Below are 72089 nucleotides of genomic sequence, written 5' to 3'. Positions count from 1 at the left end.
GAGAGCTATCCAAGTCATTCAGGCAAGGGAAAGGGACCGTGAAGGCTGTCAAATGTCATCACTCCTGTTCATCCATTTAATTAAACCCTTGGCATTAAAAATTACGATGAACTCTTCCATTGGAGAGCTATGGTTCATGGGGCGGAACGCAAAATCTCATTGTTTGCAGACACAGTGTACACGGTGACCTTGAGACGTTGCTGCCGCCAGTGATAGAGGAGTTGAAGGCATTTGGAAATGTGTTGGGATGCAAAGTGAACTCCAATACATTGGAATTCCTATCTATTAATCTGAGGAGACCTGAAGACTAAACTTTAACACAAGTTTGAGCAGTTCAGAAAGCAAGAAAAGCAATTAATATCTGGGAATATACTTATATGCAGGATGCATGGGGTCAAGAAGATAAAAAGCCTCAGAACTATCAGTGCCAAGACCCAGGAGTGTGCTTGAAACATCAAGACCTTAGTCTGAATGTCTCAGACTTGTTCGAGGGTGAAAAGACCATGAACGCAACAATGTCCAGGATTGTCCCTATGACAGCAATCTTAGTTTGGAGGTGGAATTTCTACTCCCTGATAGAAAACATCAAGGATGTCCGAGTAGTGACAGTTGTCTCTAATTGGTCCTTAACAAGCTTGCCTTCCACATCTAGTCATCACGGTGCAGGACTACACGTATCCTGACCTTCAAAAGGGGGCTCAACCACCACAATCACCTTTAGAAACATCCAGAGAGGCTGAGGTTAGGCCAAAGGGCAGGGGGATAACTGAAACTGTTCCAACCCCACCATGACCTGAAGAAAGTAACTGTGTACCTTCAGGATGGGCATATGAGTAAGTCCATGGACACTATCCTGTCCCCAGGGCGGAAACAACCTGGGCTGGAGTCAACATTTTGCCCTTGTTATCCCTAAGGGATGAACTTACAGATCAAAGGTCTAGTATTGGCCTGAACCCTATTTCATTTTGGGCACCCAAAAGTACAAGGAGTAACACCCCCTGTCCTTTCCTGTCTCGGGGTCTCTCTCTATGGACCATTTTGCCAGCAGTGACTGAGGTTACGACACATAAATAATGAATGACATGCAGGGCATTGCCTAACCACCAAAGATAGCGGTTGAGCGCTAACTTGGCACAACGCATGAACCCTTTAAAATTCTTCAGTATCCTCCTTCCCACGAGCTCCCTGATCTCACGTGACATGGAAATAAAGGAGGAGGGTGCCAGCGACTGGAGGTGCCAGTGCACTGAGAGCAGCGGAAAGGATCAGAGGGGGCAGAGAGAGGCCTACCTGCTCTGTGGTGGCTGGAATCCCAAAGGCGGGGTGAGCGCCGGCAGGCCATGCACATTGTGCCTGTCCCAGCAGCGTTACTGCCCACACTGGTGGCGGTTGCAGCTACCCGAGAGAGTGATAAAGATCCAGCTGGTGGACTAAGCAACCATCGCCATGATGAAAAGGGATGGAGTGTGGTGAGAAACTTGCTTTTCAACATCCGCCAACAGGGTAAGAGGAAGATTGAGCAGAGAAGACCAGCCCTCTGGATGATATCAGTGAGTGCAGAAGCCTGCACGAGGTACATAACATGGGCGGCATGTGGAGTTGACGAGATGGGGGATGAAGAGTAGAGCGGTGGGGCCTGCAACTTCCACCCATTCCACATCAAATAAGGAAAACAAATAAAGAAGGCTGGGGCTTTAGGGTACAATAGAACTGCAGTCACTTTATGAATTCCTGTGTCAAGGAATCTTACCTGGGTGGGGGAGACTAGGGATAAACCAGACCCAAGATGATTGCATGCCACTAGCGGTACTCTTCTAATGGAGAGAGTTTCACTGCATATAGTCTTGGTGAGTGGAGGGGTAGTATCGGCGAAGATGGGTCGGAAATCTAGATGTGTGATGCAGCCATAATGGGCTGAAATATACTTCTGGAGAAGGTTTCTACGGACACCTTGAGGAATTACATACCAGGATACCAGCACCCCTGGCCCGTGGCATTGAGACTGACTACTCATGCTGCCTCATTCAATCCGATGATATAGAGGGCTGGGTGGTCGGCACAACCCACATCTGAGCCAACTGTTCATTCTACACCCGGCTGCCCATTTTACATCAGAATATGGCCAAAGATCCCAGACAAATACACATATGCCCAGCTCAACCTCACAGTTTGTCAACGGCTGAAGGTTCACTGGCAGGCCTCGGGTCAGCCAGAGAAATCACTACTGGCTCTACCAAGTCATCTATAAACCAATTGCCAGAGACACTGGAAGCCAAAATTAGAGCTCTTAGAGCAGACGTTATGTAGCTGTAACATGACCTGAGGCAAGCAGTAGATGGTATCATGGATGATGAGGGCAAGGTGTCCAAGCTTGAAGACATGGTGACCACATTGCAGTTGACATTACCCAAACTGATGACAATTTCCATGTAGCTGGCGGAGAGAGAAGAAGATACAGAGTGGGGGGCCTCAGAGAAATAATCTTTGTTTTGTAGGTTTTCCTGAGGGTTGTGAGGAGTCCTCCCAAGAGACGTGTGTATATTGCTGGCTGAGATCACTCCTTCCTTCATAAACACTCTCCCCATGCTTCATTATTGATCAGACACATAAGGTGCTTGTAAAGTGTTTGCCCCCAGGTGCCCCTGCCTGCCCCTTGATCGCCCGATTGCTTAATTCCAATGACAGTGATGCAATTCTCGGCTTTGCCCGCAACCAGAAATCTCTTTTCGGAACTCACAGAATCCTGTTTTTTGCGGATTACATGATTCTTGTTCAGCAGGAACAGAAATAATTTGTGGAAGCCAAGCAGAATCTTTGCTATTTAAACATCAGCTACATGCTCCTTTACCCAGTTATGCTCCAAGTCATCATTCAGCACAATGCCTTCTTCTTTAAGACCCGAGAGGAGGTGTGGAAGTAGGTGGAGGAGAGAGGAGTTCTATGATTCAATACCAGGCTGCCTTTGAAGGTAATCTTTCCAGGGCAGCAGACTCCAGGAAAATGGCCCACTCTCACCCTTGAAACAGAAATCACTCCCGCTCTGTACAGCATGGTGCTCGCTTGTTCCTCTTGTACAAACTGAGGGTCAGTGTAGTGAATTAGAGGAGAAGAAGCTAGTGAGGCTGGAGAAGAAGGAGGCTCCTCATAAATAGGGATTCTTCTGCTCTGCTTTTCCTTCCGGCCCTCCCTTTTCAATAACTTAATCTCTATAAGATAGACGTCATAGCACAAAGACTGTGAACACGTTAAACAGCCGGAAGATGGTGGAGGTGTGGAGAACAGAATGATGGGACAGGCCACGTTGTCTTGTACGGAAAACCCACCCCAAACCTTTTTCTTTCCCTTTTGCATGTGATTCTTTTGAATAGTATTATTGTTTACATTGTGTAACATATATATTTTTTTGTCTTTTGGGGTATAGTTGGGGCATGAACCACCGCTGAAGAATGTTTCGGTCACCCCGTTGTCACCAAACTTTGTTTGTATCCTACAACAGATGCTTCTGGTTCACGAAGTATAGGGTAGGGGCATGGGAGTAATATTGTTTAATTGATGGCTTCCAGGATCCGTTTCTTACCTGGTCCATCACTATAGACACACCTGACCAAGCCCCTATTCAGGGGTACTCATAGTACGGCCCGCGGGCCGACAGCGGCCCGGCAAGCCTGCCCTGGTGGCCCGCGGACCTCGCAGACATCGTACCCATGTTTTAAGAACACATTTTTAGGTTTAGCCTGGCGTCCACTGCGCAGCAGTGTTTGGGCAGGCGAAATCTTTTGTTTAGCAGTACGGGGCTTTGTCCCGCCTCTCTCTTCTATTGGCTAGCTCCATAAATGGAGGCTAGCCATTGGAAGAGAGATGCGTCAGTCATTGTAGGAGCAGATTCGTGGGCGTTCCGGTGATTTTCTCGCTCTCCGCCTCTTTTCGTACGTCATGCGGCGGTGGGCGGTATGTTTTTTTGGGGGGGTTTTACGGCATGTTTTTGTTATTTCTCCGAAGATGGCGCCCGGGCGGTAGCTTACTTGCGAAGCTCCGCATTGTTCCGTCTTAGTAAGGTTGTGCGTTTCTCAGCAGTTCCCGGGGGTTGGCGCACTTTGTAGCGCTCTGGTACGCTCCGTGCAGCTTCGAAGACGGGGCCCTACTAAACCTCACTCATCTAGCGTGAGTCGGCGTTCGGTGCGGACACTGTGAGCTCCGTAGTACGATGCTCACCCGGCTCTCGGAAGCAGCAGAACGTTGCGAACCAGCTCACAGCATACAATGAGGCGTACCAGCCTCGGGGCCACAGCAGAACATTGATTACAAAGGCGCTGCAGTCACCATGTGCTTTGAAGTCACGAGGAGACCTGGGGCTCAGGGTTCCACTTTCTCCTTGGGTTTCGGTGAACGCCCCCTGAATGCTGTGAGCTGGTCACTTGGTTCCTGCAGCAGGGTTGGGCCAGCGCCGGTGTTTGCCTTCACCAAGTCTGTGTTGTCGTTCGCGTTCAGATAGTCTGTTGACATTCCGTGAGCCCTGGGCACTTGCCAGCCCTAGAATACAGCACGGGGTCAGGTTTTCACCCCTCCCCTCCTGCCCCGGCCGAAACCACCAGGGCCGTGGGAGAGCAATGCAACAATTCCTCTAAGCGGGGCAGTCCAATATATGATCTCAAACCTACAGAGTTTAATGTTCTTTGGCAAGGAAGAGAAATAACGTGTTTAGGAGAGGATGTGACTTTACGGGCAGAGCTGCCGATTGTGGAGCTGGCTGGGGAACTACGGTAGAGTCTCCGCTCAGCTCAACACCCTGTGATTCTAGGCGAATCACTTTATCTACCCGTACCTAAAAAAGAAAACAAAATATGACCCTGTATAATGGAACTGGTGCTCGTGTAAAGCAGTTTTCAAGAGCACCCCTCGCACTCGAGTTAGGTCATGAAAGCATCCGGTCTTCCAATGAATATTGCGAGCTCCTCTTAGCTGATGGTATGCAGTGCCATGTAGCTGCCCTGAGGCTTATTCCTAGGAGTGTCTGTGGGGGACCACGTGCAGTGTGCGCATACTGGAGTAACACTGCGAGGAAGTTGTAGTTTTGTGGAAGCCTGCTCACTTTACAAACCCAAGAGCTGCAGTAGGGTATGGCGGCCATCTTTCTCCTGCTGGGTGTCCTTTCATGTGCCTGACATACCTTCCAATAGCACTTTCCGCCTCAATATTGCACTTTTGATAGCGTCGCTCATTACAGATGCTGCGTTTTGTGTATCGAGACCTGCATAAATGTCATGATCTTAATCAACCATCCAATTCGATGGTTCTTTAGTTCATTGACCTTATTTAATGGAAAATTCGAGTTCCCCTGCAGCCTCGCCTATGTTAAAAATCGTGATCTGTAAGCTGTGTACATACCTCTGCTGCAGCGTCATTACACAGTTTTGCTGGGGAAAATATGACTGTGTTCTGCATTTGTAGTCCTTAACTCGGTTCTTCGAGTCATAATGGTGATATTCCAGTCATGTAGGCTTAAATGCTTTCACTACATCCGACTGGCGCTATATAAAACTGCCAAAAAATAAATGAAATGTAGAGTAGCCAGCACTACTCTTAAGTACGATAGCATAAGCCATAATGCAAGGAAAATGGCCTCCGAGCACCGTGAGTGGGCAGGCAAAACACCCACAATCGGATTGCAGTAGGTCCTCACACGCTCCCAGGCATTGGTGTTACAGCACCTGCTGCATCACCCGGAACCCCCAACCTCTCCTCCGACTGAGTGACCGCCGCAGAGCCTCGCCCCACCTGTGTGGGTGTGGCTGTGTGAGTGTGTGAGTGTGTGGCTCTGTGTGTGGCCCTGTGTGTGTGTGTGTGTGTGTGTGTGCGCAAATGCAATAGGTCTCACATTTGCGACAGATTCAACTATTGGCATTGTAAATGACAATGCCATTTATTTACCTGTTTTCAAAACCAACACATAAATAAAAATGTTGTCATTTACAATGCCAATAGCTCTAACTTTTGCAAAGGCGAGACCGTTGCATTGCAAATGCTTGTTAAATAATGTCTGCAAACACTGCCGGGTGCAGCAGCGACACTCTGAGAGACTCTGCTGCTCTGTGGGGGCCGGGTGATTCATTCCAGTGATAGGCAGAGCAGCAGAGTCTCTCGCACACACACAGCCACAACTGAGCACTTCACACGTCTTTAGAAAGACCATTTGCAAATTAGTGGAGCTTTGTTGATTTCACCTCTTCTTAGGCCCCTGCAGCTCCGCTCTGCCTATCACTGGAATTAATCACCCGGCCCCCACAGAGCGGAGCTGCAGGGGCCTAAGAAGAGGTGAAATCAACAAAGCTCCACTAGCATGCAAATGGTCTTTCTAAAGACCTGTGAAGTGCTCGGCGGTGGCTGGAAGCGGGAAGCTGTCTCAGCCCTGGCAGACACAGTCATGTTAGCAGTCTACTCAAGGTGACATTTTACCACAGAGATGCACTGCTCTAAATGTAATGCAGCTAGTTCCTTCAGTATCGAGTCAAGGGCAGTTTCCGATATGGTGGTGGGGGTCATGCGCTTCTTCATCCTGCTTGGGAGTGCCCAAGAAGAGCATTTGTCTATGCTGCTTTTGGAGAGACATGCAATGATTTTAGCATTAGAATATAATGCATCATAGTGTGGCAAGGGTCTCGGAACACCTCAGGGTTCACAAGGTTGGTGGCACTCTGTCTGGAGTGAGGGCACGTAAGAGATGCTACTTCCAGAAAGTGAAGTGAATCAAGATTAGCCACTGCTGCGAATTAGTCCTATTGAATAGGAGTTCATAGGGCAAGAGCATTCTGAAGGTAGTGAAACTCTTTACGTCGAGGGAGGTAGAGGGAGGGAGGGAGGGAGACAGAGGGAGAGGGAGGGAGGTAGACAGAGGGAGAGGGAGAGGGAGGGAGGGAGACAGAGGGAGAGGGAGAGGGAGGGAGGGAGACGGAGGGAGAGGGAGAGGGAGGGAGGGAGAGGGAGGGAGGGAGGGAGGGAGGGAGGGAGGGAGACCGAGAAATGGAGACAGAGAAAGGGAGACAGACAGAGGGAGGAGGGCGACAGAGGGAGGGAGGCGGAGTGAGGGAGGCGGGGTAGGGAAGCAGAAGTGAGGGAGTGAGGGAAGGGAAGCAGAAGTGAGGGAGTGAGGGAAAGGGAGTGAGGGAGTGGGGGAAGGGGAGTGAGGGAGTGGGGGAAGGGGAGTGGGGGAAGGGGAGTGAGGGAAGGGGAGTGAGGGAGGGAGTGTGGTAGGCGGAGGGAGGGAGTGAGGGAGGCAGAGGGAGGGAGGCGGAAGTGAGGGAAGGGGAGTGAGGGAGGGAGGCGGAAGTGAGGGAGTGAGGGAGGGAGGCAGAAGTGAGGAAGTGAGGGAAGGGGAGTGAGGGAAGGGGAGTGAGGGAGGAGGAAGTGAGAGAGTGAGGGGAGGGGAGTGAGGGGAGGGAAGTAAGGGGATGGAGAGAGTGAAGGAGAGTGGGGAAGGGGAGAGAGAGAAGGGGAGTGGGGGCGAGAGGGAAAGGGAGTGGGGAGGGACAGAGGGAAGGGGAGCGGGGTAGGGGAGGGGGGGAATGGGAGTGAGGGAAGGGGAGTGAAGGAGGGAGTGAGGGGAGGGGAGTGAGGGGAGGGAAAGAGGGAAGGGGAGTGAGGGGAGGGAAAGAGGGAAGGGGAGTGGGGAAGAGGAGGGAGAGAGGGAAGGGGAGAGAGGGAAGGGGAGTGGGGAGGGACATAGGGAAGGGGAACGGGTAGGGGAGTGAGGGAAGGGGAGTGAGGGAAGGGGAGTGAGGGAGGGAGTAAGGGAAGGTGAGTGACGGAGGGAGTGCGGGAGGTAGAGAGGGAAGGGGAGAGAGGGAAGGGGAGAGAGGGAGAGAGGGAAGGCGAGTGAGGGAGGGAGAGGTGGAAGGGGAGTGAGGGAGAGTGGAGGGGAGGAGAGAGGGAAGGAGAGAGATGGAGACAGAGAGGGAGTGAGACAGTCAGAGTGAGGGAGAGAGAGTCAGAGTGGGTGAGACAGAGGGAGACAGGGAGAAAGGGAGGGAGAGGGAGGGAGGGAGGGAGACAGAAAGAGAGAGAGAGATAGAGGGAGTGTGACAGAGATAGAGAGAGGGATGGAGGGAGGAAGACACAGAGAGAGAGAGAGAGAGAGAGAGAGAGAGAGAAAGAGAGATGTGTGTGTATGCCGGGTCTAGGGCTCAGTGGACGAAGACGTCCGCTGCAGGGACCTGTGTTCAACCTCATGGTCACAGTTTTTTGTTGTTGCTCTAGCGTATGTATTAGTTGGTGCCATTAGGATTATAATCTCAGTTTAGACTGCATTATAATTTCAATAGACATATACTAAGAGAGTAGAAGTCAACCATAATATAAAAAATGTTCACACAGTTACCGAGTCATCTGTGGCCATAATGGGAATCATCTATTTCCTGGCCTAGTTTTGACAGTCATTAGCATACTGAATTTGTCAGATAACGTGTTACAATAGATTAGATCCTTAATTCCGTCAGTTACCATAGGGAAGGGGAGACTTCTCCCCCAGGCCATTGCCCCACATTTCTTTACCAAGAGTAACACTAAGGCTGTGTATTTGCACACCACTGCTGGTACATCTTTTACATATCCGAAAAAATGCTACTTTGGGAAGGTTCTATGTGCACAACTATAATGTTGTCTTGTAGTAGGAATACATCCAACCAGTAGCTAAGCACCTCAGGGCGTGACCAGGAAAGGTGGAGGAGCTTTGTATTTTTCACCTTGGCATCGTCAGCAGCGAGCATCCTCTCTTAAGCCAAATCTGTGCCTCTGCTCTGTGACATGATAATATCACTGCAAACATTTAAAGTTAATTAGTCTGTGTTTGTCACGCAAGGAGACACATTTAGTAGCTGAACAGCAGGGCCGGACTGGAAACCAAAACCGGCCCTGGCAAAGTGCTTGGCCGGATCCCCCCGCCCCCCGGGCGGGAGGGGGGCGAGCGCTTTGCCAGGGCCGCTTTTTAGCCGATTTTGTTACAGGGCATAGCTGCAAAACCGGCTCTGCAACAAAAACGGCCCCCAGGGCCCAAAACCGGCCCCCACCCTTGCGGTCGACCGGGGGATTGCCCGGTGCCGACAACGGCCAGTCCGGGCCTGCTGAACAGCAGTGTTCCCATTAGTTGTCTGTTATTTCCTCATTAAAGTCAATCTTCCATTGTATGCATGCCTTCAATGCAATCTTAGACGCAGAGCTCCAGGACAAAGCATAGAAACAGGACATTACATGTTGCAGACAGGCACTATTGTAGGACAGTGACTTTTTGTTTAAAGTCACTCCTCACTTTTTGCTCCAATGCTGATGGTTATGACCCTGAAAGTGCACTGGAGCCTGCTGCCCAGGCCCGAGTGCCAGTGCTCTCTCCCTAAAACTGATATGTAGAAACTGGTAACCCCAATCTGCAAAGGACTTATAAGACCCAAATATATGGTACCAGTGGTTCCCAGAGCATGGGCGTTAAGGGGTCCCAAGGGCCTGAAGCACTGTTTGTGCCACCCTGAGTGACCCAAGTAAACTACTGACAGCAGGCCTGCCATTACCCTCACCATGTGTGGCAAAGTCAATGCAGAAGTTTTCATATATGTCAGTCAACCCTAATGAAAGCCTTCTGAGCCCAGGAGGTGGGGTGCAATATATTACATGTGTGGACATGTAAGTGCAAGCTCATATGTCCCTATAGTTGCCTTTACCATCAATGGTTGGTTGTTCTGACAACTAGAGCGGTTGAACTTGAAGCTGGGGAACTGGGTTCGAGTGGCGACACGGACGCTCAACATCCTGTGATTCTGGGCAAATCACTAAATCTCTCCGCGCCTAACAAAATGAATATGTCCATCTGTAACGCAACTAGTGCTCATGTACAGCACTCTAATACCTTCAAGTCGAGTTCGCACTATATAAAAACTCAAACAAAATATATATATGTGATTGATGGTCACGAGGTTGGCAGCTCCGTAATGGTACCGCCTGAATATGTCATGTTTGGTATCAAACAATGTGCCTCATCACCCCTTACTCAAAGACAATGTGACATGCACAGAGGAGACTACCTTAGAGGTTGCCCACCTGGTTGCTCCAGCTAATCTTGTGTTTTGGCTGTCAGCCTGTCAGGAATCTGATCCTCTGCCAGGAGGAGGGAATTCTCCAAGGAGTCATAAACAATGACCTAGATGGGAAGGAGGCCACACCTCCTTCTCTAAGAGAATGGCTAGTGAAGTGGCACATCAAGGTGGTGAGCTTCAAAGGCTGCACCACCTGTGATATGCAACCAAGCTACCTTCCAAAGGAGGAAACGGCTCGCCCCAGGCACATTTGCATCCGGGCAGGTGAGAACATTAGGTATTCAGGAGGTGTACACCCCTAGAATGCTAGTCACACCTCTAGGGTGGGTAACCTCGTCTGTTATTTTAAGGAACACTTCTGTCATTTTTAAAAGTGGTACAATAGAGGGTTCTGGGTAGAAAAACTGACCTACACCCCTGGATGTGGTCTTCTCAGCGGAGGATTAGCTGCAGGGGCTAGTAACCTATTGGTCTCTTGCACCCACACTCCTAAGGCCCCTACATCTAGTATTTAAGGGCTACCACTGACACCAGAATCTCAGTTCTGATCTGACTTGCAACAAGGGACACAAGATGATACCCAGGAGCTGCTCAAACCAAGGCATGATACTCTGCACCAAGCTTCCTGGAATTGCATGTCTGCAACTCGTTCTGGACCAAAGCTTTGTATACCCTAGACAGAGGGACGGGAAACATCCTTTACGACGCAACTTTTACCACGCAGTACCTTTACAACTCAGGATTTACAACGCAAGTCATTACAACGACTTGCGCTGGAGGGCGCTGTAGGATAGGTAATAGTTTAATTTACTATCCAAAACCTTCCCTACTATCCACGGGGACTGGAGTTGGAATAGTAAATTAAACTATTCACTATCCAGCGCCCCCCAACGCAAGTCGTTGTAACGACTTGCGTTGTAAAACCTGCATTGTAAAGGCATGCGTGGTAAAAGCATGCGTTGTAACGACATACATCCCAGAGGGACCCCCTTTAAGAGCCAAAGGCATCACCAGACTCCCCTAGACTAGTGGCACTAGTCCACTAGTAAAAACAATGTACCGGAACCAAAGAATCGTTGACCATCCAAGAGATGACTCTGCTGCCACAGCCAGTGCAAGGGGGTATGAACCCCAAGCCCCAATAATAGACAAAAAGTATTAGGAATCCAGCTTAATCAAATCAAAGTGAGTCAGTTTTCACTCGTCGACAAATTGTAGGAACTCACCCAGATTTCAGCTGAAGAATATAGTTTATTGTGAAAGCAAACATCAGTACGTCTATACAATCCAATAACTCCTCCCAAATGATGTTTCCTAGTTTAACCACCCACTAACATTCCAGAACCCAACCCATCCACATGGCAACTGGCTAACCAAGATACCACAGTAGAGGTGTGGGTTCAGCTGGAAATTCCAGTAGCACTTTCCTGAACATGCTATGGGTTCTATAATATAAAAATATGTCAGGCACTGTCAGGTCAGGGGCATGTGCTTTTATCTGATCAAAGTCACAGAACTTGTTATTATGGAATATGTGTTCTGTCGTATTTATACGCATATTAATGAGATGTGTGGGCACACATTTTTTATGACTAATCGAGACCCATGCACACCACTTTGCTTTCACATTTGGGATGTCCAGCACATTACCACAATTTTTCTGAAGCAGCCAGTGCCATGCATATACAGGGTTCCCAACCAGGGCTATGCAATTGTATTTTGTATGGGGATTCTCCAATAGCTTCATTGCCAGGATGGTAAGGGCAGCATCATCTCTCAAATGTTACATGTGGTGCTCTCAGAGATGTACATCTCCAATTGTGTGCCAACTTATTTTGTGCAACATAATAATAGTGTTCAAAATCAGGAGGTGCAAGTCCATCTTGAGATTACACAAGTACTAGTTAGGACCAATCAATACAAGGCTCCTTGCCTGCCTAGGCCAGTCGTATCATCAATAGACCAAGATTAATGAAAAAGGTCGTAATAAGGGGAATAGGTATATTCAGAAAAAGGTATAACAGCATCACCATTTTCATAATGGCGATTCATCCCAACAGTGACAAAAGAAGCCTTATCTATCTGTCTACATTCTCTGTGAGTCTCGTTAGCGCTATGCTTTAGTTATTGTCGATAACCTGGCCAGGGTCCCTGTGGTCCTTAATTCCAAAAGAATGGAAAAGCTTAACTTTCCACTGTAGTGGAAACTCGAGTGGGCACCCCTTGGTGTACGCTGTCAAGGCAAATTAAGGATTTACTCCAGTTGATGGTTAACCACATAAAGTACTGAACCATGTATTTTTGTAGAGAAATAAGGGAGAGATTTTTATTGGGGTCCCAGGCACAAAGCCTCAAGCATCAGCAGAGGCTGACACCCCCAGCAGGCGACAAGGAACTGCAGACCCCTACGCTCATGCCTCTCTTTAATTACACACAATAAAGGTTCATTTGTCAGGGCATATAATAGAGGGGGCTGGGGGCATCCATGACCATGTCCCCTGTAAGTCTACACAGGAGTAGTCTGACTAGCGGATCAGTTAGATATGTAGTGGTTACAGGCCTTATCATTGGAGAGCCTCTGACATTGGTTAGCATATATGCACCACCCCATCTGAGTGCTACATTCCTAGACGTCCTCACACGGCTAGTTGCCAGCCCGCGGTGGGACTCCTAACCAGGAGCAGACTAGGATGGGTTGGTTGAGGGATCCCGGAATAGATGTGGGACATCTGGCGTGTCCTCAACACGTCTCTCACTAATGTTATGTTATGTTAAACGAAATTTATTGAGCGCACTATCACCGATTGGTTTCATGGCGCTATAGAAAAGACAGGGAGTGGGATCCAGAAATTTTAATTATGTGCTTAAGTTAATGATATGCTTGTTTATAGAGCCAGGTCTTCAGTGCTCTTCTGAATTTCATGAGGTCCGGACAGATCCGGATCTCGAGAGGAAAAGAATTCCACAAACGAGTGGCCAGTGTCGCAAACCGGCAGCCACCAGTGCGCTTCCGTTTGAAAGAGGGTGTATGCAGGAGGCCAAGATGGGCTGACTGCAAGTTGCGGGAGGGGGTGTGCCTCATTATCAGTTTATCAATGAATTTAGGACTTTTGCAGTGTAAGGATTTGAAAATCGTGCAACCTGTTTTAAAGGTGCAACGCTGGGCCATGGGGAGCCAATCAAGTTTCATAAGCAACGGGGTGGCAGGTTGCCATCTAGGTTGGCTCAAAATCAGTCTGGCTGCATAGTTTTGCACCATCTGGAGTCCCTTCATCAAGAAGAGAGGTATGCCAAGATAGATAGAATTAGCATAGTCCAGGTGGGACAGCACAGTAGCTATCACCACCCGGGTAATGGCCTCCGATGTAAGGAGGCGCCGAACCTTCCTAATTTTTCTGAGTTGGAAAAAACACTTGGAGACCACCTGGCCCACTTGTGTTTTCAGTGAGAGATCCCTATTTAAGGTGACTCCAAGTGTCTTTGCCGATGAGGAGGGAGTCGGAGCTGGGCCCATATCAAGCGGCCAGTAATGCGGGCCCCAGTATTTAACACTGTCCCCTGTGAGTACCAGCTTAGTCTTACCCGGGTTCAGTTTCAGATGATTTTGGTCCATCCAGGCTTGGATGAACCTCATGGTCGACTGAAAACTGGAGATGGAAATTTCGGAGTTATCTATCGTAAAAAGCAGTTGCAAGTCATCTGCATAATTGAAAACCGTCACTTGTCTATCTCTAAGAGACCGAATTAAGGGGGAAATGTAGAGAATAAACATGTGGGGGGACAGGGAGGAGCCCTGTAGAACACCGCAAGTGATGGTCTGTTTGTGGGCAACCAGATCTCCAAGACGGACTGCCTGAGATCTGTTCTCCAGAAAAGATTTTAACCAGCTGACCGCTGTGCCCTGGATATCGGCCTGGATGACACGGTCGATCAGAATGGTATGATCGACCGTGTCAAACGCGGCCAAAAGATCCAGAAGCACCAGGGCCTGGGGGGAGCGGTTGTCTGCACAGTCACTGAGAGTATCCAGAACCATAAGTACCACCGCCTCCGTCGAATGGGCGGGCCGGAACCCTGCCTGATGGGGCTCAAGGTAATTTGATTCCTCCAGGAAGTTGGACAGACATCTGGCTACGTGGGCCTCCATCACCTTTGCTAGAAAATGAATGTCGAGATTTATGGAGGCCCTAGGAGTGTCTAATGTGTGGTAGTTGCTTCTTTCTTCCACTGGAGCGTGGCTTCACTTCCTACTCCGGAGCCCACAGGAAAATCTCCCATCTGGACTATTTTCCGTTATCTAAGGCGAAAACGCATACCGGGGTGCGGATACTGACTCAGGGTCTTTCAGACCAATCCCCGGTGAGCTCTGCCTCAGATTAGGCCTGCAATGTCTGACGATAAGATGGAGGCTAAGTACTTAGGTCCAGAAACGCTATTTTAAAACGCGATTTTACATTATTTTCGTTTTTTTTTACTAAAGTGTGTAATATAGTTTAATTGAATCTGTACCTTACCTGGACCATTGCCCACACACCAGCATTGCAATTGTGCCCTCACCGCTCTTTTAGCGGGTCAAGTTGATCGGTGGATCCTCGGGTAGCCGCCATCTTGGGTGTAGTTGGGGAGGTCTGCCTGTAACATCACGCTGAGCGCTCTAGTGCTCAGACGGCCAGCTCAGGTGAGACCTATTTAAACCTACCATGCAAACGTGCAGCGGTGACGCGCAGCAGGCGCGCCCGACTCGCGCTGGAGTCGAGCCAGAGTCCAGCCCGTCTGCGCCCATCCGCGCTGAGGACGGGCTGGACGCTGGACCCCCTCGTCATTTTTCACAGGTAACTTGTAGTTATACCTTCCGGGAGTTATTTGCTCTCAAACCATCTTCTTTGCCCTGTCATCATAGATTCTCTCCGGAGGGTATATTACACTCCTCAATGTGTCACACCTGCAAATCGGCTCTTTTGCGAGCAGCTACCAGGGAGAGTAGATCTCAGAACCCGTCGATGTTATCTTCCAGAAAGGGTTTTTTGGTTAATGCTAGGTCTCTCGTGAAAAATAACATCGCCTTTCACGAGTTTGTGTCGGATAGACAACCCGACTGGATGTTTGTTACTGAAACGTGGGCCTCTGAATCGTCTGGCCATGATTTACTACTGGCCATCCCTGAGGGTTTTAAATTGTTGAGGCAGGATAGACCTAAACGTAGGGGGGGGGCTAGCTGTGCTATGCAAAGCCTCTCTGCCTTGTACCATAAAAGCTCTGTCCAAGGCCTCGGATCCTTTTGAGGCACTGTATTTTTCCATTCTATGTGCTCCTTCGGTCTCCTTTACTGGCATTCTTATCTACAGACCACCTGGCCCGAGAGCCAGTTTCAGTGGTGATCTTCTGAGGATTATTGAACCTTACTTTGGCAAACCCCATTTCACCATATTGGGGGACCTGAATTTCCATTTGGATAATTTGGGGGACACTGACACCGCGATGCTGATGGACTCACTTGGAGCCTGTGAGTGTACCCAACTGGTGAATAGTCCCACCCATCGGGCAGGGCCCATCTTAGATGGTGTGTTCACCAACGATCCCAGACTCTCAGCTGGACTTCCGGTGCCTTTAGTTTGGTCAGATCACTTGGCGGTACCTCTTGAGCTGGTTTCTGGCTCGGTGGAGCTGCATGCTCGGAATGCCTCTACTAGAGGCCCAAAAAGGAGCTACAAGAATATTACTAACGAAGCCCTTGCTCCATATATAAAGAACAGCAAGCTCTCTCTTATGAGTGAAGCTGACGAGGCAGCCCAAGAGCCTGCTCACTCCATCGCCAATGCTGTTGACGAATTAGCCCCTGCATCTTTTCGTTACTCAGCCCGGCGTAAACCTTCTGCCCCCTGGTTCACAGAGCCGTTAAGACTTTTGAGACAGAGCTGTAGAAGACAGGAGAGAAGATGGAGGAAGGCGTGGGACCCCATAGAAAGAGACGCACATAAGCGCCTGTTGAGAGAATATAAGGCCAGGGTAATCAAGGAAAAACAGGAATTCTTCTCAACCCTCACTACCTCCCTTACTTCGTCTAGAGAACTTTTTAAAATCGTTGATTCTCTTTGTTCCCTCCAATTGCCTGATCCGGTCGTGGGCTCACAGGAGCTATGCAACAATATCTCCGAGTTTTTTCATAAAAAAATTGAGGATATATACGTTGCCTTGGAGACTCAGAGGGATTCCTTGGGGGACTCTTCCTCTCAAACCCTAGCTAAGCTAGAGTCCTGGTCGAGAGACCCCGCCAAGATCCTCTCTTATTTTCCGCCGCTTTCCCTGGAGGGACTCGATCTCCTGTTGGATCGAATAAAGTCGGCCTCACCTTTGGACCCCTATCCTCTGAAGACTCTGAAAGAGTGTAGGCACACTCTTCTGCCGCCTCTTCTTGAAGTAATGAATGGTGCCTTGGATCAAGGTATCTTCCCATCGTTATGGAAAAAGGCCATAGTGAAGCCCCTTCTGAAGAAACCCACCATGGACCCAGAACAGCTTAAGAATTTTAGGCCTATTTCCCTGTTGCCTGCCCCCGCAAAGATGCTCGAATCACACCTGAATTCACATCTATCGACATTTCTGGATTCCTCTGGGTTCCTAGATAGTTCCCAGCATGGATTCAGAAGGGCCCATAGTACGGAATCTGCACTCACTATGGTCGTGAATAACATCCGTCTGAAGGTGGATTCGGGCCAAACCACTGTGTTGGTATTACTTGACCTCACAGCAGCGTTTGATACCCTGTCTCCCTCTACGTTAACATCGCGTCTGAGGGAGGCAGGAATTGCGGGCTCGGCTCTGAGCCTTCTGCACTCTTTTTTACATCAGAGAGAGCAGAGAGTCATGCTCGGAGAGTTCCTCTCCCCTGCCAAATCCTTGCAGTATGGGGTGCCACAGGGGTCGGCCTTGAGTCCGGCCCTATTCAACATCTATGTGGCTCCCCTTGCGAGGTTAGTAAAATCGCAGGGGATGGAGGTCGTGTCATACGCCGATGACACCCAAATCATGGTGTCCCTGGCTCATTCTGTCACCACTTCCGCCGTCAACTTTAGGACTTGTATGCAGACAGTCTCGGACTGGATGATCCAAAACTCCCTAAAGTTGAATGGCGATAAAACAGAGATCCTGGTCTTTGGCAAGGACCAGGACATCTGGTCTAGTGAGTGGTGGCCTTCATCTTTGGGAACTTGTCCATCTCCCTCCCAATCGGCCAGAAATCTCGGCGTTATATTTGACACATCATTGTCCATGACTCTACAGGTCAATCGAACAGTGGCCACCTGCTGGGGAGTCATCAAGATCCTTAAAAGAATCTTGCACTATCTTTCTCCCCAAGCACGTAAGCAGACTGTGGTGGCACTAGTGGGTTCCAGGTTGGATTACTGCAACGCACTTTATGCAGACTCCAACAAGGGACTCATTCAGCGTCTTCAGGTTGTTCAGAACGCGGCCGCTCGATTTGTCCTAGCCCTACCTAAAGCATCCTCTGCTACAATGGCCAGAAAGAGCTTGCATTGGCTTCCTATACAACAGAGGATTTCTTTTAAGATCTTGTGTCTGGCCTTTAGAGCTCTCGCGGCTGATTCTCTAAACCCCCTGGGTTCCCTGCTAACTCGCCATGTGCCCAGTAGAACCCTCAGATCATCGGAGAAGAATCTGTTGGTGGTTCCCCGTGTTAGGAAGGTTCGTTGGGGCAGCAGAGCATTTTCCAGTGTTGCCCCCAGGTTGTGGAACTCACTGCCATTGGAGATTAAAGCCCTACCGTCCCTGTCCCTTTTTAAAAAAGCGCTCAAAACTTGATTCTTTATCAAGGCCTACCAGTAATAGAGCTTATTTGCACCAGCTAGCTTCTTTTTGGTTAGGCGCCTTGACGCCCATTGGGCTTAGTTGCGCTTTATAAATCTGTTTTCATTTCATTTCATTTCAGGATGAGTGCTGTCGATGACACATAGGAGAGGCGAGAGACACATACTCGAGTCGGAATAGGGATTCAGTTAGGGGACTTATGGAAGGCCTTCAAGGCCAACTTATGAGTAGAAATCATCAGATTTCAAAAGGGTCATAAGCACAAACAGCAACAAATTGTAAGCGATCTGGAATCCTATATTCTGAGATATGACCCACACTCAGATGAAGCTCCAACAACTTGTGACAGAGGAGGCTTGGAAAGCATGGATGGCCTCACATAGCCGCATGTATCAGTGAGGGGACAAGGGGAGCGTAATTCTTCAGCGCTTATGTCAGAATATAATATATAGCACCTCAGCCCGATCACACCTATTTCCAAGACGAAGGGCTTAGTAGTCAATAGAGACAAAAAGATCGCCCACAGTTTGCAAACTACTATGCTGAGTTGTACTCCAATAAAAGTAAGGTATCCCACACAGTATTGGAGAAGTTCATATCTGATCTTTCCCCTAGGGGCCTGACGGAGATAGAAAGGATGTCCTTGGAGGGTGACCTTACTGCTGTTGTTTATCTGAAGCTTTAGGCCAATTACTGTCTTGAAAACCATCAGGTCTCAATAGGTTTCTGACAGAATGTAATAAGCTCTATGCTAACAAGCTCATTGACTTGCTTAAGGATGTTTTTCAAGAATCGAAAGAACGTGATCACCTGCCTCCTGATCCTACAGCAGCTGAAATAGTAGTAATAACGGAGACTGCGTATCCTCCAGACCTCTGCTCCTCATATCGCCCCATATCTCTTCTGAACACTGAGGTTAAAATCATAGCATACCGACTTCTCAAGGTAACCTCCTCCTTGGTCCACCGAGATCGGTCTGAGTTTATGCCCCAGCAAACAACTAGACTCGATATCAGATCCCTCTGTAAAGTTTTAGCCTTGGCAAATAGACTAGGGCGACAGGCGGACATCCTATCTGGCTGATTTAGAAAAAAAACTTTTGATTCAATGGGTGGGATTACTTGTTTGCACGTCTCCAGAGGGTTAACTACAGACACAACTTTATTAAGTATGTAAGTCTTATCTACACAGATTTGACTGCTAGAGCCTGAGTGATACAAGAGACGTCGGATTCAATCCCAATGTAAAGGGGAACTAGGCAAGGTAGCCCACTGTCACCCTTGATCTTCACCATTGCAATTGAACCACAGGCTCTGAATCTATGCTCAGATACGGGGGTTTGAATGGGTTATGGGAGTCTGAGATAGAGTGGCCCTCTATGAGGGCCACTCTATCTGAGGACCTGGAATGGTCGGCTCCCGTGCCCATCAGATATTCAGCATTTTCTGAGACATTACTGGCCTACAAATGAATAGTGCCAAGTAGTCTACTTTTTCAGTTAAATACACATCCCCGGATGGGCTCAAGAAATAAAAGTGGTTACACATGGAGTCAAATACTTAGAAGTCTATGTCACACTCAACATTACATTGTCATGGGTGAAGAATATTGAACCACTGATCGGTAAATTTGTAGCTCATACTACGTACTGGTCAATGCTTCCTCTGTTACTTCTGGGCAGGTCTGTCATTTTTAGAATGGTAGCCTTACCATATTTCTTGTACCAAATGTCAAATGTTCTGTATGATCTGCTGCATTCAGTATTTAACAAGACAAATTCCAGTCTACGAGCTTCCTCTGGAGCCAATGATTTTTTCGGACAGCCCTATCAGAAAATGTCAAATCCACTTATGAGGGTGGGATTGCAGCTGACATCCAGTACTATTATAGAGCCTCCCACTTATTGATCATAAATGAATGGAGGTATGATAAACAAGGAGACCCAGCATACGCTTCTGAAAAGTGGGCACTACATGGAGAACCTATATCACCCTTGTTATTTGGGAGTAAAGTTGACCCATCACTCTCTCCAGCACCTAGAGTGGTGTTTAAGTTTTGAACAGATATTCTAAAAACTCAGGGTCTGGACCGACACTTGACCAAGGAAACGCCATTATGAATAAGACGGAACTAATGGAGGTGGTGGCATTACAAGGATTCTGAAAATGGCATGTTATTGGGATCACTAATCTGGGGAATGTGCTGATGGGGGTGGTACTTAAGTCTTATCAATATCTACAGGTGGAATATAATTGCATCACGGTCTTAGGAGTTTTAGTTCCACAATCTGGGGGGGGGATTTATGGGAGCAGATTCTCCTACATTAGTTGTGGATTAAAATTACCATGTTTTTCCATGTGGCCTGGAGGGGATGGGGAGGTGGGGGGTTACATAAGAAAAGGCCTTTTTTGTGGTGGCACACAGCCCGATTTTGCGAATTGGGCCCTAGGTGACCACAAAGAGGCTTCGTACAACTTGCCCTAAGTTCAAAAGGTGATTGCCCAAAAGCATACAATTTTGCCAAATAGGGAGGCTGGGACTAAAAACTATGGGCCTGATTCAGATCTTGGCGGATCTGGTCTCGCTGACCCTTTTCCACTGGTTTTTCTGTCCGCCTACTTGAAGGTCCACCCGCTCTATTTAGATTTTTACAGGTCTATAGGCAATAGTCCGTCTGAGTGCAGCTGTCTCCACTGGAATTTTTCTCCAACATCAACGGCGTCATAGGCAAAAGCGGCTGTCGAAGGGAGTCCAGGCAAGATTACCTTTCGGTTGAGGAAACTGTGGCGGGGACACCTCCAAACTTGGTTTAGCGGAATCGAGGGAAATGAGGTAGAAGCTTACTTTTTTCTGTTTTCTACTTCTGTTTCTGTTTTAAACCCCATTGTCCAGGCCCTTCCTTTGCTGCTACAACTTGACCACAACGCTAATGAACTCCTTTGTTGAAGGAATCTAAGGTAAACCTCTTTTTAACATGTTTTACTATGTATCATATGTTAATATTTGCTTTGGCCGTGTATATTTTTACATTGCTCTCCCATGCAATTTTTTTCTTATGTATAATCCATTAGTGTTAATTTTACAACTTCTCAAGGTAAAATGAGCACACCTGTATTGATACTTAAAAAAATATTTTGTTGTAGTGGCCGTGGGTGTTGTACTTGTGGTGCCTGTGGGTGTAAATACAATAGTGTGTGTATGTTGTTGGTATGCTATGCTAGATGTAAAAAAAAGGGGCATAACACATTACCTACATATATTTTTTAAGCAAATACAAACTGTATGTGTAGTGACACATTGAAAAATATTACTTATCAGTCTCCACTCCACAAGGGACTCATTCCTTCAGGAATTTGCTGATAAGACAATGCCAGCACAACTAGGAAATCTAAATAGGCTTGGCGCAAACCCGCCGGCCTGACGGCGACAGAGTACTGTGAGCTTGCAGAGGAGTCAGACGTGTTGAAGGAGGCACGCCACTTAAACGTTTGCAAACAGTTTGTTTATGCAGGTGGCGGTTCAGCCAGCCCACATCTAAATAGGGCATGCGGGACTCCGTCAGCTTGACGGAGTACTTGTAACCGCCGCCAAGGAGGGATGATGGGAATCACGCCAAGATCTAAATCAGGCCCTATGTCTCCTAGCTCCAGAGATTCCACATTACCCATTAGACCACAACTGGGGTGGCAGTGATTCTGTTGGAAAGGCCAAAGGACTACCGTCCTAGGAAAATATCCCTGTTTTGTGGGCCCTGCCGAAGCTTATAACTCAGTGTTTATTTCCAACATATCTGAGTAAAGTGTTAAAGCTAGGATTAGAAGTTCAGTCTAATTGTGGTGTCTGCACACGCCTAGGGTTACCCACCTAGGGGTCTTGTCCAGTGTTTTATATAGTACTTGTTGCCAGCATTGTGCATATTTCTTAGCCTCGCCCTCGAATATTTTTATTTAATAGACAACAGCAGAAGTAGATTAAGATCATTTCTTCAAATCCAGTAAGTGGTAAATGGGAATTATCAAAATGTGGCTACTTTGTTGTTTATCATTGGTATTTTAGGCCTTAAGATTATCTCATTCCATTTGGGTGATGGAGTTATTCATTTTGTAAACTTCTTTCTCTAAAGGTGCCAATAGTGAGCAGCCAAGGCTTACTCCAGGAGGTGGGGAAGGAGTTGGAACTCAAATACAATACGACAGAAAATTCAGCCTGGATAAGCTCATTTTGCTGAGCGATATCTTTTAAAAGTGTCTCATTTAGGGGGGAGTGTGGTATTAATCCCCTAAAATGCACTTCAGAGCTCATAAACAACTCTGCTGCTGTGTCCATACAGGCAAAGTGCCTATCATTGTGGAAAATGTCACAGCGCAGAGAAAGTATATCTGTGCATGCAAGTGTCTACAGGAGCACAAAGTAATGTGAAGTGTGTAGCATATTGATGTCGTGCGCTCTAGGGCCCTAGTGGTTTTGGGCAGACTTTGGAGAGGAAGCAGATGATATGCTGGGAGGTGTTAGGGTGTGGTTGATGTTGAGTATGAGATATTGCGCAAAGTTTGAGTGTATGCTGAGGAATAAAGAAGTATTTGACTACAGCTCCTGTGTGGGGTATTTTCATGCACATGCTCCAGGGCTGAGGAAGATGCTTTAGCTGGGGATGAATAGAGGCTACGTGCCCGAAGAAAACAAGGCTGCTCTCCCTGAGAGTTTGCAACAGTAGAGCAAACTGCTTGTGTGTGCCACTTGTACTTCAAATCGATGCAAACCCATCTGTGATTGGTGTACGTGGAGTCAAAGCTCTGCTCTAGCATATAAACGGTCATAGAAGAAAGTGGAAGTCATACAGAGGCGCACATTGAAAACGCTCGCCAAAAACGCAGGTGAAGCTGTTGACTGAAATGCTGCGCTACGCCCTGCATACAAATCAATTATTCAAACAAAACAGAAAGATAATGGCAACAGCACCCACGTACGAGAAACAGAGAATTTACTCACAATCAAAGATAGGTGAAGCATTCTAAGACCTCATTTTGGGCGTGGTGATCCAAGTCCATGCGCAAGGGTTGTGCTAGAAGAAGTTGCAAAGGACTGCAGGTACAGTGAGAGCTGTCTGAACAGCATGTACTCTCAATGGCAGAAAAAGAGAGTGAGAAATACAATGCAGCAGTGTTCATGAAGCCACCACCACATTTCAACACTTCTAAGAAGCAGAACTTTGGTGCCAGGTGGGCTGCGGGGATCAAAATATTTGATGACTTCATAGATGCACTAGAAGAAGATGAAAAGAAGATAATCAAATACTTAAGCGCTAAAGAACCTTTCACAGACTGATGTAAAATCATACCAGTTGGTAAAAGAGACATTGGAGGCCAAGTTCCACCCAATGCCAAATGTTGACTATAAAAGGTATACGTGCAATATTTTGGTAAGTAGCACCCATGTGTGTCGAAATACTGGATATATAGGGCTATACTTTTTCGCCGGATTAATATACGTTCCTGAGCGATCAGTTATGCCTTTGCTTGTGATTAAATATTCCCTCTTCCTTCGTGATATATATGTATTTAGATATCCTCTCTTTACATCTTAGGTTTCCGACGGATAGAGCAAGTCATCTTTGTCCTCATTAATTGAATACATCTTGGCACATTATTTGAATTCAACATAGGGAACAGAACCCACTACTTGCTAAAAAGGTGGGTTATTCATGATATGTTACCAGGATATACATGAGAGTAAAACGTGTGCGATAAAGCTTTATAATCCTAAACATTAGCGTATTTTTGTTCCAGCTGAATATCTTTGGGTACACTGCCTTGTTGAAGATTAGGCACGCATTTTTACAAATAATCGACTCAACGTTAAGATTTGGCCCCTCGCCGCCTTAAAATATGGTAAGATCAGGCTCTAATAAGAAGGCCGTGCTTTGGATGCAATGCATTTATGTGATTAAACGATTACCTAGAGTGGGGCATTTCTTTTTGTCTCTTAGGTTTCTCAATTACGATCTTTTCGACTAATCACTTAACTTGGTCTTCTCTTATGAGAATATGACTCATGGAATAGGAACAACAATTTGTTTTTAATCGTAAGTAGACCTATGTTTTCCCAGAATGTGTCATGTTCCATGCCTTCTGTTGGAATTTCATGGAAATTGATACAGTCTTTTAGAGATGTGGATTGCAGTATTGTCCGTAGAAAGGTTGAATTATTATAAATGTTGTCTTTTTGACTAGCATAACACTAGGTGTCTCCTCAATCTTTTATTAAATCTCTCATGTCGATTTGATAACTTTGTTTCATGCACATTTTCTGCAGCTCATTTTGGTCATGAGTAGAGCTACTGTGTTACTCTGAGCAATGTTTTCATAACCTGTATACTTAGTCTTCTCTCTCATTTCAATGAGAGTGCATATGGTGACAGTATTTTTTATGTATATTTTAGGTCCCCTGACATCTCGGATTAGACTGATTGAAAGAGGTCCTGAGGAAGGTGGCCTTGAGCCGCCGAAACGTGCGTCGACCTGGTGCGGGGTCTCATACTGGTTTTTGAGACCTATCAATTGGCGTGACGATTCTGCCAATTAAGACTCAGTTCTTCCTTTTTCTTTTTGATGTTGTGGTTAGAATGAAGTATGGGTGTGAATGTGGTAGTATTTTTGATATTGAGTGAATGAGATCAGGGGTTGTTGCCTTGAAGTATATTGTGTTATTATTTGTATATATTTATCATTATATTATATTCTCTTTTTGTTATGAACTATGTAAATATCTATAAAACTGTATTTGTGATGAAATGTTTCTTATAAATTAAAAAAATAATGAAGAATATAAAATGATTGACAAACTGAAAATAAAAATTCTATCTTTGTGAAAAAATAAAATATGACTGTCATATATCTGTCACCCAGTTCAGATGAACAATAGGATGTATACTAGTATTTGAAGATCATGGCCTGTGTTGGAACAATTCTTTCGTAGTGATGTTTTTCTTTTCCCCTCTGTTCCTTGTCCACATTTAATTCTTTGAGGGCGCCCCATCATACTTGCTATTGACTATAAAAGGTATATCCAATCACGACAAAAGATTGGTGAACCAATGAACGAATTTGTTGAGAGGCTTGATACCCTCATTAACATTAAAATTCTGTTATTTCACCAACGAAGAAGCCACGTACCTCAGAGTCATTGATGGCTGCCTTTAGAAGGCGCAAGTTAAGAGAAACACACAACTTAGAGAAAGTGCTGATGACTGCAAGATCAGAAGAATGAGCAGGCTGACAAGCTGCTGATATGGAAACAGGAACAGCCCACAGTGAATCGGATTTGGCTGTGAAAAGCAAGCAAAAGCAAGATGCAGATAAGTCAATGTCTTCGAAGAAATGAAAGCTATACTTCTAGTGTGGATTTTTGTTTCCTCATGAAAGTGAATATCCAGCCATCGGACAGCTTTGCAATGGTTGTGGAAAAAAGAATAATTTTATAACTATCAAGTGTGTCACAATGGAAAGAAAAGATGGAAATGAGAACATTCCAGAAGCACTCTCGGCACACCCACAAAACCAAAAAGCAGCATCTGGTACGACAAGTCGAAACGAGATAAAATCAATTGTCGTCCAGCTTATCATACAAAGGCTCTGCGACGTCCCTGTTGAGGATCAGCAGAGAAGATGAGTGTGCGCTAACAATATTTACATAGGAATGGCGTGAACATGTGGGGTTAGATGCCTGTATGGCAAATCACAGTTCAAAGACAGCTCATAAAATAAAGTAAGAAACGTCACCTGGACACAGTCCCAAAATCACAGTGAAAGTGAACGAACAACCCATAGCTTTTATCAAAGACAGTGGTGCATCAATAAATATGGCAGTAAAAAAGTTTAAAAGCATATCCTCTGTGCCTCGCCTCACTCCATCAGGCACGAAGGTATATATGTGGGCCGCTACTGAGCCACTACAAAGCCAAGAATCGTTAACAGCGACAATGAAACACAAGAAGACATTGGTGCAAGCCACCATTCATGTTCTACAAGGGACTTCGTTGAGTGCCTGTTTGCTCAGTTTTGCCACCGCAGCTGACAAGGGGTTGATATACTTCAACTACAACTTCTGTGCTCAGACTGAGGTCAGAAGCCGGTCCCCATCATTGTTTCATGGCCTGGGAAAACTCAAGAAATGAAAGTACAGCTTCACAGCAATTTAGACATTTGCCCTGTGGCTCAGCGATGCTGTAGACTTAGCCTTTCATTTACAAGAAGCTGTAGAGAAAGAGTTGGAAGCGCTTTTAAAGCATGACATGGTTGAATGTTCCACGGGTCCCACACCATGGGTCTCATCCATACTAGTAGTAGTACCAAAAAAGGACAGCAGCAGAGCAGTGTGCATTTGCATTGACATGCACAAGGCAAACATAGCCATTGAAAGGGAGACAGCATTGTCCATACATCGCGTACATGATCATGCAATTGAACTGAGCCAAAGTGTTCTCCTGTCTTTAGCTAAACAAAGGATACCATGAACTCAAGCAGGAGGAGAACCACAGGTACACTTCTACCTTTTTAAGTCATGTTGGTTTGTTCAGATATAAAAGACAGAGTTCTTGAGTATCTTCGGCTGTGGAAATATTTCAGGGCGTTATTCAGAGAGTAATTCAACTTGTTACTCATGCTTTCAATTTCAGTGATGCCATACTGGTTGTCAGCAATACTGTGATCTGATACCTCAGAGTTGGTTTATTTCTCAATGTGGTCCACCTCTTGACAGCCTCAATTCTGGATGTTATTATAGCACAGAGGTTTGAGGTGATCAAGTGAGGGAAGGTAAGGAAGGGAACGGCGGGGTAGAACACCTGCAATGAAAGCACACTTGCCAAGTAAACTGGAAGACCATCTAATACAACACCATTTATATCATGTGCTCATTGGTAACCTATATTGGAAAATAACTGTAACATTTGAACTTAAAGAAGTAGCATAAGTACTTTTATCAGGTTCGGTATGCTCCTAAACATCTTGTCAGTTCAGGTCACAACAGTAGGAGAGTAATACAAATGTAATAGGTACAGTTTCTAGGCCTTGCTATCTATATGGGATACTGAGCAAACCTCTGAACACATAGGGCCCGATGTAGGTAATTAGGGCCAGATGTAGGTAATTTTATTTTACCACCTCTTAAATACCGAATCATACCGATTCGGTATTTAAGAAGTGGTAAAATATAAGTACCGAGATGTAGGTAAATACAGATGTGCATTTACCGAATCGGAAATATTCGGTATTTACCGAATCGGTAAATACCGACCGGTAAATGCCCATTCATTCCTATGGGCTTTGAAGCCCATAGGAATGATTGGGCATTTACCGGTCGGTATTTACCGAATCGGTAAATACCGAATGTCACAAGGGTGCAAGGGGTGTCACTTTGACACCCCCAAAAGAGGCTCGGGTGCCATGTGGCAGGCAGACCTGCCCTTAGGGCAGGTATGCCTGTCATATGGCATATGTGTGCATGCACACATGTGCATGCACACCAGAATCGGTATTTTACCATCAAATAGTATTTGATGGTAAAATACCGATTTTTTAATGCTTGTGGGACTCAGAAGAGTCCCACCTACATATCAATTTTCCCGAATCGGTAAAAATACCGACTCGGTATTTTACAGAATCGGTAAATTTACTGATCGGTAAATTTACCGATTCTGTAAAATACAGGGCCCTACATCTCAAATTGCATTTACCGGTCGGTAACGGCCGAATTCGGCCGTTACCGACCGGTAAATGCCTACCTACATCTGGCCCTTAGTATTTACCGATTCGTAAATACCGAATTTTACCGATTCGGTATTTAAAAATCGGTAAATGCTATGTAGGTATTTTTACCGATTTATTTACCGAATCTGTAACATTCGGTAATTACCGAATTGGTATTTACCGATTCGGTAATTGCCATTGATTCCTATGGGCCTTGAGGCCCATAGGAACCTATGGCAATTACCGAATCGGTAAATACCGAATCGGTAAAATTACAGAATTGACAAGGGGGACAGGGTGTCACTTTGACACCCTGTTGCACCCCTGATTCAGGCTTGTGTGCCATGTGGCACACATACATGCCCTAAGGGCATGTATGTGTGTCACATGGCACAGGTGTACATGCACAGATGTGCATGTACACAGGAATTCGTTATTTACCATCAAATAGTATTTGATGGTAAATGACGAATTCTGAAGGGCCGGTGGCACTGTTTTCAGTGCCACCTACATCACAAATTAGCGATTCGGTAAATTTACCGAATCTGTAAATTTACTGAATAGGTCAATTTAAGGCCCCCTACATCTGAAACTCCAAATACCGGTCGGTAACGGCCGAAATCGGCCGTTACCGACCGGTATTTGGCCTCCTACATCTGGCCCATAGACTCTAAATTTAACATATAACGTAAAGCTAAGTTTCTCCTGCTAAGCAACAGTCTTGTAATAATAACAAATCAGGAGTTTGAATTACCTTACACCTAGTAGGCACTACCATACTCTAACAGGCACACGAGAAGGGAAGGGTTAAATACTTTAACCCAGAACAAACGCCTCAATTGTTCAGAACAAGGAGATCCAATCGGCGAACATGCTGAAAAATCAATGTATATTTTACACTGTTCGCGGGTAATCAAAGTCAAGCACTGGCATTTATTGCAGGACTGAAAATCCAGCTTCCACACACGGCGATAGAGAATGCCACAAACACATAGATTTACTAGCATACAGGGTTAAGGGTCTTGAAACAACTTGGTACAAACAGCACCCTTACCACTCGGACTGACCCCTCCCAGTCCTGCCAAGCGTCACACAACAGGTGTGACGCTCACGCATTTCAGTGCGGTGATCCGCATCACCGCACTAAAATGCATTGTCACACATTTTGCCACCTGTGCCAGGCGCGCCACCAGAGGCGCCTGTGCCCCGGCTCTCTCTGCTGTTCCGAGAAAACCGGCACGGCTACTCTCAGACTCACCATCACACACTGCAGGGGGGGGCGGGCTGCCCTCTCAGTCGATACTGCCGCTGTCAATCACCGACCGTGGCACCAGGGGGCCGGGATTAAATCCAGATGTGCCGGTGGTAGAGTGCCGTCACGTCCGGAGGAACTAGGAAGTGCAGAAGTGGCGGGGGAATCTGAACGAGTGCAGGCTTATGGTTCCAGGCCGGACGGCATTCGCTGCGTCCACGAGACAGACATTACGAATTGCTGCGCGCATCCTCAAAGTCACAGCTGCCAAGGTTTCAGATCAGTGCGTGTGACATTTTCATAATTTTAGTGCAATTATGAGTGACATTTGAGCCATTATGAGTGACACTTTCTCAAAAGTAAAATAAAGCATTAACGATTAGGGATTAAGCATATAATTATCAGAATATACACTCATTTCGACAACGAGAAACTTTAAAAGGGTCTTCAAATAACTGCACAGCACTAAAAATGAAAGCACACCACTAACCTGGTACACTACTCGGGTGGGGGTGGCAAGTGGTAACTAGTTTACTTTCTAAATATTTTGGGTGATCAGATCTTCGGCCAGGCTGCCGCAGGGCTGCTCGTGACTCTGCGCTTAGGATGCCTTGAACCACCCTCCACAGCAATCATTCTTGGTTTAATGGCGCCAGTACTCAGTTAGTTCAGGCAGCGTGTCCCGAGTCCCCGAGTCCTCTCCTGTCAGCCGCTGCAACGAATCGGACTGTCCTTACCATTAGTGTGGAGGGTCATGACTCCGACAACGCCCTGGCCCCTGCACTGCCCTCTCGCCACCGGCTTCAGTTGCTGCTATATTGAACTGTCGGCCCCTAACTAGACGGATCCCTTTTGGCGATTTCTGTATTGTATGTCCACCGATGAGGCTTTCTTGACGTGAAATAACACAAGTAATTAGAACGGCAGCACTGGCGGCGCGCTAGCGCTATTAATAACATTTAAATCACATTTTTTAAGAAGAGAGCGATACCTCAGTAAGGCACAAGTTACTTAGCAAGGCGACTCGATGAGCGGCAATTGTACAGGCCGCCGCTCTGTGTGTGGCCCAGCAGCAGCTATACAGAAGGGGCTGGTGTGCTGGGCTGCTGAGGGACAACTCCAGCCGCAACGGGCCATCCAGGATTGAGCTGATACCGCCGGTCGGGTCCTTAGTGTCCATGGCAGACCACCCGGCTCTGATGCCGGGCAAAGTGCACCCTAGATTACTTCAGAGGCACTCACTTACTTTGAGGATGCGCGCAGCAATTCGTAATGTCTGTCTCGTGGACGCAGCGAATGCCGTCCGGCCTGGAACCATAAGCCTGCACTCTTTCAGATTCCCCCGCCACTTCTGCACTTCCTAGTTCCTCCGGACGTGACGGCACTCTACCACCGGCACATCTGGATTTAATCCCGGCCCCCTGGTGCCACGGTCGGTGATTGACAGCGGCAGTATCGACTGAGAGGGCAGCCCGCCCCCCCTGCAGTGTGTGATGGTGAGTCTGAGAGTAGCCGTGCCGGTTTTCTCGGAACAGCAGAGACAGCCGGGGCACAGACGCCGCTGGTGGCGCGCCTGGCACAGGTGGCAAAATGTGTGACAATGCATTTTAGTGCGGTGATGCGGATCACCGCACTGAAATGCGTGAGCGTCACACCTGTTGCGTGACGCTTGGCAGGACTGCAAAGTAAGTGAGTGCCTCTGAAGTAATCTAGGGTGCACTTTGCCCGGCATCAGAGCCGGGTGGTCTGCCATGGACACTAAGGACCCGACCGGCGGTATCAGCTCAATCCTGGATGGCCCGTTGCGGCTTGAGTTGTCCCTCAGCAGCCCAGCACACCAGCCCCTTCTGTACAGCTGCTGCTGGGCCACACACAGAGCGGCGGCCTGTACAATTGCCGCTCATCGAGTCGCCTTGCTAAGTAACTTGTGCCTTACTGAGGTATCGCTCTCTTCTTAAAAAATGTGATTTAAATGTTATTAATAGCGCTAGCGCGCCGCCAGTGCTGCCGTTCTAATTACTTGTGTTATTTCACGTCAAGAAAGCCTCATCGGTGGACATACAATACAGAAATCGCCAAAAGGGATCCGTCTAGTTAGGGGCCGACAGTTCAATATAACAGCAACTGAAGCCGGTGGGGAGAGGGCAGTGCAGGGGCCAGGGCGTTGTCGGAGTCATGACCCTCCACACTAAAGGTAAGGACCGTCCGATTCATTGCAGCGGCTGACAGGAGAGGACTCGGGGACTCGGGACACGCTGCCTGAACTAACTGAGTACTGGCGCCATTAAACCAAGAATGATTGCTGTGGAGGGTGGTTCAAGGCATCCTAAGCGCAGAGTCACGAGCAGCCCTGCGGCAGCCTGGCCGAAGATCTGATCACCCAAAATATTTAGAAAGTAAACTAGTTACCACTTGCCACCCCCACCCGAGTAGTGTACCAGGTTAGTGGTGTGCTTTCATTTTTAGTGCTGTGCAGTTATTTGAAGACCCTTTTAAAGTTTCTCGTTGTCGAAATGAGTGTATATTCTGATAATTATATGCTTAATCCCTAATCGTTAATGCTTTATTTTACTTTTGAGAAAGTGTCACTCATAATGGCTCAAATGTCACTCATAATTGCACTAAAATTATGAAAATGTCACACGCACTGATCTGAAACCTTGGCAGCTGTGCCCTCCGAACTCCGGCAGCACGGCATACACAGGAGAATAATCTGCCCCGTTATGAGGAAGTGCTTTTTATATTCTTCCGGTTCAAGAGAAGGTGATCGGATCCAAGTGATGGATTATACTTTTGCATAGGATCATGGGAAGTGTAGCTTTACATCCTGTTCTCAATTTCCCAGGGAAACTTGCAAGCCTTAACTCAATGAAAGGATGTCTCCATATGAGGCCCACCACCCTGCAAGCGAGTAATACAGTGAGACACCTTTGCCTACCCTTGGAGGCATGTTGCTGACCTCTTGAATGGGTAATGATTTCTGACTATTAACAGCGTTCACAGTGTTTTGGTTACAGTTACTTCTTCTGGCTGTAATATTCTTTTTTGGGATACATCATGAAGAACACAACAAAGCCCTTAATCAAGAGTGCCAGTTGCTTGCTGGTGTAGGTCTCACTCAAAACGATGCCAAGTGTGAGTTTCGCAAAACCACACTCACGTTTTTGGGCACATGTTCTCTGATGGGGGAATGACTCCAGACCCAGACACGGTGCAAGCACTCTCATCCACGTGTCCTCCCCCACCCCCCAAGATGTTACCATTCTGCAATACTTTCTCTGCATGGCCAGTTATTGCTCAAGATGCAGTTGCAACTTTGCTACAGTGCGTGCCCCATTGAGAGATTTGACAAAGCAAAATGTACAATTTTAGTGATCTCCAGAATGTGATCAGAGTTTCAAAGACATCAGATATGCAATTGAGAATGCAACTGAAATGGCCTACTTTGACCCTAAATTACACAATAAAATAACAGTTGATGCTAGTCCGGTAGGGCTTAGGGCAATCCTTGATCAGCACAATGGCCATCCAAATGCTCCAAGATACATTGTGGCCTATGCCAATCGAAGTCTGTCTGAAACAGAACGTGCTCACTCTCAGCTGGAGAAAGAGAGTCTGGCTGTGGTGTGGGCCTGCAAACATTTTCATGTAAACCATTCACTGTCATCACAGATCACCAGGCATTACTTGCGGCTTTTGGAAACCCGAATACTAAGATGCCCCATCGCATCGAGAGGTGGGGGTTGAGACTGTAAGAGTAGGTCTATGAGACACAAACTAGGGAAGAATCAAACCCAACAGATTACTTTTCATGAGTTCCACTACATTGTCACAGTTCAACATGCAAGACAGCTGAAGCCTATCTCAACTTTATTGTGAGATCCAGCACACCATCGGCTCTGTCTGTGGAACAAATCATTGCTGCCACCAAGGCAGATAAATATATGACCATCTTCAAAGAACTTATTACCACTCAATCACGGAGGAGAAGTTTTACCCAGCCCCTTGCTGATGATGTTGAATCCAAAAGTTCAAAAATGGACAGGATGAGTTAGCAATCACCCAAGAAGGTGTAATACTGCAAGGCTCAAGAATCATCATACCTGGAAGCCTAAGACAGCAGGCCATCGAGCAGGCTCATGAAGGACACTATGGTATTGTGGCCACCAAAAGAGACTTAGAGATTGAGTGTGGTTCCCTCAACTAGATGAGCAGGTTGAGAAGGAACTGAAGACATGACGCATTTGTAATTGTTTATCTCTCAAAGAGAGGCAGCACCCAGTGACAATGTCTGTCCTTCCTGCCCATGCTTGGGAGAGGGTTGCAGTTGCTTTTTTGGGGCCTTTAGGAAATGGACATTATATCATGGTAGTCATAGACGAGTATTCATGCTTTCCTTTAGTGGAAGACCTATCTTCAACAATCCATGACAAGTTCATAGAACGGCTTGACGACATCTTTGCAACTGGGGCGACCCCGAAATCCTCAAGTCTGATAACAGCCTGTACATTAAGAACAAACAGTTCAAATCATTTCTCGTACCCCTCAATGTCAAACACCAAAAGAGTACACCCCCCTGGCCCCAGGCCAGAGGTGTGGTTGAACGATTTATAGGCACATTCAAGAGGGTCATTCAATGAGTGTCCATGGAGGGAATCAACCCAAGCCAAGCCCTGTCCCAGGCCCTCTGGGCCTATTGATCAACCCCTCACTCCACAACTGGTGAGAGCCCAGAACCTTGCTGCTTGGGAAAGCCATCAGAACAAAACTATCCCAATGGATTTAAGGTCGATCAGTGAATGATGACAAGGTTCAAGACACTAACGAGACTCAGAAAAAAAAGGAAGATGTATGCAGATCTGCATCGCCATGCTCGAGAGATAGTCTTTGACAAAGGAGACTGGGCACAGGTTAAGCAGAGATGAAAACGGAAAACCGACACTCCTCTTGCCGTTGATTTTTTACAGGTTGTAGTGTGGAAAGGACATATGGTAATAACATATCGTCCTGGACACTTCACACTTTAAACACCTACTGTGACAATTGTCAAGTCCTAAAACCATGTGTGAGGCGATCTGTTGCCCGATCTGGGTGGACCTCTGTAATTTCAGATCACCTAAGCCAGCAGGTAAGTGTGAAAGCCGTGCCAACTAATCGAGGAAATGTGATTTTTGCCAACTTTTATTTGACAAATTGGGGAAATGAGGCATATTAATGTTGTATGCTCTAGGACTATTGTGGTTCAGGGCGGACTTTGGAGAGGAAGCACTTGATATGCGGAAGGTGTTGTGGTGTGGTTATTGTTGAGTATGAGATTATGCACAGTGTGTATGTGTATGCTGAGGAATTAAGAAGTATTTGCCTGCAGCACTCGTGTGGTGAAGTCAAGTCCCTCCTCAAGAAGCCCTCAGCAGATCGGAAGGACCTCAAGAATTACCGACTCATCTCTGTCCGCCCTTTACGGCCAAAGTCACCGAGAAGATCGTCGACGCCTAATTAACGAACTTCAAAGAGAAATCCATCCTCAACTCCTCCCAAACTGGATTCTGCAGCAACCACAGCGCCGAGACTGCCCTACTTGTCGCCACAGATGACATCCGCACCCTCCTCGACCAAGGCCACACCGCAGCCCTGATCCTGCTTGACCTTTCTGCAGCCTTCAACACCGTCTCCCACCGCACTCTCACCACCAGACTCCATGACGCCCGCATACATAGAGCCACCCCGACTGGCTCCACTCCTACCTCACCGGTAGAACCCAAAGAATCAGACACACGCCCTTCCTCCCCGAACTCACAGAGATCAACTACGGAATGCCCCAGGGATCGTCGCTCAGCCCCACGCTCTTTAACATCTACATGGCCCCCCTCGATGCCATCGCTAGATAGCATGGACTCAGCATAGTATCCTATGCCTATGACACCCAACTCATCCTCTCCCTCATCAAGGACCCCCACACCACCAGACTCAGCTTCCAGGAAGGAAAGAAGGACGTTGCATCCTGGATGAGCTGCAGCTGCCTGAAGGTCAACTCGGAAAAGACAGAAGTCCTCATCCTCGGAACCTCCCCCTCTGCATGATACAACACCTGGTGGCCCACCGCCCTAAACAACCCCCACAACCCCAACGGACCACACCCGGAACCTCAGCATCATAGTCGACTCCTCCCTCACTATGACCCTACAAATCAACGCCGTCGCCTCCACCTGTTTCAACACTCTCTGCAACCCTTGCAAGACCTTCAAATGGATCTCCCCTGAATCCAGAAAGGCCGTCACCCATGCACTCATAACCAGCAGATTGGACTATGGAAATGCCCTCTACGCCATAATCGGCAAATCTCTGTTCCTCAAGCTCCAGACCATACAGACCCCACAGCCAGACTCGTCCTTGGCATTGCTCAACATGAATACATCACCCAACACCTGCGACACCTCCACTGGCTCCCCGTCAAGAAGAGAGTAACCGTCAAGATACTCACCCATGCCTACAGATGTCTGTACAACACCGGACCCCAATATCTCAACGGAAGAATCCCCTTTCACGTACCCAAGAGAAACCTCCGGTCTGCCGACCTCGCAGAAACCCCACACATCCGAAGAGCAAGAACGGGTGGAAGAGTGTTTTAATCTGCTTTGTACCATCAAATACTTTGATGATATGATGTTCTTTATTGGAACACTCCTTCGGAGTTATGTTAAATGTTCCTTTTCCAGTCAGTTGATTGCTGACGGGAAGGGGCAGTTCGGAGAGAAATTATTCTGTGGTGGAGAGAGAGGCATTGGCTGCAGTGTGGGCAATAGAATATTTTAGAATGTACGTTTGGGGATTTCCAATTATATTGTGAACTGGTCACAAACCAGGTGGAGCAGAGAATGTTTCTGCAAGATTAGCTCGTTCAGCGGCACGGCTGCAAGACTTCCAATATAAAGTGGAATATTTACCAGGTTGGAAGAATATTCAAGCGGTCAGTCTATCTAGGTTACCTTTACGCTGGCATGTTGTTGACAGGGAGGGAGTTGAAGCATATAGTGATGAAGGTGCTGTAGGAAGTTGGATACTGACTATATGGTTACCCCCACTTTTTGCCTGGTGTTTTGATGGTTTTTGGCTTAGTTTGGCTGGGATCCTGCTATCCAGGGTCCCAGCCTATCTGTTTCCCTCTCTAAATTGATATCATGTTCTTTAGGTACATACCAGATTGGTTACTGACTTACCTTGTGAGCCCCTAGTATATGATACCTCAGGTACCAAGGGCATAGGTACCCCAGAGACCCACCAGGGGCTGAAGCATGTATTATGCCACCCCTGGGAAGCCTTCCCAAATGACACCACAGGTCTGCACTTGAAGCCTGGGTAAGGTGGTGTAAGCGCCCCTTACTTAGATATAGTATACCTATATCTACCTATATATATATAGACACATATTAACCTATAAGTCACTCCTATAGCAGGCCTTGACAATCCTGGAGGCAGAGTGCTTGGGTTTGTGTGAGTTGCATTCAGTGAATGCTTTTCAGACACTGCCTGGGGCACACAAGGTGCTCCATGCATTTCCCAGTTCAAACCGGTTGCTGCGACACAGGACACAGACTTCCAGACATCTCCGAGGCTGACATTAGTCCCCAGCAAAGCTGAGACCTGTAGCTATCACGAGAGAAGCGGGACCGGAACTCCTGGAAATCCTGCAATTTTGCAACTGCTCCTACTTCCCAAAGTTTCCTGAAGTTATGCATTGGGGTATTTGAAGCCCCTGCCCCGAGCACCTTTTACACCGAAGCCCAGAGGCCTACACTCCATGAGTGTTCCGTGGGCCCGTTCTTTGCATTTCCGCTTGAGGCTCCTTCGCAATCCCTAGTCCGTTGGCTAACGGGCCCCCACAAAGGTCAATCCTTTGTTTCTTGAGCTTCCCTGGTTGCTCCGGACGTGCTCTGACTCCCCTCCAAAGGGTGAGTCCCTCAGACCTTGTTGGTCTGCACAGAAGTTAATCTTTGCAGCTTGCGTGGGTTGCTGTTGCCAAGGCTTGTTGGGTCCAATCCGGATTCTGACGCTGCAGCACTCGACATCCTTCATTGGACAGCTCGAATCCAGCTCCTGGTCATCGTCGACGCCTCCTAGTCCTCGTGGCTGAAGAGTCAAGCTTCACCTACTTCACCTGAAATCACCCGACATCGGCTGATTTCGCCATCCTGGTCGATCGCTAGTGACCCAGACTCTGTCCCCTCTGCTTTCAGGTTCTTCACATCTCCAATCCACCCTTGGATCCACCCAGACACTTTTCCTCTAGTCGCCTGCAGCACTTCTTCGCAGCTCTCCATTGCAATCGACGATGAAACCCGACACCAAAAGACACCTATGCACCCGGCTTCCCTGGGTGAGGTAACATGAGTAGTCCGGTGCTCCCGTGGGTCTTGCCTCTCAAAGTGTCTAAGTCTAAAAGGTTTCCATCATAGTTCACCCCTAAGTGTCCTTAATCTTTAAAATTTTAACTTATTCGGTTCCCGTAGAAAGTCAATGGTGATTCGCGGCTATGCTTAGACACTGCACGCGTCCCCCGTGGATCTCCTGCGTCCCTACCTTGGGTGGTTCCTGGTTGCCCCAGCGGTTCTACAGGCCCTAGGCCTGACTTCTACCCCTCACGTGGTTCTTATACCACTATTTTAGTAAATGGTTTCTGAGGACCCTAGGGCAAAACGTATACTGTGCTATTTACTCTGTGCTATTTAAAGTCTTGTTTTGTACTTTTGCCTCTAGCCTCATAAAGAGACTAGAGGGGTTGTGTTTAGAATAAATACATATATATATGATATATACCTTGTGTGGTGTACTTTCATTTGATCATTCAAGAGATTATAGACTGGTAAAACAAGCTGCTTTACATTCCTTCAAGACTTAGCCTGAAGGCTGCTCTCCACAACTACCACTAGGATAGCTTTCTATAAAGGTTGTCTTAAACATATCATAAATAAGGGTCGTTTGGACTGGTGCAAGGTGCCCACATCATATGCCAGGCCAACTTCTCACAGGTGCTGTGGCATATATTGATGTTGTGGTTGGAACTACTGACGGAGCTTTAGAGAAAGAATGTTGGCTTCGATGTATGAAAGAAGATGTTGTTTTAATGCAAGTGTTGGAGATGGCGAATAAGGGTGTGAGAAAAGAGAGCTCTGTTCCTGTTGCAGTACGCCCTTTTGTGTAAATTATTGATGAACTGTATATGTATGTGATGAAGGGATAATAATTCTTAGAGGAGATAAATATATTCCTCCTCAAGGTGTGCATTTTGAACTGTTCAGGTTAGCCCATGAAGGCCATGTGGGTCAAACTCTTACTAAAAAGATATTACGTGAAAATTATTGGTGGCCAGGAATGGATCAAAACATTACGGATTGGGTGATGGCGTGTGTGGAGTGCAAAGAAGGTGAAAAAAGGCTGAAGATTGGAAGCCAGACAGTTATGGGAGAGATCACTAACCAAGGGAAACCTTGGCACACCGTTTGTATGGATTTTATTGGCCCAATGAGAATTTTGGCTGCTGTTTGTAGATTTGCATTAGTAATGGTTGATGTGTATTCTAAATGATTAGTTTTTACGTTTATGCGTGAGATCACTACAAAGACCATTGACGTTATGGAAGATGTGTTTAGAGAAGAAGGGTTTCCTGTCAAGTTAATAACTGATAATGGTACTCAGCAGACATCCAGGGAGATTAAATTGTTTTTAGCAGCTTGTGGTATGAGTCTTGCACGCACGACATTATACAACCCAAAAGGAAATGGAGTTGTTGAGAGGGCGAACCGTTTAATTAAAGGAGTTGAACAGATGGCGCTTGTGAGTAGAGGGAATGTTAAGAAAATGGTTGAGGAGTTAGTGTGGGCATATCGCACTACTGAGAATAGTGTCACCAAAGAAATTCTGTTTAAGATTATGAGAGGAACGGTTGCCAACACCAAAATGTCTCCTGCATAGATAAAAAAAACATTGACAGAAATGAAGTTCATGCCAATGAGTTATTAGGAAATGGTATGCATGACAATTTTAATTCAGGTAATCTAATTAAAGTCAAAAGTGGAAGAACTGGAGGAAGTTGCAGTGAGTTTTGAGGACTTTTTAGAGTTCAAGAAGCACATGGTTGGTATGTTGTTTTAGAAAATGGTGAAATATGGTATAAGCATAGAGTAGCTTTGTATGAGAGGTTGCGGATTGGGATTGAAAATAAGGGTGATTTGGAAGGGTGCAGTGGCTATATGTTGATGGATGATGCAGAAGTGTTGAGAGGTAGGGTTCAGTGTGATCCCTCCAGGAGTTTCACAAATAGGTAGCTTCCTAGGTATTTGAGGGATTACGTTTATAATTAGGGCTCCTGGTTTTATGGTATTTATTTTTCCAACATTTCCGTCTGTATTTATCCATATTTACTTTTTTGTCATTTTATCTGTATTTATCCACATTTACTTTTTGTTGCAAGAAAAAAAAGGCTGAAACTAGTATTTTACCACATTTATTTAAATTGACATGCAAATGTGCGCTAGGTTGTTATAGCAGTTTTTTTGAAAATTGGATCCTATGCTAAATGCATTATTCCCATTGGCAGCTTCCCTGCCTTCATTGGAGAGTGCAGGCAAGTTTCTTCCTGCCCTGATGAGGCCTTCCGCCCACCCACCCCAGATCGTTCCACCCCTATGGCCCTACTGAGGGAAAGCATGCTCACCTGTCTGCTGGCTGATGGGCGAGGGGATGCCCTCCCCATCACTACCTAGATAAGGGAAACCTCTCTAGCGCCTAGGGCCTACGGAGACAAGAGCAATATGCAATACTCATGGCCCGGAAATTCCGGAATGGAACCACCTTTCTATTATACCCGCTGGATTTCGTCGCCATCACATGCCCCACTCTTGCTCACCCTGTGTGGTATGGATATGAGGTATGAGTGTTGGGCTCACCTCGCTTGAAAATCGTTGGCGTTGCAAGGCATATCTGACTCACTCAATCCATCTTGGGAGGCGTAATCTTGGATTCATTTGGTCCCTGCCAGGGGTGCCTTACTTCCTCATAGGACCCATCCTCCATTAAATGGGACCGTCGCTCCACCTTCAACAATCTACTATATTTTAAAATAAATGGTGTTCTTAATGCACACCCTTTGACCCCCTCCGTTCCGTGCGAGCTAATCGTTGTTAGAGGCATGTCTGCCCCCTCTGTGCCCTGCCACATCACCCTCCTTCCCCCCTCCCCTACAACAACTAAAACAAAAGGTTGCTGGGGCTTCAGCCGATGTCCTGGGGTGTTTTCACACCTCTTAATGGACATCAGCTGCTTGCACTGCTCCAACAATTTACACCTTGCCTGGCCACCACTGTGAGGGGTCCTGGAGGGCCTCTGTTGACGCGGCTCTCCCAGCTGCACTTGTTCACCCCTCTTTGGAGACAGGGTCATAACACAGGCCCCTGCAGCCCACGTAGTGCGGGGGGGGAACCGAAGCTCCAGGGGGGCCCCTCGGCACTGCACTCTGTCTGGAGAGCTCCTAATTGAGCCCGGGGGGGGGGCCCTCTACATACCTTGCAGGTAGGCCCCCTCCATTTTCGTTACGCCAGTGTTTGGAGAGACAGTTTGAGGGCAGCAGTTTACGATTTCCTCTGGCAGCCCCTGTGCACCTCTGACTCAGATTTTATTGAGGAGCACAGAGGCGGCAGGAGCATCTGTTTTGTAAGTATTTTCCCGTTTCTATATATAAATACAGACAAAAAACAAAAGGTTTTCCGTCTGTATTTATATGTATAAATCCGTTTAAACGGAAAACCGTGAGCCTTTATTTATAATTGAACTTTTGTTTTATTTGTCACACATGCCTTTTTGCCATTTTACCTTTGTATGTAAGTTTTCAAATATTAAGTTAAAGCTTGTTATGTTTTCAATTTTATATGTGTTAAGGGAAGAGGTTGTGTTGTAATCTGCTTTGTACCTTTAAATGCTTTGATATGATGTTCTTTATTGGAACACTCCTTTGGACTTATGTTGAATGTTCCTTTTCCAGACAGTTGATTGCTGGCTGGAAGGGGAGCATCACCTGAAGTTATTTTCTACATGAATAAATATTCTTAATTCAAGAAGACTACGTGTTTACATTACAAAAAAGAGCCGTCTCCTACATTGCAGCAAACACATGCAACAAGCTCCCTCTCAACATCAGACGCGCCCCCCACCCTGCACACCTTCAGGAAGAGCCTCAAGACCTGGGTCTTTGACTGACCCGGAGCTGCACTCCCCCCTCCCCTTCCCACCCAGCGCCTTGAGACCTCCAAGGGTGAGTAGCGTGCTTCACAATTCCCTGATTGATTGATATTTCATTTGCATACTCCATGGATGGGGATGCAACAAATTGAAGTAATAACAGTGAAGTAAGACTTGAAACTTGGTCCTCCTATGTTTACCAACCTAACCGCTAAGTAAAAGCTTGTGAATCACACAAGATGTATTTTAACCTAGTACGAACAATGACTAGAATATAAACAAATTTCTCAGAAATACGATGTATAATTACAAAAATAATACAGTAAAAATCAAAGTGTTAAGAAGGGAATGCATTTTCTCTAAAATAATTTGAAAATGTTTTGTGATTATCTGTAGGATGTGTATTTAGAAAAAAATCGCAGTTGCTTAAATCAGTGTTTCTTTACTCTCGCTCTCCTCCAGGCAGCTAAATCTTATGCATGTACCTCTTTTGTTTCTACGAAGGCAGGACCACTAGTGCACCTCTTCCAGGTCACGTGTATTTGGCGGCCATGTTGTGTTTCTCTCTTTGCTTCGGTGATTGGGCCTTTGTTTGTTTCTACGACGCCGGTTTCGCAGTGCTTCCAGGTCACGGCTGTAGGTGACCTCCTGTCAGGGGAGGCAGAGGCTATTCTGTTATTCGCAGCCATGGGGGCGCATCTTGCCCGTCGGTACCTAGGGTACCCGGAGCCCGATCCTGAGAACATACCGACTTTCAGTCCCGAGTTGGGCTTCCCGGAGGAGCGCAAGGAGCGAGGTCAGCGGGCAGGGTCGAAAGTTGGGAACATGTTGAACGCACGGGGAGATGGGGGCGGAGGCGGCTAAAAGGTTAGGCTGTGAGCATTTGGGACCCGTATTCGGGTTTTAAAGACACCGGATATTGGAGAGTAATTGCCTGGAATATTGGTAGCTAGCGGATACATAGCTGCAAGTTTTTACGATGGCACTTAGGAGTGACACTCAGCTGTCAAGTGTGTGGCACTTTCGAGTAAAACCGAGCAATGAAAATGCATGGAAAGACCTACAGATTAGATCTGACACCCCTTTGCGCAGTGAGAAACTATTAAATATTTAGGAACAGGTCGCCTGAAATGTAAGGGTAATATACTGATACCAATAAAAGATCCGTTCAGGGCACCAACATCTCGTTTTAGGAGTCAGAAATGTAATAGGAATAGTGCTTAAAGCTTGCAAGGGGAAACTTGTCTGTGGGATAAAATTGTGGACAGCTGTGTGATGTTGGGCCTCAGGCCCACATAGTGATGAAGGAGGGACACAGACACTCTGCAGGGTGGTGTAATAACTGCCTAGGGCATGTGCGCCCGGCTCTCTTTTATTGGCAGGGTCACCTGACTGGTGACGCCTGTGGTGGGTGGTTATAAAGTGTGTATTACATCACAGGCGGACCACTAGAATGTGTCTAGCTAGACACTACACCCCCCCCCCACACACCTTTAATGAAAATGAATAAAATAAAAACCTGGAAGAAAAAAAAAACAATGGATAGTACTAAATCAGTTTCTTCAGGCCGGCAGCCCGGCAGCGCTGGAGCCTTGGACTGCATGGTAGTGATGTTTTTGTTGGCCTTGACAAAGTGCTTTAGGCCGGCCTGGTCTCGCAGTGTCGAAGTCCATGTATGAAGGTCCAGCATCAGGGCATTGAGAGCTGCGGTGAGGTCCACTCTGGAGCATCTCTGTATGTGAAGTATTTTCCTGGAGGCGGCGTGGATGATGGTCTTCCATGCTTCTGACTACCGAGCTATTTCCAATTTGCCTCTCTCACTCAGACTCTTCTCCCATTGGAGCCTCCTGGAGAATCTTCCCGGTGGGCTGCCATGGAACCGTGGGTGTGTTCTACTTCTGTATGCTGCAGGTTAACAGTTGCACACAGATAGGTGCTGGGTGGCTCGCCTAGTGGAACTCCGGTGATTGTTCTTCAGTTGGGCAGGAAGTGGCAGTCTGATCTTGTGGAGCGAGTTCTGGAGTGGCTTTGCAGTTTACCTTTAGCTTCCTGAGGTTGTCCGACACCCAAGGCATCTGCGGTGAGATGCAGGGATGTCATCTGACTTGGACTGCCGATGCTAGGGATTGACCAGTAGCGTGAGGAAGCGTTGGAGAGATGCTCGCTTCACACTGGTTGCGGCTTATGTTTGGTACTTCTCCGTTGGCTGTCTCCAGGGACGTCGGTCCAGCGGGTGGCTGTCTGGTGTCTCGGGGTGGGCTCATACTGTGGTGATACGAGCCCTCTGCCCTGTCGGTCTCGTCCTTTTCTCCTCTTCTTCGACTCTGCCCTCTTCTGGGGTCTTCTTCGACTCTGCCCTCTTAGGGGGTCTTCTTCGACTCTGCCCTCTTCTGGGGTCTTCTTCGATTCTGCCCTCTTCTGGGGTCTTCTTCGATTCTGCCCTCTTCTGGGGTCTTCTTCGACTCTGCCCTCTTCTGGGGTCTTCTTCGACTCTGCCCTCTTCTGGGGTCTTCTTCGACTCTGCCCTCTTCCGGGGTCTTCTTCGACTCTGCCCTCTTCCGGGGTCTTCTTCGACTCTGCCCTCTTCCGGGGTCTTCTTCGACTCTGCCCTCTTCCGGGGTATTTTTTGACTCTGCCCTCTTCCGGGGTCTTCTTCGACTCTATTCCCCCCCCCCCCCCCCCCCCCCCCCCAACTCCTCTGTGTGGTTCTCAGCAGCCAGGAACTGTCTCTCTGAGCAACCTCAGTGCTCACCAGTCACTCTGTCCCGGTTCTGTTGCACATTATTTGGGCAGTGGGTGCGTTATCGCTAGACGGCCATTAGGTGGCAGTATTGACTCATTTGAAACGTGGGCCCAGGCTGTTTTCCAGCAGCTAATGCCTCACGCTCGCTTCTATTGGAGTGCCTTTTCTTGTGACCTGTGCAGTTCATGGTCACTTCCCTCGGGTGCGGAATTTAATAAAACATCTACTTGTCCATGGGGCAGATTACTTCATAAATCTACTTGTCCTGTAACAAAATCCACTTGTCCCTTTGGTGCCATGTACTGTGGCGATAAATTATGGCAGTAATCTCATTATATAGGAACTCTGATTATAGCCTCTCTCATTATGCCAGGGCTCATACCATAGTAGTGTTTGAATACTTGCAATCCCCTTATGTTGCCACCTTTCCACAGATCTACATACTAGGGCTGAAATGAAGTGGTAAGCAATAGTTCCAGGGTTAGAATGCCCTTTTGAGTCTGTCCAAACCTACTAAATTAGATGTTTTAATGGTTTTCAACAACTCTTTTCTAACCTATTCTCATCCTGAGAAATGTTGGCAGTTTACTCTTGACAATGGCAGACCTTCTTCCAGAGTTGGGGAAAAAAGTGGTTGGAGGGAAAGTGAACATGCAAACACTCTAATTTTCGTATGAGAAAATCTACATATGCAACTTTTGCTCTTGCTAAAATGCAGTTCATAAATATTTTCTAGGAGTACTATTTCTTGTCCTACTTCTGTAAATTCTTGGGAATTCACGAAAGCCGTACAGCTGCACTTAATTCAAGGACATATATCAGGGGTGCACTTTGGAGACTTTCTTCCATAATTGGGCCCCTAATTTTGTTTGCCGTTGACCGTGACTTTTTGAGTTTATTAAAATACTGTCTCTCTCACTGTATCGTCTGGCTTCACTGTGAGTGACTGCATTCTGCTCTTTCACAAGGAGCATATAGGCACACAAAGTAGTTTTGTTCAGTGCCAGTAACTACTATGGCTGTGTTCTTTTTGAGACCAAAAACAACTTTTGCCAATGCTTGTTATAACGGTGAGGGCTGGACAGCTCCCACACCAGTGAGGTTTTACAAAAACCATCCCAAAACAAGTCACACATTGTCAAAACTAAAAAGCTGACCACCAATTTCAGACTTACTGGCTTTGCCAATGCTTGTTTTTGTTTTGTTTCCCATAATCCTATTGAAACTGGTTACACTGATTTTCCATTATGAATATTTTTGGGAAATACTAGCATGCATCAACATGTTACTAAATTATGCTGCAAAGAAAATGTACCTAAAATTTTACAGTGGTTTAGAGATGTTTTTTTTTGTGCTTTAATGTTTTAGGAACATTTTATTTTGAAAGCAAAGAATCATCAATCTTGCTTTTAAGCTTCTGCAAATATTTGCATCAAATCAGAGAGCATTCTGGGAGCATTATAATAGCCTCATATTGCTAAACTTTGAAAACGTGTGTACACATTTTAATACTGGAACCACTGTCAGTAATGCAGTCAGAGCTTAAAACATTAATTAGAGCCCTCACCCTAATAATAAAGGTGTTCAAATAATGAACCATAAATACAAGTTTGAACAGCATTAGCATATGGACAACAATATTACCTAAACTGCAGACAGTGCCCTTCCCTGATCCATAATGTGGTACTGCAAACTGGCAGCCAAAGGGTTTCTGCTGCAGGGGGGTGGGCCTACTTGTCCCAAGGACAAAATACACATAAAAACTTGTTGCCCTTGACCCCAAACAATATGTCCTGGGCGTCGGGCTATAGGAATTCCACATCACTGTTCCCTCACAGCATCAACATTTGCAACCAGGTGGGCGCATTTTTCGAAATTTATTTTTCTTTCTGTCCTCCTTGATAGACTGCCGTAAACCCTTGCTGGTACCCTCACACAACCGGGGCACCTCTTTGCTGCAATCATGGATGCACCCGGCCACGCTGCGATCAATCCCTGCAGCTTCACTCATGCGCAGTCCTCACTTTAACGCCGGGATCACACAGCAGGCTGGCGCATCTTACGCTCCTGCGCCTGCCGGCCACGCTCTCATTCTTCTCGCAGGCTGGGCACTAACACCTCCGGCTGCTCTTCTTCACACATGCAGCCAGAGGCTCTCTCAGCTCTCTTCCGCCCCACCGCCGTAACCTCTCTGCTCACACGCTGCGTGGGATTTGGCTTCAGTTCTTGCGGGCCACTCTGAACGGCTCCAGGCCTCCCACGGTCGTCGCGCTACATTTTTACCCCCCGTTCACCACTCTCGCTTAGATGGGGGGGGAACAACAGTTCTTTTGCGGCTGCACCCCTCAATGCCTCTGCGCCTTTCACCTCCTGGGGTGCGCGGGTGTCAAGGCAGTAAAGGCGGATACTCCCGTACCCTGCCTACTCATCAACGTCTGCATGCCTGTGACGGACCTGTCACCTGCAAAATGTCCGCAACAGCCTCTTTTACCATTTTAGCTCACTCCGATAGGGGCCGCTCGGCTGCGGGCAGCACGCCATCTTCTCTCACTGCTCCCCTCCCACCTGCAACAGCCTCATTCAGTTCATACGCATCGCGGGGTGGGGGTTGCAGCTGCTGCTTGGGCACTGCGTAGTCTTATTACAGTTTATCTTTGGCCGCAGAGGCGGGGTGGGCTACCGCTGTTTTCGTCTCGTCCGGGGTCGCTTCCCTTTTCACTGCGCAGTCACCTGCAGTTGCTCACCTTTGGCCTGCTCCTCGGGCGTCACTTGGCCTCGCGGCCATCTGTGGCGGCGGCTGGCATCTCAGCAGTCCGGCCTGCCCGCCTTGTCTTCTCCTCTACCTGGGCTTTACATCGCCAGCTTCACAGGTAGCAGGCTCTTCCGATGCGGGTTGGGCTCCCGCTCAGCTTCTTACACCCCCGGGGCTCTTCTCAGGACCCGTGAGCTATCGGGCACCTCCGTGGGTGGGGGCGTAGGCACACCAGGTGCGGGGTGGGCTCCGACCTCCTTCTTCACGCCTGGGGCTTTTCACATGCCCCCAGGCAATCGGGCGCTTCCCTCGCCTGTTCCAGGGGATGCCCTCACCACAAGCAACACTCTCCCCCTTCCACCACCTTCAACAAGGCGGCTGCACACGCAGGATTAGCCCGCTCGTCGCCAATGTGATGTTGGGCCTCAGGCCCACCTAGTGATGAAGGATGGACACAGACACTCTTCAGCGTGGTGTAACAACTGCCTAGGGCACGTGCGCCCAGCCCTCTTTTATTGTCAGGGTCACCTGACTGACGCCTGTGGTGGGTGGTTGTAAAGTGTGTATTACATCACAGGAGGAACACTAGAACGTGTCTAGCTAGACACTCCAAGCTGCAGGTAGGGTCCAGTGCTTAATTAGTAAGAAAAAAAATAAGTACAAGTGCCCAAATTGTTTCTTAGGATGTGGTCACCCACCTCTGCGACTGACTGGCCACTTCCGCCAGTGGTTTCCTCCACTGGCTCAACACCCAATCCACTGACACAGTCCACTACCCCAATTGGCACCAAGTGTAATACCTACATGAACCTTCCTTAAGGAGGGTTTTGAGGTGCCCCTTTTTCGCACCATCTCCCCTAAATGCCACAAGATCCAATAGACCGCTGTCAAAATGAATGCTCAATTACAAATACTGAAATTTCTAAGGCTGATGAAAAATATACTTTAAAACTGCATTGTAAATGTGAACCGCCCATAGTTTGCTCAGTGTTACCTCTCTATCCATTGATATCTAGTTAGGCTTTGGTAGTAGATCAATGCAGCTGGGAAAATAATTGAGAATGAATGAATGGCTTCAGTCACACATTGGACATTGGTAGTGCAAAAATTTGGCAAAGGATAAAAAACAGAGAAGGCATGGTGAAGAATAGAGGTGGGTGTAAGCTACGGAAGAATCAAGGTAAATGCCTGGCTCTGACTTAGCTTGAGGTCCACTTAAACCCTGAAACTCAAAACGAGCCGAGCCTTAATGAAGCCTCATTTTCCACTGCAGCTGACGTCCTGCCTTGCATTGTTTTGTAAGAGTTTTACAGATTCGAGAGATATTTAAGACCAGTGTAGTACTGTGAAAGCATGCTTTTTGCAAATTATGTTTCGAGTTTACTGTGAAATCGGCTGATTCTTACCTATAAGCACTTTCACTGCACTATGGGGGGGGTCTGGAATCTTTCCGCCCTATCTCTACTCCCCCCCCCCCCCGTACCCCTCTCCCCGACACTCTGCTTGATATAACTCCCTGTGAGTCTGACTGCAGGTAAGCCCTGCACTAAACTTGAGTTGTTGTAAAGATGTGCAACTCCTTTGCATGCCTAAGACCTTTTGTTCTTCTAATAAGTGTAATTGCCTTCACCCAGGTGTCGGGCCTCTATTAAAATCGTTTTATGCAAAATTAGGGGAGGCTAGTAATAACAGTAATTAAAAAAGTGTACACTAAATTAAAGTTTAGACTATTATTTCGAAAACATGAAAAGAAATAAGTCAAATTCCCAGGTTGAAATTTTGAAGCCTTTTTCATATATGATTCGATTTCTGTTGCACAGCCCTTTTCTGTGTATCCCAATCAATTTTTTTTTATCGAGTGTCAATATGTGCTTCCCTTTCCTGGTCATTCCGCCTTTTTAGAGGTGGGCGAGCCAGTAAATTAATAGAGAGCGCTGAGCGAAGAGTCTTGATAAGCGTGGCTCAAAACCACCTGAGCAAACTTACCTCACTCAGATATCATTCCCATAACATAAGCCAGCCAGACAGTGGAGAAGAATTAGAAAACATTAATAGGCTATTAGTTTTTCTATAGAGGGGCCCCGTCAGGACTTCACTCCAAGGAGTGCGCCGAGAGGACTGCCGGTTAGTCACGCCCCTAATGGAAAAGTACAGGACTGGAGAAATAGTGAACAGTGAGCGCACACATGAAGCCGCTGCACCTGCGGGAGGATGGCTCTGTTAATACCCCCAAGGCCACGGAGCCGAGACTCAGCTCCTCCCGGGCATGGGAACATTATTGATAGCAAAGAAACACATTTCGTTGTTAGTTTTCTGCAAATACTAACTCAAGGCGAGTAACGCTGAGACCACGGATTTTCTGCTCATAAGGGAGGGGGCATTGCAGTCTGGTCGCGGAGACATGTTCCCAAGATGGCGGCACAGGAGCTAAGCTAAGAAATTGCTATCTGGAACACGAAAATAACCAATTAGTCCTAAATACATTTGTAACACATCATTTGGTTAGACACACTATGCTAACGTATACGTCATCATGTTGAGTGAATTGAGGGGCGGGAAATGCAAAACCTATCACACCCTCCTTTTAGCATTGAGTGGCTAACATGAGCGCAGCCTTTACTGTCCAAAGGAGTGCCTTTACAATAACTATGGGAAAAGCAACTGGCTAATAATATCCTCAAAGATGCTCTCATCAATAGCCATAAGTGATTGAATCTCTTTGTGTATCATATTATTCAAAACTGGATATTGTCGAGATTGATATTTTGAGGAGGTCATAGTACTGGCGCAAAGCGAGCAACAAGGAGGAAGGCAATAAACACAAAAACAGCAAATCAAGATAATCCCCAAAACTCCCACTACCCCATCAAGATCTTCCAACCCCAGGAAGTGAAAGCACCCCAGAGCCACCCACTCAATGACCAGGTGCCAGTGTCCTGATGTAACTCAGCAGCCAATCAATGAAGTTTTAATACAGCCAAATTAACAGTGGGAGCGGAATCCGGTATATAAACACAACAGGAGGTCCCAATGACGCGGCAGGCTTCACCCCTATCAGCCAGGATGACGTCAAGAATCATCCGATTTTGTAAAGTGAAAAGTCTCATAGCCTGCATCTCAACGGTCATGTTGGTCACAATGTCAGCTTCTGTATTTACCACCTTCTCCATAACCCTAGATAACCTCCTAATAGCCCTACTATTGAACATGGGACCCCAAAATGGTAACAGCCCCCGGGTAATGTCCGTCCATTGTTGTAAAGAAGTATCAGTCTGGTCAACGTCATCTCCTTGAAGTTCCCTCCTTCTCCTCTGTCCGGGAACCACTGGGGACCAACGATGGGTCTTATGGTAATTAGAAGGAGCCAAATAAACTGGGGGTAGAAGATACGCTAAATGGCAGACACCCCCCACCCCTCAGGTAACCAGAGGTATCCATTCTCACCGCAGACAAAATAGATATTCGGTGGAGGGACTAAAGAAGGGCTGATGGACAATCGGATTGAAGAGGTCACATTACAGGAACTGTTACCAACCTTTATAGGTCCCCTTCCTAGAATGCAGAATGGAGACTGAGGACCCACCACAGCAATAGGGACTAAGGGATGTCTGCTGCTATTCCCCGGGGGAGGACGTCGGAAAATCAAAGAAGAGTTCAATTGCCAAAAACTCCCTCTAACGAGATCTGTGTCATTCGGTGCAGTATACGTCCCACCTTTCTGTAACATGTATCTACAAAAGTCTGGTCAAAACGTCCGACATTAAGAAACGGTCCAAAAGGGGATTGGTGCATAGGGCGTACTCGCATTGTCAGGGTGGATCCACTATTGGTGAGTCGGGGCTGCAAGAAATCAGGTTGCTGGGAGAATTTCACCAAACTGATCAGGATGTACCATCCCACACAACTATTCACATAAGATAATGGAAGTGCCAGCAACCTATCCTTTTTGTGTACCGCTGAAGGCAACAACCCACAAACCCAACAGTAGCATGATGTAATGTCTTAATGAAAACCTTATCCTGGTAGCCCTTACGCAATGATTCTTCTCGATAGTCTAAAGTAACCACATTATGTTCAGGTGTCGGGGTAGTGGTAGACATGAATTGGTGAACCGGGTACTTTTCATCAAGGAAAAATAGAATCCCAAGAACTATTATGAATACAATGATGATCACCACTATAACTACAATTTTTGCGTTCCTGGATAATGATGACCAGGGTGAATCGGGTTCAGCTCTGCGAGGTGCCGCATTGGGCTGCTCCTCCTCAGGAATGGGACTGCCAAAAGGGTTCATATTCACCTAGCTATAAGTCCAATAATAAACTAAAAGAGAGGATCAGTTCACACTGAGGCCAACCAGAGGGGATCTTCTCCCTGTGTCCGTTAGAGCCTCACAGGCAGGCTCCTATTGTTCATGCCCTAACTCCCACGTCTGAGTTGCACAGCTTCACAACTCAGAAGAGCACTTAATCTGGGCCCGGACACTACCTAATGTTCTCGTAACAATGTCTCGGCTAGTACACCAGGGCTCAATCTGTAGTCCTTCCCTACTTCTCTCACTTTAGTCCTTCCCTATTTCCCTCGCTCAGCCCCTCTTCCAGTGCACTGTTCTCCTTTTCTGGGCCGCAGATTATAGCGAGTGCTCCCTCGCACCTCTGGATCTGTGCACAAAATGTGGGGGGTCAACAGCAAGGGACTTATCCACTGATGTCGAATCAATTTGATCTCGAGAGGCTTCGTCTCTCTCAACTGAGGTTAGCCTCTCTTCGTTCTCAGCTAGCTCCTCTCCCCTCAACTGAGCATCAGAGAAGGGCACATACCGAGGAACTGTTTCACTTTCCTGATCAGCGACGCCCTCCCTCACCCACGCATCATAGGGCAATGGAAGTGGAACCTTCTTCACGTGACTGACATGCGTCCACGACTTGTGGCCCTGGATCCTGAGTGCGTTACGCGTTGCCAATAACACTAAACGAGGCTCGCTCCACCTCGGCTCCAAGCAGAATTTCCGTTGATATCGACGAACCAATACCCAGTCACCGGGTTGGATGGAATGTCCAGGCCCCTCCGGTTGCGGCTTCAGCGTGTCTGCTACCTGCTGGTGAAGGGAACGTAGATCTTTAGTCAAAGCATACAAGTAGTCTGTCAACAGGATATTCAATATCAGCAAAACATTTAGGCCTCGGGACACCCCAAACATTAGCTGGGCGACCAAAGACCACCTCATACGGAGAGATACCTGTCGTGGAGTTCATTGTCACCCGAGTAGAAAGCAGAGCTAAAGGGAGTGCGCCTGGCCATCGCAGCCATCTACTCTCTTGGATCTTAGCCAACTTTAACTTCAAAGTCCCATTATATCTCTCTACCAAGCCTGCAGATTGGGGGTGTCATGCTGCATGAAATTTCTGCTGAATTTGCAGTCCCATACATATCAGTTTCATCAATCTGGCATTAAAGTGTGTCCCGTTGTCCCTCCAGATCACCCGAGGCAATCCATATCTAGAAAAATATTCCTTAATCAACACCTTTGCTGTTGCCATAGCTGTGTATTCTTTCGTTGGGAAAGCCTCCACCCATCTACTAAAAGAACACACCACCACCAAGACATACTTGAGATTATTGACCCTCTCCATCTCCATATAATCCATCTGGATCACCTCAAAAGGGAAAGAAGGGGGTGCAAAATTACCGGGGAGAACAGGTGTCCCCCTCCCAGGATTGTATCGCAAACAGACCATGCAACGTTGTACTAAATGTGTCGCCACTCTAGAGATATTGTCATTACGCCATACTGGGTCCAGTAATTTACAAATCCCCTTTGCACTAACATGTGCCGGTCCATGAGCCATTGTGACCACAGGAAGAACATATGCGTCAGGGAGCAACCACCTTCGTTTGTCTGATAAGTCTGTCCAACAATCATCCGAGTCCAGTCGCCCCACTCTCTCCCTCCATATCTTCAACTCGTCCTCTGTTGCCCCCGTCTGAATATCCCGTACACTCTCCACAGTACTCATAAACATGTCATTGTCTGGTACCCACCTAGCCGGTCCTGCCACAAACATACGTGGGAGTTTTGTCTTAGCAGTTTCCTTAGCTGTCTGATCTGCAAATGCATTACCCCGGCCCACATCGTCCACCACTGCTTTGTGTGCACTACATTTGATTACAGCCAGTCTTTTCGGAAGTGTTAAAGCTGTTAACAATCGTAGTATCAATGGGCCATGCTGTATCTTCTGTCCATGCGATGTCCGAAAACCCCTTTCTGCCCACATTCGCCCATAACTATGAGCCACGCCGAAGGCGTATTGGCTGTCAGTATAAATATTCACATCCAGTCCCTCACTCAATTTACACGCTCGTAACAAGGCTACCAACTCCGCAGCTTGTGCTGACTGATAAGGGACCCTAGATGTCTCCACAACCTTCTGCTTTGTTGTTATGGCATAGGCTGCAGTAGTAGTGCCATCTGGAAGTTTAAAACACGAGCCATCGACGAAAAATTCCCCTTGGGGTTCAATTAGGGGAGTGTCTTTAAAATCTATTCGTCCCTTCGTTTCTTCCTCAGTCTGAAACAAACAATCATGGACGTCATTGTCCTTTTCGTCTGAAGGGAGGGGTAGTAACGTGGCTGGATTCAGAGTGGCACATCTTTTAATTGTAATATGAGGGGCAAACAACGTCAACTCCTAGCCTGTGAGACGAGCACTAGTTAAATGCTGTGTCTGTGTCTTATTCAATAGGGTGACCACAGCGTGCGGTACCATCACTGTGAGATCAGTGCCAAGGACGAGCCCTGCCGATTGTCTAATCGACACCGCAGCAGCCGCTGTGGCTCTAAGACAGCTCGGCAACGCTCTTGCCACATTGTCAAGTGTAGCGGAAAAATACGCACAGGGTCTCTGCTTCCCCCCCAAAACACTGGGTTACCACCAAGAGCGCGCAACCGTCGGCCTCATTCACATAGAGTACAAAAGGCTTCTGGTAATCAGGGTGCCAAGTACAGGTACAGAACACAGAGCAGTTTTCAACAACTCAAAAGCTTCCTGGCATGCGGGGGTCCAAGGCAAGGGCTCATGCACCTCCTTGGTAGTCAAATGAAGAAGGGGCTTGGTTAGTAAAGCATAGTTATGTATCCAATGGCAACAATACGATGTTATGCCCAAGAACACCCGCACCTCTCGTTGGGTCTTGGGAACAGACATATTAGTTATCGCCATAACACGCTCCGGCGTCAACCTCCTCCCCTCCTTCGATAGGAGATGACCTAGGTAGGTAACCTCCTGTCGACAATACTGAAATTTGGAGAGTGACACCTTATGCCCATTACGTGCCAAATGATGCAAAAGTCGGACAGTGGCCTCCTTACAACCTTCCGCCGTGTCAGACGCAATCAACAAGTCATCTACATATTGCAACAACACATTACCCGCAGGGAGTTCCAAATCATCCAATTGCGTTTTCAATGCTTGACTGTAAATACTAGGGCTCTCAGTATAGCCCTGGGGAATTCTAAAAAATCTGAAACTACGGCCAGATAACGAGAATCCAAAAAGATGGCGGCTATCGGGATGAAAAGGGATACTGAAAAATGCATTCTTGGGGTCCAAAACGGAAAAATACTTGGCCGTGGGAGGAATCATTGTTAAAATTGTAGTTATATCAGAAACTACCGGGTATTGGGGCTCAACTACTTTATTAATCTGCCGCAAATCAATTACAAATCGATAAACATCTTGTTGATCACAACTAGCATCAACAGAAGGCTTCTTAAGAATCGGAAGAATAGGACTATTGCACACATTGGAAGCCGTCTCCTCCGCCACTCCAGATTGTATCAAATCGTGAATGATCTGTAAGAGAGCCTTTTCAACCTCCTGTGAAATCTTATACTGGGGAATACGTCGTAAACAAGCTCCCTGCTTGACCTTAATGGAGACGGGTGCAATATTCAATTTACCCACATAGGTGTCACTACTTGCCCACAAAGCTTCTGGGACCTCCTTAAGCTCCAGTGGGAGAGGTTCGTCCTTAGAAAAGCATTGCTGAGCCCGTGCAACAGAGGGGCCCAAGGTAACATAAACACCATCCGGCGAACAGTAAATCATAGCATGCAATCTCTTCAACAAATCTAGACCTAAAAGATTTTCACCACAATGGGACGTGAGAAGGAACAGAGAATCAACAGTAAAAGGACCAATCGTAAGAGTGAGTGGTTTAGAAATGGGGCTAATCACAGGTGTACCTGAAAACCCAACGGAGATGTTATTCTGGCCAGACAGAGGGAACGTGCCACGGAACTCTTCGTCTACATCATAGTCATCTTGATAATACTGTGTGTCCTGCTCCCCGTCACAATCTCATCAGTAATGCTGTCTGTCCCTGTCACCATCGAAGTAGTTCCCACCTGTCCGCCACCCTCACTATGTTGCCAGTCATCCCTACGTTCTTCCCCGCGACTCTACCTCTGCCCCGTCCTCTGTATACATCCCGCGGCTCCGGACACTCCCGCCACCAGTGACCCTCCTTCTTACAATTAGCACACTGATTTTCCCCTAATGCCAAACTGCCTTCCTCCACGTCCATATCGAACTCCACCTTGCCCGGCCGCAGTGGGCAGGGCCCCACGTCCCCATCCCCGTCCTCTGGCTACTTGCTGCAACAACACTCTCGTTTTCTGGTCCTTTGCTTTCTTCTCTGCTTTATCTTTACTCTCATTCTCCCTATGCTCATAGTACTGAGCCATACTCAAAATGCCAGAAGGGGTGGACGTCGTCCATGTACTCTCAGAAGCCTGCAACCAGGCCGATATTTCCGGTAACAAATTATGCACAAATCTGTTCACAAAAAGCCGCACCCCGCCATCCTGCGACAAATCCTGACCACTGAAATCCAGGAATGCCTCCTCAAAGCGAGTAAAGAAGTCAGACACACCCTCCTCTTTCTTCTGACGACATGCAGTCAACTTATCCCAATCCACTTTCTTCGGTGGGAGAAGGGAATGCATGTACTTAATGATACGTCCAGGCAGGGCTAAAATCTCCTGTCTCGGTTTATCCCCCGGTTTCCTTTCTTTATCCCAATCCTTAAACTCCTGCCATGTGCCCCCCAGCTCGTCTGTATGATCAGTACCACTCACTTGTCTCCATACATCCACTGAAACCAATAATACAAAGAATAACTCTGTATGCAAATGTCATGACCGTTGAAGTAGCCGCCTCAGTCCATTCCTTATAATAGGCAGTCGGATGCTTTCTAGAGTCAGGTAACTGTCCCTTCAGTGCCAACACCTCACTCCTCTTCCAGGGGACATAAACCCATTGCTCTTGAAAGCGAGCCTCTACCTGCGCCCTTGTCACTGCGTTTGTCACATGTATCCCCCAATTCAGGTATTTCAGGGTGAAAGACGGGGTGGACCTCACGCATGGGGTGTGCCCCAAACGTAGAGGGACCCGTAGACTGTAATTCATTTCTGTAGCCAACCAATGTACGCATATTTCCATAAACCTCTCCCAAACTAGTATTGGCCCTGTAAGCTCTGTCTCTAATATCATAGATAATCTGGGGCGCCAGGTCTCCGTGGCACTGCTCCCACAACCCTATCAACGTCGCTGACATATGCCACAAAGCATGCTGCTGCATCAAAGGTCCATACTCTTTCATCGTAGACCAAATATCCTCCATTGTATAAATGGCATTCCGAGCCCATTGACATGCTTGATTGGCCACAACCTGTTTCTCTTCCATACCCACATTAGAACGCGTAAGTAATTTACGTACATGGTCAAATATCATACGCACATCCAACCCCCCTCGACCCCGAGTCGGAGTCTTCGGTATAGTCTGAGGGGTAACACTCGCTGAAGTCGTAGGTAATGCAGATAGCGGTGTAGCCACAAGGGGGGCATACGGGACTGAAGTTCCCGCCGGCAATAGAGAAACGAGGGGCGAGGTTACAGAAGTCAATGCAGCTTCAACACCTTTCAAAACACTGGAAGTAGAGGCTAGTATAGCGGAAGGGTCAGAGGAAGAGGGTGCCTGTGAAGAGTCAGAAGCAGACAGAACAGTCAGAGAAGTAGATAGCGCTGGATATATCGATTGCGGTGCATAATGGGGCGGGGGGCGGGCATCCAAAAGGTCCTCTCTCATCCTTCTCCCTGCTCTTACCACATAACTCTTATCTGTTTGCAACCTATGAAGCCTATCTGCGTGCTCAATCCCTGCTTCTGTCTTCGCTTTATTATAGGCTCTCACTTTCTGTACCATCGATTGGCTAGCTTTCTTCTGGGCCATCTTCTCATCTCTCATCTGTCTTTGCCGAACCTCTTTTTGCCACATCCTTAGGGAATTGAACATGCTCTGGCGACTGCGCCTAGCAAACAATCTCTCCTGCAAGTAATCTATCTTAGCTGCATCGAATGAACCGGTCAACGGCCATTGCAAATCCACATTACTCTTGGTGTACCGATGCCACAAAGTATTAAACAAAATCGGGGTAAGTCCATATTTCACATACATGTCAAAGTTGGGAGAGCCTTCTAAAGGAGCAGGCTGACTCTCGGCCAATCTGGCATCAGTTGAACGACAACAACACCCAAAACATCGCAACTTACTGAAAAGCAGCATCTTGCTCACACAATCAGACACCGCCAAAGAACTTACATGCACCTAGACACAAAAAGGACAAAATAGCTATCCCCACAAACAACTACTCATGTCCTTACACACACATATTTCCTATGGGCATACGTCGAGTCACCATGCCAAACACGTGTTACCACAATGGGACAAGGCCCGTCGACCAAGTCCTGGGGAACCAGACCCTACCGCAGACTTAATAAACACTGAACAGTGCAGAAACTGTTCCGGAGGCCGGAGGACAGGTCAGCCACACGGGCGGTACTACGGACCACTGCACGGATTCACCCCAGGAGACCTGGGACCCTTCCAGTAAACCCCCCCTTCCGGGTTAGGCTTGGGTCCTTTCCCAGTGTTTCACCAAGATCAACCGCGACTCCGTCAGAGTACCGTCTGGCCAGATGCTCCACAACATAGGAACATCAGGCGTCCCCCCGAACCTCCACCAAACCACAAACAGTCTGTCAGAGCGTCTCATGCACTCTGAGTTCCCGGGGCACCCTAGCCCCTCTTCCAATCACCAAAAGCATGCCTAGGGACACACTAGCCCCTCGGAGCACCCTAGCTCCTTCAATCATCAGTCGGACCACTCACTTCCTGTTCGTGGAACCCGACATCCACTGTTCTCCACCGCCTGCTCCTTAGACCAACACGGTCAGCTCCCAAAGGTCCGCCTTCTGTACCCCGGCGCAGGAACATAAGCCGGAACCTCTCCCGATCAGCAGGGTGGGGCAGCGCCGCGAGAACCAAGCCCGGCATCAAATGGGTACCCAGGCCCACCGTGCCGACCAGACGGTCCCCGGCCTTCTACAACCCACCTACGGGGAAGAAAGATCCTTATCGCGGGGTTCCTGTTCGGGCGCCATCTGATGAGCGTGGCTCAAAACCACCTGAGCAAACTTACCCCACTCAGATATCATTCCCATAAAATAAGCCAGCCAGACAGTGGAGAAGAATTAGAAAACATGTATTAGGCCATTAGTTTCTCTATAGAGAGGCCCCGTCAGGACTTCACTCCAAGGAGTGCGTTGAGAGGACTGCCGGTTCTCAAAATGACAATACATTATAACACGTTACAGCAACATTAGTCATGCCCCTAATGGAAAAGTACAGGACTGGAGAAATGGTGAACAATGAGCGCACACATGAAGCCGCTGCACGTGTGGGAGGATGGCTCTGTTATCACCCCCAAGGCCACGGAGCCGAGACTCCGCTCCTCCCGGGCATGGGAACATTACTGATAGCAAAGAAACACATTTCGTTGTTAGTTTTCTGCAAATACTAACTCAAGGCGAGAAACGCTGAGACCAGGGATTTTCTGCTCATAAGGGAGGGGGCATTGGAGTCTGGTTGTGGAGACATGTTCCGAAGATGGCGGCACAGGAGCTAAGCTAAGATATTGCTAACTGGAACACGAAAATAACCAATTAGTCCTAAATACATATGCAACACATCATTCGGTTAGACACACTATGCTAACTTATACGTCATCATGTTGAGTGAATTGAGGGGCGGGAAATGCAAAACCTATGAGACTGGCATCACACTAAGAACCTGAGGACGAGCAAAGCCAGCATCATAGGCCACATTATATATATTAAAGACTCTTCAAGAGTCAAAAATATTGTATTTCTTTTTAATGGGACACATTTCAGTTGCATTGAGAGGAGCATGCAGGGCATCGTGGACTAGGGGGGAGCACATGCTGTACCTAACCATGCCCGATTGCCAGGCAAGTGAAACTTCACCCTGTCTGCCGGCAGGGCCTCTTTCTCTGGTCTCTTCCTGCAGCTGCCAAGCTGAGCGTGTTGAATGAGCCCCAGTGCAGGGGGAGGCCCTGACTCTCAAGGGCAACCAGTCTATAATTAAGTCTGTCCATTCCCGATGAACCCGTCCAGCAGCAGCACCCAGCAAAAGACCGCAAAGTGGCTGTCCCTAAAAGACAGAAGTTGAGTAATAGTGAAAAGCACAAGTGTTTAGATGTGCACGGGATTTAGTAGTTCCCCAGCTAATCTATTGTGTATTCTTCATTATGGAAAATGCGCACATCAGTGCCCTCGCTCGCCACTGGCGTTCACAGTGACAACAATAGTGAGGAAGTCCAACAAAACTTTTATTAGTGAAGACCAGTATACTGGTGAAGGTACACATGGTTTGCAGACTCGACCCCCTTCATTCCCTTCCCGAATACTTAACTATTTGGGACCAGGCTGCAGGTTTTGATTTTAGCTGGACTCCCAGTTTAAGGAGCACACCTTAGGCCGTGAGCTTGCCAATTGAAGTTATATGGGCAATAGGCTAGGGTCAAGCAGAGAGGAAAGCACAAAGTAGAACATTTCCTCCTCACATGCTCTTACGCCCAAGTTTGTCCTGTGCTTTCCAGGCCTGCCTCGCCCTAGCTGAGCCATGACCCAGCCCCTAGTTATTATTTTCCAATGGGGCACTCAGGCAGAGTGCAGGTACTAATAGGTAGAGTTGTTCAGACAGTAATTGATGACATGAACATGTAAAGCCATCCAAATTGTATATTTATTTTGATAAATTATCAGAACAACCACTCGTCGGGGAGAATACATTTATAGATCCGGCCGTATAAAATAAGTCCTGGTGCTGAGCACCAGAAATCACTGGCACAAATTAAGCACTGCACTGAAGCGCGATGACAGAATAGGAGGTTCGTTATCTGCATATGGGCGCTGCCACTCGTGGAAAAGGAGGCCAAGATCAGCCGATACCTCACTAAGCGAGCATCTACTTATAACCTACAAGAGCATAGCTAGGAGAAAAAAAATGAGCACACGTCTCACCCATGGACAACAAACAAGTGTTTCAGCCAGTGAATATGCAGTGCCCTACTATCGGTTACAACTCCTATATTAACAACAGCAAAATGTGTAACCCAAAAAAGAAGCATTAAATTGCTCATGAAGATATAACATCCATGTATGAGATGTTCTATTGCATCCCAGAAAGTGTGGAACATTGTGTGGTACGCCTCTTACAAGAATCCCTCCAACACAAAACACAGCCAGGAATCATACATGACTGCACGTACAGGTTTTCACAAATTATCTGGAAAAGATTGGTCTCTATCCAGATATGAGAACTATGGTGGTATGGTGAGACCATCTTTATTAAAGCACGGAATCAAACATTTATTCACCTTTAGGTGGGTTAAAATCAAATGTTTTCTGTGCTCCAAATCAAAGACCAAATGAAATGTCTGAAATTGAACCGTAGTTGCAGAAGGACATTCAGTACAAGCAGGCATTCCCTTTCAAGTTGGTTTTGAAAAAATCCAATTTGCCATGGAGGTAGTTTTAAAATGTGCCCAGAAAAATAAAGGCAAAGAAATCTTCATAGAACATGTCTTACACCCCTATGCCATTGCACTTCTGTTAACATGATACAGTTAAGCAGGTGCTGCTGACATCAAATGAACACGGGTAGGGTGCGTGACTAACCGGACTGCTGCCATTTCACCAGTGCTTGGGGTATCTCAAAGCTGAGTGCTTTGCTGGCCAGCTTTTTTTACACAGTCTTGAGCTGCGACGTGTCTTAGGCATTCAGGCACGTGGAGGGTGCAGTTTAAAGCTGATTGAGAGTAAATGGAGAACCACAGGCATCTATCCTCTACTAAGGAGCGTCTCACTCTGGTTGGTGGCAGTTTCAATGGTTACAGGGCCCTATGCATGTTGGTTTCCGGCAGGATTTCGCAAAATTAAAAACCATGCACCGAAGACACTGCCAAGGTTGGCTAGCACTCAGAGAACACTGGTACTGCTGAGGCAGCACGTGGACCAGAGGATGCCAGACCCACTGTCTCCCTGCTTGTGGTGGGCGCTGCAACAAGAAAAACAAAAAGGTTAATTTGCCCGCCAGAATTAAGGTCTTCATTGATTGGCCAATAATCCAGCACAGACTGACGGTGGTGCAAGTTGCCAGAAAACGAATAAGGCAAGGCACCCCTTCCAGATCTGCACTGCCAGATGATCCTATCACTCCAGATATAGGATGTTGCAACTAGTGTTGTCCACTGTGACAGCCACGTCATGCGAGGCCACACCACGGCCCAGGCCGAGAGTAAGTCTTGGCTGATTAAATGCAGCCTGCCCCCAGGTGCTAACTCTAAGTTGACAGCTGTTAGTTGCTTGCCAGTATGTATGCAACAGGCTGTAGTCAGACAGCACAGTGTGTGCAGTGCCCTCTGCCGGCAGCACATCAGGCTCGCCGCTCATGCTGCTTTACCTACTAATGCAATGCAGCTTCTACTACTGACTCGGCTTGGGCCATGCAGCACTAGTAGTGGTATGAGGCACTATAAATGCATGACGTATGCATTTTAGTGCTGCAATGCAGACCACCAAACTAAAATGTGTCAGTCTAACGCCTATTGCGTAGCCCTTGGCACGGCTGCAGATACTGTGGCAGGAACTGCATGTTGGTCTGGCAGCTCACATATACTGGTACATTTACTGCTAGTGCAGCAAACTTTCCATTACCACTTTGCAGGACACTTTATACTTTTGGAAACACTTTCCCTGCGCAGAGACTTGAGAAGACTTTTGGGGAGTGGCTGTACTGGGGGAGTCTCATAGGGGATTTTTGGTGCTTCATTATAAATCCCCTCTCAGTTATGGTATCCAAACGGAATGAAAAAGTCTTAACCTTTGAAATATGAAGCTGAAATTTGCCACTTACTCAGCCGCCTTCGTATTTAGTCGTGGAAGTTGGCATCTTTTTCGGCCAGTATTTTATTTACAGGCAACTTTTTATATAAAATGCATTGCATTTGCTGGGAGAATAAGAGGCTAACTTAAGCCTTTGAAACTCAATTGATAAATATCGGTATCCATCCGGCATACTGCCAAATAACCAGTTATTGCCACAGAACCTAGTCTGGTAGGTATGTTTTGGCCATGGAATTAGAATACTTGACATCTAATGTGTACTTTACCACTGCACAAATATGCAAAAAATAAATGCTGTATTGTAAAGCTGAGTAGGGGTTCACAATACAGTGCTATTTCCCCGAGATTGGCAGTCTCTTGGACTTGCGATCAAAATCACTGCTACCCCAGTTATTGATTAAATGGAAATGTAACCACATAGGTAGGTTACTGCATGACAAGTTACGATATAACAGGTAATGGAGTGGCTCGACTGGAGTGTGGCAGGTAACGGATATTGGGGGAACTGGCCTTGAGAAATCTACTCGCTCGCTATGGCAAGAGGACAGATATATGGGCTACAGAGAGTTCAAGTTGGCAAAAAACAGGTGTTCTGTTAATTCACAAAATGAATGAGCAAAAAGGATGCCTTTAAATCTTGTATTTATCTTGTCACATTTTCTATGTGTTCAAAGACAGGTCAAATGTCAACTTATCGTCTTACAAATTGTTGCTTATTTTATCCTGGAGATTAGTGTTTACTTTCCTTTCTCCTACTGTAAAGTTAGAGGATTTTGTAAAGTGAACTGTCCAACAATTCTTATGGGCACACTGAACTGTACAAATATTTTAAAATATATTCCAGCAGTTAGAAAACAATTTTTTTGTGATTCCGAAGTGAGATTGAAGCAATGGTGTTAATCGGATAAAAAAACACAAATACTTTACTAGGTGATGGCATGATATATATTTGCTGAAAGCCGACTTCCACGCATTATTGTGTGTACGCTATACTTTTATCACAAAATGTTCATGTCAGTGGGAACGTTTATGGCCATTTCAATGAAAAATGTCTGTCTGTAAATGACCGTGCACTACCACATCATGCTTCAATAAAATACCTATTAAAAGTGAGAGCTTTTAAATATGAACGTGGAAACATTGCTGCCCCTGCCCTGATGACAATGCTATTAGTGAATTTAGGGGTCCTCTGTGCCCTAAATGTGGGCTAGATTTTTATTGTACATAGAGGACCGCTTTAGTGTATGAAATCAAATGAGTGTTTGTACAACAGAGATACTGAACTCACACAATTAAAGGCATTCTTGCATGTGATAGTGAAGGAAAAGGTGACTCAGTGAAATAAAATATTTGCCGGTCACTTGACCTGTGGGTCTAGTAAATATTATAAGATTTCTTTTTTTTTTTTTAGACCAGGCGAGAAACTGCATAAATGTGTTGTAGATTATAGTGGATGTTAAGGGGTACCTGCAAGGAGGTGTGGCAATCAACAAATGCATGTAAGTTACTGTATAGCAAATCATAGAAGATGTAAAAGGTTCTATTTGGAACAAATCAAGACGGGGGGGGGGTTTAATGCATTCATGTCCAACACTGACACAGAACTGCTGAATCCATGCCAGATTGTTCAGGATATCCATATAAGATTAACTCACTTACAGTGAATCTAAATAGAACTTATGTATGGAGTGATTATCCTGAAAATCTGTCATGGACCAGGACCTACCGCTCCTGAAATAACTGGTCTTAAGGCATTAACTGCATGGAAATACGGTAGATCCTAGGGTTTTAACCAATTGCATGCGAGTAATTTCATGTATATGGGGCAGTCCACAGGTGAAGGGGTAGTACAAATATGCATGGAGATATGACCGGCCACAGCAGATATAATATAGAGCCCACATATTAATTTGAATTGAGCAATGGATTTGATCCTACGTTATTACTCTACCCGAGTTACCAGTGAAGATTGAACACAAACCTGGCCAGGTATTGAATCCTTAAGGTGGTGATTTATTTTCCCCAAAAATGTAATTCGGTCCGGTCCTCAGAATGTAGAAAGTGACACTTTCACGTGAGGAAAACAAGGACCCCTGAACAGTAAATAGTTCAATTCCTAGGACAGGATAAAGCTGTATGAAGTAAGTAATAACTCCTAGGCAATTCAATTGATTCAAGCAACCAGAATATAAGGGAGAAACAAAAAGAGAGGAAACATGTATACAAAATATTCACTTTTTAATAATTTGGTAAAAATTCATAAATAAATGTGTATATTACATAATCCATTATACATTCAAAATTCATAATGACAACATATACACAAACAAAAATTTTAAAAGTGGCAATATCTTTGAATTTTTCGACGTGTGTTTCAGCTTAATCGACGCCTTCTTTAGGAGTAGCCACACAATTATTTAAACATTTTGTAGAAGGGACAATGCTGAAGGATGAAGCACTGAACCTAAGTTCTTATCAATACGGTTTCTAAAGCGTTTTCTCAATGTCTGTAGAGCCGATAATTCTCCAAATTGAATGAGGGTTTGTACACAGTCAATGGTTAAATGTGTTAATGGATCTGATTTACGAAGCCAGGACCAACGATATTACATAAAATCTGATGTGGATTAAGGAATACATGTGCAGTTTTTATGTAATAATGTAGAATGTTTAAATAATTGTGTGGCTACTCCTGTAGAAGCCGTTGAATACGCTGAAACAGGCGTTGAAAAATTCTAAGATATTGCCACTTTTTAACTTTTTCAATTTTTGTTTATGTATATGTTGTGATTATGAATTTTGAATGTATTATGGATTGTGTAATATACACCATTTTGTATAAATGAATTTTTAACAAATTATTAAAAAGTGAATAGTTTGTATACATTTTTCCTCTTTTTGTTCCTCCCTTATATTCTGGTTGCTTCAATTTAATTGCCTAGGAGTTATTACTTGCTTCAGAAAGTGACACTATCTACATCTACATCTCTATCTCTCTCTCTCTCTCTCTCTCTCTGTCTGTCTTATGTTCTTACTAACCCTGTTAGAAACACAAAAAAGTCCTCAGAGGTGATCTGCCAGCCGTATGCCTGTCTGAAAAGGTATGGTGCCAGTATCTCACATCCAGAGACGAGCCACCAGTATCATTGCAGTCCGCAAAACACTACACAGCATTCCCTGTGGCTAATATGATTATATTGCCTTCCTGAACAAGTGAATATGGAAAACTACTGCTACCTGCATTTATTGAACCTGTTGCTGGCAAGAAACACTAGTAGGGATCTAGTTGTGACTGGGCCATTAAATTGCAATCCCTGTTCAAAGCAATGTTTGCAGTAGGGGTCGGATTTAGGAATTGTGCATCCATGATGAATTTCGGCACATTAAAAGTGCTGTAATATATGCGTCGTGAGGTAGGGAAATCACCCAGTAATTACTCGGGCATGCAGAGTTTGATCCGGTAAGCACGAGAAATCAGCATGTTACTCCCCAGGAAAAAACAAAAAAACTTGAAATAGGTAAGGTTAATCACATCAAAGATGCTGCAACCATTAAGATTCTTCAGGTAGTCCACAATGCGGCTGCCCGCCTGCTTCGGAAGGTTCCTAGGAGAACTTCAGCATCTTCTGCTCTGCGTGACTTACACTGGCTTAAAATCTCAAGCCGGATTAAATTTAAAGCCTTATGTTATCTGTTCAAGATTAGGCAGGGCACAGCCCCTAAATACCTACAGAACTTAGTTCAACCATACAGGACTCATCGAACCCTTAGATCTTCTGGGAATGGAGACTTTGTTATCCCAAGATTCAAACTTGCCAGAATGGGCGGGCGGTCTTTCGCTCATCTAGGGCCCAAGCTCTGGAACGCTTTACCAGTTGCTCTAAAATTGGGGAATAACTTGCTGCGGTTCCGGAAGGGACTTAAGACCTTGCTTTTTGAGTGATCTGCCCGTTGTCCTGGTCTGCTCGATATTACCTGATACTTCTTTCTTCTTGAGTCTATCCCTAGCGCCGGGAAACCCACTGCGGGTAGCTGTTGCGCGTTACAAGTTAAATAAATAAATAAATCCATTTCAGACCAGGAAGTTTCGGATTTTATTGGGCGTGAAAAATACAGTCTATCCCTGTAGGGTCTTCGTGGCCCCAAATGGTAGCAAATTCTCTACTGTTGCAATCAGTTCAGTCATTCTTTATTTGCAGTCCAACGGAATAAATATAGTATTTCTTTGACAGACGCAATTGTTTCTTTGGAAAGAAAAGCAACCAAACCTAGGTGTGATTAAGTCTGAAAGCTCTCTCACTAAAAGAACGTGTCAAGAGCACCTTTGAAAACAGAAGGACCTGTTTAAAACCACAAAGGAAAATAATTATAAAAACGTAGGCTCTTTTATCACAGAACAGGCCACATCAGTTCTGGTAAAGTTGCAGGGTTCATCTACAGATGAACAACGGTCTGCTGTATTTCAAGCGGAAAATCATGAGTTTATGTGATCTGTAGAGGAGCCATTGTAGCTGATGACAGCTCTCAAGAGTCAAAGGTATCATGATGTTGCCCTAGGCTTGTGTAGACATGTCTTTGTGCCAGTCTTCTCTTTAGGATGAGCTATACTTGTCACCACTATAATAGTAGATGTTTAGATTTTGGTGGACAGTAAATTCACTGTACTTAAGAGAACAACTGGAAATAGCAAGACTGCTTCATTTTCTGCATTTAAGCTGAAGTTGGTGCATTGCTGTCTTCAATGCTCTTTTGTTCTTCCTATCTTTAACAGTGATGATAGCTACCCAAGCAGAGATGGATGCTGCCCAGCTCCCCTTAGAGCAGCGAGATTACTGTGCCCACCACCTAATCAAGTTAATGAAGTGCAAGAGAGACACCTGGCCAAACTTTCTAGCATGCAAACATGAGCGGCATGCCTGGGATTATTGCGAGCACCAAGAGTAAGTGACCTGCTTTCTTCTCTCTTCATCTTTGGCTTCTTGGTGATCTCGGATTGTCTCCATAAATATCAGGTGTAGCTGTTGAGGAAGGGGGTTGGATGGCCACTCTGGTGTTTACTGATGGCCAAATGAGTGGTGTGGTTGGGGTATGTTGTACCCAATGATATAGCAGAATTGTACTGCTTCTGAGGTATATTTGTACATCTTTGCTGCCCTATTTTAATCCAACCTTTCTCCCACTATTAATTCAGTGGAGCGCACAGAGACTGCTGGATTACTTGTCCTGTTGGTAGTTCACCCATGGAAACTGTGCTTACTCACTTCTTGTCCATTGTTTTAGCTATGTCATGCGGATGAAGGAGTATGAACGGGAACGAAGGCTTTTAATGAGGAAGAAGAAGCTCGAGGATAAGGCAGCTGAAGCACTGGGAGCGTGAGGAGCTGCACAAACCTATCTCAATAAGTGTGACTACTCCAACTCGTATAATTACATTTATTTCAAATAAAACACATTTGCCTCTCAGTTGCTGCACCGTGGTGATTTTGTCAGCCAGAATTGTTGCTGTGGATGAAGAGATGTAGCATCACTTGCTGCACATTAGAAAGATTATTTGCTTTTATTAGTTGTTCACTGTCATGTGTACTATTCAAATTCATCCGTATGAGCTCAAATGACAGCACTCCTGGAAATCTCTGCTCCAGTCTTATCCAATGTTAGTTTTTATGTCAAACTAGCACCTCTGAAAACACAAAAATGTTCAGGGTACATATGACTATGGTGAGACTGCCTACACTAGAGAAGTAGTGTTATGCAACATATAGTAGGTGACAAAGTACTATCCCAACTAAATTTTCAAGAGATGCTTATTTCATCCGAGAATTAGCACATGCAACAGCATCGAGTTGTGGTTAGCATAAGGTATTGATGGACTTGGGGTGCCAGACCTACATATTTGCATTGGGAGCATGGTGCAAACGAGCGGTTATCACTTCTTGTTGTGTTCCCAAACACAAACTGATCTGGAAAAAAGTGGAATTGTATTTTTTAATGCATACACATGAAATCTTGAACAGGGAACAAGTGTGTAAGCAAGAGGATCAAATTATTTACCTATGCACTATAATTTGTTTCACCCTTGGTCGATCATATACTAACAGACCCCATTTTTTTACACTCTGGAACAAAGCTTTTGCAATCCATTTTTATTTAATGTATTTATTTTGAAGGTTTTATAGAGCACAAACAAGACCCTTGCGGGTATCAGAGCGCTTTACATGTATATTTAGGAGACAAACAATTCAGTGAAAGCATACAATCATATTATTGGTTATTTACAAAGTTAAGTGAGTTTGAATAGGAGAATAGATTTCACTTTTTTTTAAAGAGATAAGACGGGTTAAGTCTGGTTTTTGTGGGCAGTGGATTCCAAATCTTGGGCGCCATACCCTAGAAGGCCCGGTTATAAGTTTTCTTCTTGGCAAATCGTTGTGGTTTCAGAAGAAGGGTATTGGAACTCCTGGAGGATCTGTTGCCACAACAGAGTACCAGTTTCTGTGCCAGGTAACTTGGGGCGTTGTGATATATGGGCCTGTATGTCATACATGCGATTTTTAGATGAATCCTGGCATCGAAAGGTAGCCAGTTGAGGGCTCTAAGGTCAGGGGAGATGTGACAGTTTCTTTTTGAGCCAGGGATGAGTCTAGCTGCTGTGTTGATTGAGGCTCTTAGGGGGGTTGTTGTTGATCTGGGGAGACAGCAAAGCACTTCCATATTCCACTCTTGGAATTACTAGTGCTTGAACTGCCAGTTTGAAATCATTTGCGGGGAGGAAGGGTTTGAGTCTTCTCAACATGTTCATCTGAAAGTTTGCTCCCTTTGTTGAGGTACTGGTGTGTTTCTGCATGTTTAGGTTTTTATCAAGAGTAACTCCCAACGATTTTGCTGAGTCAATGATGAGGGGTAGGTAATTGAGTGCTGTTGGGTGTTTCAGCCAGTCATGAATGATGGTCGATTGGTTGGGGGGAGCGATTAGGAGGAATTCCGTTTTGAGAGTGTTTAGTTTCAGATGGTTTTCGGCGAGCCATGTCTTGGTTTTCTGTAACATTAGATTGAAAGTTTTGATGCCTTCTAATGAAAGGATTTTTAAGTAAATTTGTGTATCGTCTGCGTACATGTGATAGTGGAGCTGAGAATTTCTGTGAGCGGTTCCATGAAAAGGTTGGAACAGTGTAGGCGAGAGGGATGATCCTAGTGATACTCTTAAAGTGACTGGGACTGGTTTGAGCAGCCATTGGTTAACCTTGAATCTTTGGGATCTATTTTGCAGATGATGATGGATCGCCATGATGCAATCTACACTGCGATCATATTATGATGTTTGCAGCATGTGCCCATCGTGGTCGCGAGCAGTCGGTGACAAAAGGAACCTTAGATGCTGGTGAAATCTCCAGTCTGAGAGACTGGGCCTCTAAAACAAAAGGAAAACCACCGACCTTCAGCACCAAGGTTGACTTCAAAGTCAAGCAACAACTCAACTCTGACAGCCTAACATCCTCAGTTAGAGGAAGCACAATAACCTGCTATTGGGAACAAAATAAGTAACATTTACTCAGATGCTGGCCACATACTCGCTCTTACCTCTTCCAAAACACAGCCATCCCACATAACAAAAGCATGCATACCTTTGACAAGGTTGTTTAATAAGGGGCTAGATGTGTTCCCTTTCTAAGAATAAAAGCCCAGACCACATTTCTGAATCCATATCCTGTTTGGGCTTTTCAGCCAATGGAGTAGCAGGACATCATAATCTCCACATGCATGAGGAAGATTTACTAAATGAGATCCTGTCCAAAACTGAGCATACCACACAGTTGCTTCTCATGCTTCAATCCATGCTGAAGTGATGCACAAAAAGCATCAACGCCTTTTAAAGAGGACCATAGTCGGCCAAAGGCAGAGAAAAAAATTAAGTCTGCATCACAAGACCCCCTTGTTCATCTATGGGTATTTACCTTGCGAATTTCGTACTGAGTGCATGGAAAAGAGCCTTTCGTAGGCCACACTTCACTTCTTGAAATGGCTTGATTGTGGGGGAGGGGTGGGGGTCGCAAGTGTTGCAATAGGTGCAGCTGCACACTGGCACATTTCTAACTCAATGGAACCACTGACTAGCTAGGACTACCATCAGTGTAATAAGATGGAACAGATGCTAAAGCATCTCTCAGAAGTGGAAAACAATCTCCACTTCCACCATCAGATTTTACCTCAGTGTGACAGATACCATTTTTATACAGGTAAATACAAGCATCCTTTTACGACATCCTGCTTGGTACAGAGTTTCCAGATTTTATCTGATTTGCCTGCAATACGACGCCCAACATCTAATCGGGCATAGGTGAATGAGATGCTGGAATTTCTTTTTAAAAAAGACAGATACTGCTAAAGCTATGGGTATCCTGCAACATCAGCAAACATCATGTTTTCGCATAGTAGTTCAATATCCACAGCACTGTTCACTCCTGTTAGACAGCAATACTAGCCACACTAGTCCTTTCAGCATGGCAAGCATCGGAAAAGCAATCAAGGATACTATTTCAGGGGTAGACTATGGGGCAATGACTGTGACAAGGCCAGAGTTGCCCAATGTAGGGGTCCATCTCCCAATTTCTACCAACGAGCAGTGATACACCCTTTGTTCGCTCGACCACCCAACACTTACTGGTGAAAGACTAGGGTTACACCCCCACAAATGGGAGCAGATAACCTCATATCAGTGGGTACGCTACACCATTGCCTATGGTTACTGTAGACAATGCACCACCTCCCATTCAAGTCTACCACCTTCCGACCACATCAGCAAAGGTCACTGCAGGCTGATTTTTGAGGAACTGAAGGCACTTCTTCTGAAGTTGCGTCAGGCACCCTTTACACAGATGCTTTTCTAAGCGGTGGTCTTAAGCCCCTGGGAATTGTAAAGAGCTGGTGTTGGTGAAGTCCAGTATTCAACACAAACAGCAATGGTTTTATAAAAGCAACTTCTTACAGGGCAAGGCATTTCTCAATGAATAGCTGCAAGTTACAATCAATATAGTCGCCTTACTCATCATGCTATGGGGAGCTCGCACACAATCTCCTAATCCAGGCCAGTGGTCCCCACCACAAAGTTGCCTGTACAGTTTGCTTTCTGAGCTTTTCAGATAAGAATTTACAACAAGGTGGTTCTCATTCGAACAGAGAATATGACCTCCATGTATTGGGTAAAGAAGCAAGGGAACACGCAAATTGTTCCGACCCTCCTAAACAATTTGGTATTGGGCAATTCACCTTGTTGGTGGAACACCTACCTGCTGGTGATGACTTTGCTGATCTCCGCCAGTGTCACCAGCAAACAAGTGAATGGGAGATCAACTCTCATGTCGTCAATCATTATTTCCTATGTTGGGGTCCCTCCACGAATAGACTTGTTTACAACCCACGGAGAGATAGTGCCAAAATGTTGCATCAGGGTACCCTCACCCACAGTCACTGGGCAATGTTCTATGGATCAACCTATCATGAAATGTATTTCGTATGCCTCCCCCACCCCAAAACTACTGATTCTATAAGTATCACTCACCCGGATACCATTGATTCTATAAAGTCGGGAAAATGCAACTAGTACCTCTCACACAGACTCTCATTGTATCCACCTTGGTGCGACAAACATGGTCTCTTCCCATAGACACTTCTATCCACCCTCCTGAAAAGATACACCTGTGTCTAGACTTGCTCACACAACATCAAGGGCTATTGGTACACCCTAAACCTCAAGATGTTCAGTCTTCCAATTTGGCACCCGAGGTCTTCGTTTTAGATACTGGGAGCTTACTCAAGCATGTCTGGACATACTTAAAGAAGCTAGAAAACCTACTTCACAAGTGTGTTATGCAGCTAAATGAAGGTGATTTGTACTCTGTTGTATTATTCTTAACTCACAGCCCTTGTCTATGAGGGTGCAAGATAGTATTTGCTACCTCTTCATTCTCAACAAATCGGGACTTGCCCACTGTTGGACCTGGGGTTACCAGTCTACATAGGGTAGCTTGGCACAAAGTAGGAAGGCTTATCCCAAAGGTACATGTGTTAAGTTTGCGTCACACCCTTCAGTAACATAACGTCCATCCACTAGAAAAGAAAGACACCACACCAGTCG

General features: G+C 46.3%; 1 protein-coding gene across 1 annotated transcript; it reads left to right on the top strand.

Annotated features, from left to right (window-relative positions):
• The first annotated feature begins 41737 nt into the window (after nt 1-41737).
• NDUFB7 (NADH:ubiquinone oxidoreductase subunit B7) lies at nt 41738-67420 on the top strand. Its single transcript, XM_078657306.1, has 3 exons — nt 41738-41928; nt 66729-66897; nt 67238-67420. Exons 1-3 carry the CDS (start codon nt 41820-41822, stop codon nt 67332-67334), a joined length of 375 nt encoding a protein of 124 aa, XP_078513432.1. The 5' UTR covers nt 41738-41819; the 3' UTR covers nt 67335-67420.
• Nucleotides 67421-72089: the final 4669 nt, after the last annotated feature.

This window comes from Lissotriton helveticus, chromosome 1_1 (assembly GCF_964261635.1).
Source record: "Lissotriton helveticus chromosome 1_1, aLisHel1.1, whole genome shotgun sequence".
Lineage (NCBI taxonomy): Eukaryota > Metazoa > Chordata > Amphibia > Caudata > Salamandridae > Lissotriton > Lissotriton helveticus.
This window is presented reverse-complemented; position numbering and strand designations above follow the sequence as displayed.

Bases quoted from the DNA above. Each gene is read 5' to 3' on its own strand.
- NDUFB7 (XM_078657306.1), top strand. From the start codon at position 41,820: ATGGGGGCGCATCTTGCCCGTCGGTACCTAGGGTACCCGGAGCCCGAT. The intron at 41,929-66,728 runs GTCAGCGGGCAG...TATCTTTAACAG, and splicing joins GGAGGAGCGCAAGGAGCGAG to TGATGATAGCTACCCAAGCA. The intron at 66,898-67,237 runs GTAAGTGACCTG...CCATTGTTTTAG, and splicing joins GATTATTGCGAGCACCAAGA to CTATGTCATGCGGATGAAGG.